The sequence below is a fragment of the Eucyclogobius newberryi genome, unplaced genomic scaffold (genome assembly GCF_026437365.1).
Source record: "Eucyclogobius newberryi isolate DKJ021-1_F unplaced genomic scaffold, fEucNew1.0.hap1 SCAF_10, whole genome shotgun sequence".
Lineage (NCBI taxonomy): Eukaryota > Metazoa > Chordata > Actinopteri > Gobiiformes > Gobiidae > Eucyclogobius > Eucyclogobius newberryi.
In genome coordinates, this window is record NW_027315724.1 from 22,329,232 (window position 1) to 22,401,320 (window position 72,089).

Genomic DNA, 72,089 nt, shown 5'->3' on the forward strand with positions numbered 1-72,089 from the left:
TGCTCTGTCTCGGCGGAGCTGTGCTTTAGACATGGTTCACTTCTCCGTCTTTCAAGCATTTGTTGTTTGCTGACACATGCCACTGAGGTCTCTGCTCCCCGGCCCCTTTCGTCCTCTTCATTATTTTTCCTTCAGTAATGTCAAATTAGAAGCGTTTTGGTCACACCGCTTTGCCTCTAATAATTGCAGGCATAAATTAAAACATATTTTCTGAAATCACATGTTGTAGTCAGTCTGGGATGTGACCTTCAAAAGAGAAATAACATATCTAAGTGACGTGGTGGATCTAGAAACTAATCAGAGAAGGGCAGTGCGGTCAGGCCAAGGGCTTCTAGAGCAGCTGATGAACAGCCATGGATCAGGTGAAGAGATGGAGAGTTTTGAGACGGTTTTCTGTAAATTTACGTTTTTCTGCTGAAAATGTATAAACCGCACTTAAATGCGTATGAACCGAAAACATGGTCATCTTTTTAATTTTCAAGTCTGCTAAATTGAAACGGAAGAAACAAAAACAAGTATTGAACTACACTTTCCCAAGCAGTTATTTGAGTGACATTTAAATAAGCAGAGCATATTTAAGTTTGTCATGAGGGAATGCATTATAAATATTGGTGCTTTATCTATCTATTTTTTTATTATTTATATTATTATCTACAAAAAGCCACTAATCATATTTAATCAGGAATTTTATGATATATGTTAACAAATAATGATGAATTAATTATATATCATGACATATATTTGAGTGTCTTTTATATAATTCCTTGCTATTTCATGGGCATGTTACCAGATGTACTTAATAGGTAATATGTATAATCAATATTCACCTAAAGAAACAATTCTCGCACTACTTTCAACCTTTAGATTACCACTTAATTTTAGATCTAGCCCTTTCATTTGGTTTGTCATCACGCTATCATTCATGGATTAATATGAATATGTAATATTATGACAAGCCCTGCTGTTTTTACTTTTTCAGAGTAAAGTACTACAGGATGGAGTAAAAGTACTACAGGATGGAGTAAAAGTACTACAGGATGGAGTAAAGTACTACAGGATGGAGTAAAGTACTACAGGATGGAGTAAAAGTACTACAGGATGGAGTAAAGTACTACAGGATGGAGTAAAAGTACTACAGTATGGAGTAAAGTACTACAGGATGGAATAAAAGTACTACAGGATGGAGTAAAAGTACTACAGGATGGAGTAAAGGTACTACAGGATGGAGTAAAGTACTACAGGATGGAGTAAAGTACTACAGGATGGAATAAAAGTACTACAGGATGGAGTAAAAGTACTACAGGATGGAGTAAAGTACTACAGGATGGAGTAAAAGTACTACAGGATGGAGTAAAGTACTACAGGATGGAATAAAAGTACTACAGGATGGAGTAAAAGTACTACACGATGGAGTAAAAGTACTACAGGATGGAGTAAAGTACTACTGGATGGAATAAAAGTACTACAGTATGGAGTAAAAGTACTACAGTATGGAGTAAAGTACTACAGGATGGAGTAAAATTACTACAGTATGGAGTAAAATACTACAGGATGGAGTAAAGTACTACACGATGGAGTAAAAGTACTACAGGATGGAGTAAAGTACTACAGGATGGAGTAAAAGTACTACAGGATGGAGTAAAGTACTACAGGATGGAGTAAAGTACTACAAGATGGAGTAAAGTACTACAGGATGGAGTACCAGTCAAGGTTGAACCAGTTTTGAGACGGCTGAAGCTGTGGTGTAACATGTTGAATGTGAATCAGCCAGTGACACAGTTCAAAGTATATCAATGGCAGGAACACTATCTCTCCTGCATCAGTTCACAGTAGTGAGAAGCACAGGCCCATTCTTCATGTGGAGTCACAGCGGTGCTCTGCAGGGGCCGTGTGAGCCCCACAGCGCCCTGTGACAGAGATGAATCGTCAGCTTTGCCTCTCCATCGTCAGAGCGTGTGCATGAGAGCAGTGGGTGTCCTGGCTGAATGAGACTTTCAGGTATTTCCCCCTCACATTCACTTTGATTCTGGTCTTCCTACTCGCTTGTATACCTAAAATATTCCTTTCACTCTGGATTGATCTGTGGTTGATCCCACATGTGTAACTGTAATAGTCATCAGAAAGAACTTCTCATTTAGGGTTCAAAGGTCATTGAACCTATTTGCAGATGGCACATAGCAATGAATAACTTGCTAGTTGCACAAAAGCCTTGAGATTTATGATGCTGTATTTAGTCAGACTCTATTTTTATTTTTTGTTCATGACTTATTTTGAATGCCTCACTTTATCATAGTTTGCATAATCACATGATTCCCAGCAATTACAGACGAGATGAGAACCTTGCCTTCAAACTAAAAAAACATCTATCTGGGTCCAGGTCTGTACACCTTGTGAGATATAGGACCAGTGCCTTGGTCTGTTTACCCTATTTTGAGCTGCAAAAGACAGAAGGCAATATGATTATTTTGAATTCTTTGTTTTAAGAATAAGACGAGACAGTATTCCTCAAATTTGTTCCATACATTCTTTCTTTCTAGGCTCAACATCTGTACTCCCTGTTATGGCTCCCTCAGCTCATTTGACACCCAGGAGGAGCCCCCCACACGCCAGCTAATGATCACATCATAAACTCACTTCTGGGTTCCAATTACAGTCAAGAGTTTCTTTTTTAAAATAAAGATCCTCATTCCAGCATTTTAGTTGTTGGAATGCGCCTTCATTACTGGAGCTAGTCTTCTGTCTTCTGACCCTATTTACCCTTCTGCAATATCCACCTCTGCCTCTCTACTTCCTTTGCTGTTTGTTTGGCATTTTCTTTTCCAAAATGGGCAACTTCTTTTCAAGCTGTGTCAGACTTGAATCAAACTCCCAGTCTTCATCGCAATACAATAGAGCAACCGTTGCTGATTCTGACAGCTACAGCTGAAGCACTTTCTCAAAGCGAAACACAAGTATCTCTTTTTAACTTTTCCCAGAGAAGAAGATGGGGCATCGATGGAGCAGGATTTGCTGACATGCTGTGCTGTAATAGTTTTCCTCACGAGGATAACTGCTCGCTGGTGCTTGGAAAGAGCAGCAAGCGCTGCCCAGTGTTCCACTGGTTAAGGTTAAGCACTTATGCGGGGTTATGCACTTGAATCCCGGCTTTGTCAATTTACTGTATGTCCTCCCTTCTCTCGTCCCCATTTCATGCTAAAACGGCCCTGTCTGATAAAGCCTTTAAAAAAAGAAGAAAAGAAAAGAGCACCAAACACAACAGGGGGGTGTTTTAGTTGAAATAGCATTTTGAATGCATCATATTTCATGAAGTTCGATACAATTTTCCCATGGCTACTTCAGCTACAAACAAATATATCGCCAATCGAGGTTACATTTAAAGGAAGGTAAAGGGCAGCCACACACAGCAATTTATACATAATAAATTCAATACATTTTATTTTGTACATTCTGTACTGTATACAGTAAATTGAAGAGGAACTGTACAACAATGAGACATTTTTATTAAACCTAATGAAATAAATTAACACATATTACCTGAATTCATTACCTGAATATATTATATTACCTGAACTCATATTCTCACACGTGAGATCTTTGGTGAGACATGGCTAAGATAAGATCACCTTTATTTGTCCCACAATGGGAAAATTCCAGTGTTGCAACAACACTCTTAATAAAAACAACACTCTTATTTACAGCTGTTAAATGGACAGAAAATATTGCACCAGGATGATTGACATTATGTCACAGTATTGCACATGAATATGTCAGTATTGCACATGATTATGAAGCTGAATGACACATGTTCAGGGCTAATGGTGTTCTTTGTAGAGTCTGATAGCAGCAGAAGTAAAGACCTGTGACACGTCTCCTTCACACTGGAGGGTGGATCAGTCTCTCACTGAGGCTGCTCTCCAGAGCGGACAGTGTCCTGCAGGGGGCGACGCTCATGGTCCAACAGAACGTGAGTTTAGCCAGGACCCTTCTGTCCCCCACATGGTGGTGTGCTCTTTGAATGATTAAACATCTAGTTGAACTGCCTGTGGTTGTATTAGCTGTCTCAATACATTCACATTATTTCATAATGAAAGTCATAATCTTGTTGCCCAGTGGTGGAGTGGTTAAGGCACAGCACACATACCAGGCTCCAAGTGCAGCCGGCTGCAGTGTCGTGAGAATCCCGACAACTCCCGACAATTTACTGCATGTCCTCCCCTCTCTCTCACTCTCCTGTCTAATAAAGCCTACGGGCAACAAAATCTAAAAAACAAATATTTAAAAAGTCATAGTTACCTCTGTGAAGGCTTGGACTGGCTCAAAGAAATCTCCCATGTCAAACAGACTGCTTACTCAAGATGAATTATTAGTCTATTATTGATTGAAGGTCATTTACATTTACAACATGTAACAACAAGATCAATATCAATATTCACTGCTAGAATACATTTGTGTCAACCAACAAATTTGAGAATGTACAACACATTCTCTATTCTCTATAGTTTCTATTGAATCACACTATGCACCATTTTCAATGCTAAATGCCCAAGCAACAATGACTTGCTTTGAACGCAGCCTCATCTGAGTGACGTCTCGCCTGAGCATTCCTGTCATATATGTTTTCATATTACAATGTGTCAGTTTTATTGTCTCTTTTGAAATGTGCAAAGAAACAATAAAGCTACAAAACAACATGGTAGAATTTAGACAGAACAATACAATCCAAAGTAAAAACATCAACCAACGCTCAAGTAAGAATTGATTTATGTAATCAGTGTAAACAGTTTCTTTCATTTTAGCCAGTCAATATTGACAAATCTCTGTATTTTCAGACATTAGAAAAACAAGTCTTTGTCTGCAATCAGTTCCAGACAGAAACTGTGCGGTGAAAGTAAACAAAAGACTACATTTTCACAGTCTAAAGATATATTATTCTAAAATGTGAGAAGGAATGTGGCACACTACATTGAGTATTTGCCCATCAAGAAGAGACGTTTGAGTCCATGTAACTCTCCTATAACAAAACAGCTAAAGAACACGTTGTAATTGTGAGCTGAGTCAGGGAAGCGTGTGTTTTAGTCAATTGAAGCTATGGGTCAAATATAACAATTGATTCTTTTCGATTGATATCAAAATATGGATGGACTAAATATCTCTGTAGGCCAGGTAGTAGTAAATTTTTTACTGGCCAAATTTGCTTGCCTGAAAATTAAACAAACTACTATTTAAATGATTAGAATCGCCTTTGGCATTTAACCAGGTTATATAATGTTGTTTCCTCAAAGGAAAAAAAAATGGACTTGTGATTGTCATAATAGGCCACAGAGTGTCCTCTTCTGCACCAGCAATTGTCACTTAAGTGACCTTGAGCGTCGCACTTACCTCAGTCATATTCAAATGCTGCAGTGTGGCCCTCCTTGTTCTGTTCTGACTCCTTGTTCTATTCTGACAGAACAAGGAGGGCCACACTGTAGCCCACTTTATTTGTGCACTTGGATGTACTTTCAATGAAGATTTGATTTCTGAATTCCCAGGATTCATTATTTACATGTTTTGCACGTCAGGGCATGGTTCCCATCTATTCTCTCCCACAAGCTGTAACTGTAACAAAGAAACAGGATGTAGGCTTGCATTATTCCCATACACTTGAGCTCTTTTGAACAGAGTTCAATAACACATCTCTGAGGAAATGTTATATAGGTCTACATAATACATATAAATCCACCCCTTCTGAAAGCAATTTCTTTACTATTGACACAAGATACATTGTTTTTCCATCATATTCTGTGAAACGTTTAATTAAGGGGACACGACTTGTATGTAGTACTGCAAACCTCTGGAAGGCGTTCGCCTTCAATTTGCGCCTTCGCCGCCAAGTCCCTTTGAACACGCCCCTCGACGTAACTGCAGTTGTGGCGTTACAAAAATCCATTGATTTGAACAATAGGTTTTATTCCTTTTCTATTAAGGAGCACTGGATGAACAAGGGATTAGACCAACTCAAAACATCTACCGTATGTACAATTACATGTATGCATACTGTCATATGTTCATCTTTATCAGGAGTGAGTTATTATTATTTAGTATGTTGTGATTGATTTGCTCCAGGATTGTGGGGAGGGACGATCTTTTTTGTTTTGCAGATATTTTAGAGAAATAACAAAATAGTTGTAAAATAGTTAACACTTGTTTAATTAATCTGTAACCTTTCTGGTGTCTGCTTGTCTCCACGGAGAAGCTATTGCTATGGAGACAAGCATATATAACACTACCTGACTAAGTTACAGTTCAGATCTGTTGTGTGTGTGTATGTAATGTATTTTCAGTAATTAAAGCTGTAATTGAATAACTGTCCGATTGATACGTTTAATGCCATACTGTGGAATATTCCAGGCAAAGCAATAACATCTCTCTCAACCGGAGTTTTTTTTAAAATTTCTGTCCCGTTGCAAAATAGGCAAGGATATGTGTTTAAAGGAAGTGTTTTTGTTAATATGCACTTTCAACCCATCCTAATAAAACTAATCTAAAATATCCTGCGTGTGAAAATATGAATTTATCTTTTTCTGCAATAGATCTTTTTCTGCATTCAACACATGTAAGAGCTGACATTTTTCCCTTTGCATGTTTAGTCTTCTGTAAACCGTGTCAACAGGATTCTATACAGTTTCTTATAAACTACATGACCTCAGTGACTGTGTGTGACCACGAGCGTAAATGAATGCTGTGTGTTTGTTGTGGACGTTAAGCTCCACAATCATTTGCTGTGCTAGTTACAGGGATTGACTGAATAATCTGTGCTGCAGATGTCCACTGCATAAAAATAACTAATCAGGCTGCACATGGTTTTATGGGGCAGGTTTTATTGGGAGTGGAAATGTACTTTTAATACTTTGGCTGATTTAGTTATTATTATAGCATAACACAGTTTTAGTGTTTATGTGTAAAACATTGTTACAACAACTCTACAACAAAATTAGAGTAATTAATTATGTGAACTCTTATGGCCCAATTTATTTATTTATTTTTGCTTTGCTTTCCAAGGGTGCCACATCTTCTGCCTGTGGGCAGGGATTTGTTGGAATTCCACAGGATGAAGCCAGATACCCTTCCTGATCGTCAATTTTTCCAGGGTTAAGACGAAAACAAAGTTTATGCTGGAGCTGTAACAAACATTAACTTCCTGTTTAGTTGATATTAGATAGAATAATGTCCCAAGTTTGTTTCTGCACTGACCCCACAGTGCAAACGCTTAAAACTGAATGTTAAAAATAATGCAAATATTGCATGTTTAATTCAGTCTGAATCCTGTGTTCAGCACTTGAGTTGTGGGAGACTTTATAATAAATGCAGCCTTATGGGCCTATAAGTATAAAACTTTTCCTCTAAAAACATGCATTTACCCAGTTCATTTTCAGATATTGGGATTGTGTAATAAAAAATAAAAAAAGAGTTGAATTCAACTCAACAACAAATATTGCTAAACTGCTTTATTAAAGTAATTGTACTTTTTAAGCAGCACCTCTCTGTTGAGGAATAGCTAAAAATATTCATAAAGACTATGATAGTAACATCTTGATGTAGATTTTTATCCTCCCAGCCATATGCATATTCTCTACATTTGAGACCAGCCTCAAATGAAAAGCATTTGATTTTCCGACTGACTGGCACATCATATCTTTCCCAACAGCTGTCCTATTTGATCTCCAGATATCTGCTTGTGGTCTTCACCTTTCTCTTCTTATCTGTCTCCCCATCCTTCCCTCAGCATTATCCCTCTGAAAGACTGCCACTCCAACTCTCACTTTTGCCTTTTTAGTCACCCCCTGTCCCGTCGCCAGTAACAAGTTGTATTAGCAGCTTTTATGTCAAAGTGAAGTGCTGCTTTGCCAAATTTGTTTCATTTTCCCCAGCTCCTCTCGATTCTGCTCACTACTAGTGGCTTTCTCTCCCCGCACTGGACCTGACAGCTTTGGCGTTGCATAGAATCTACAATCTGTTTACCCTAGAAGGAGCAGCATAGCACCTTCTCATTCGCAGTGCGCCCTATCTTGTACACCATATTTCAGATGGGAGGAAACTCTGGGATTACACCATGTTTTATCGCTCTGACGGGGGAATACTGTAAGCGTGCCATATCAACTGTTTTGGTTACTGACCGTCATGCGTTTTGGCCAAATGTCTGACCATCAAAACAAGGTAGTAGTGGCCTTATAAATTGTCAGCAGTAAGAAGGTGTGCTACCAGCCTACGCGAGCCAGAGAGAGTCCTTGCTGGTTATCTACAAGGAGCCAGGCATCCACACAAAAGAACTGACAATAAGCTATTACGTGTTTAAGTGCTTGAGAAAAATGTCCGAGGCTTAGTATCAATGTGAGTTATTTTATTGATTGAAGTTGTTTCATGAGGATTCAGACAGTAATTTCATTTTTTTCCTCTAATTTAATCCAAGAGGGACAAACTAGTGTAGCCTTTGCTGCAGCTCCGAACTGGGTGAGGAGAAAACAAATCAGTGCAGAGGAGTCAGGTCGTGAACTGTAAGACATAGTAAAAGTCAAACCATCAGAGTATTTGCTCTAGTTTGAATAAATGAAGTGAATACATGAATTGCCTTTAACCAAGACAACCATGCAAAGAGTGGCTCGTTTTGGCAAACATCTCCCAAAAGCAAAACTCAAGCGGTATTTGAGGCCTTTGCCAGAAGAACAGCGATGCCTCTAATACCACGGTGCCAGATCCTACACACTGTGAGAAGTCTAACACAGTCCAAGTCTAATTTAATGATTGTGCATGCCTCAAAGGTGCTGTACCTGATTTTAAAAAGAATGAAAAGCATAACTAGCTCATTTCTAACGTGTTGTAGTGGTTGATGATTTATTTAATATACTAGCATCGGATTCATGTCCATTTTCACAACTTTCAAAGCTCGGAGCAGAGTTGACAACAATTAGCACTTCCTGCTCCGCAATGGAGGATAACACTCTATATTTAGATACAAACAGCACACATCAGTCTCATTTTCACCCAAAGAACTGTGTTTACAATATATCTGTAATGAAAAAATCAGATGGTCTACAGCTTCTTTAAGACTTAAACACATCTCAAATAACCCAAAAAATCTATATATTTGTAAGACCTTAAAGTAATCATGAACACTGCCTTTAGATGGACAATAAATATGCTTTCCCTGTTCTCAACCATTGTCTAAATAAACAACAAGGAATGACGTTCTATGTAAATTAATGAATAAATGAATAGGCTAGATTAATCACGCCATAAAAGCTCATAAAATAAATGCAACAAAAATGATAAGGTGGCTTCTCTCTGGGCTGTAATTTGATAAACTGAATAGTGTTCCTTTTACAACTTTTGATGGAGTGCATGTGCATTAGAATAGCTTAGTTTTATTTATTTTTTAAAGTATTATTTTTCACACAGAAGCCCCTCAAACCTGCCTCTAAAGGTTGCATCTGCCCAAACACTACACCGGGACTGTCCACGGTGACCTTCAACCCCATCGGGTGTGACTGACGTGAGGAGACTATGTCCAGTATTTGTATTTTTTGTATTTCATCCACACAAAGGCAAAGGTCACGCGTCAGGCTCTACATACAAATAAAATAACAGTTCATTTGGAGTTAAACCAACAACCCCTCAATATCTTTGACATCCTCCATGAGCATGAGAGGGAGATAACTACCGTGGTTAATAAGAAAAGACGAGGCAAAATCGCAAAAAAAGAAAAAAATCATGTTATTTCAAAGTTGCAAATGCAATTAATCGCAGAAAAGAATTTGTGCTCATTTGGATTCACTCACTGTAGACTATTGAATCCATGGAAACAATAGTAACATCTCCTTCACACCTCCTCACGCGCCTCTCATCACCTTCAAATGGTTCGCGTAAAGCGCACCGATCGCGTGCTTTGGGGAGGCGGTTTCAGCCCCGTGCGTGGCGCTCACATTAAAGGATATACGCACGTGCAGAGCAGTGCCTCACAGATAATGTATCCCCGCCTTGAATGTGCACACTTCTTTTTTTTTCCACCCACAGTGGCTTAGCTCTCCAGCCTCCGTCATTAGGAAAGGTCCGTGCGTAACGCTCCAGAGGAACTGTTCCGCGCAGCAGCCAATCCAGCGCCCGCTCCTCTCTGCGATGCTCAGCTGAGGGTTTTTTCACACGGACGGACACCGAGAGCACGGGAAGAGACTCCATGCCCCGCGTTATGCTCTTGCTTTGACACCGGGATACATCAAATGTCTCGGGTGCGAGCGGCTGCGATCTGGGAAGACTCAATGATGGACCAAAGCCAATGACGGACACAGTGGAAGAAAAGCTTTTGTGCGGATCCAGTTGGATTTAACAGTGCTTGACTGTAAAAAAAAGAAAAAGAAAAAGAAAGGTTTGCTCAAACTTATGGCGTGAAGGTAAGATTCATTTTGCATAAACTTCTATTGTGCTTCAGACTAGAATGTGTTGTCTATGAAATGACTGTAGCCTTTCCCAAGTGGTAGGATTAAAAGCACAACACAGACGTCCCCAGCTGTTTTCTTGCTAAGGGAATCATCCTGATCCAAGGTGTATTAGACATAATTGCAGTAGCCCTATATTAACTTTTATGGTTAAACTGCCTGTGTCAGTTGAAAGCACTCCGTTGTGTGACCAAATAGATAAATGTCCAGTAAACACCAATGACACGTCCGTCCGCCACAAGCCACAGACAGTGCACTTCTCCCTGGTGCTGACTTCAGATCTGTTTGTGCACAATTAGTGTCCCCACTTTTCTCCTGAGATCTGACTTCCTCGACACAGCGTTTTGTGTCGGGCAGGTGGAAGCCGCAGCTGTTTAACTGAGCACAGACGCACGGACGCACGGACGCACGGACGCATCTCGGAGCAAGTTAACGGGGCGTTCTGGAGAGAAAGGACGCGGGGATCAACTCCAGCAGCCCCGACGCCTCTGCCCAGTGTCTGACCCTAAAGACTTTACAGCAGCTTATTTGAGCTTAATGCATTGGAGCAGCCCAGTCATTTATTGATGAGGGAGAGCTTTAGAGACGCTGTTTTGCTGTACGTGCCACATAATATGCAGCTCATTATTTCCCGCTGCCATTAGGTCAAAAGGCTTTCTATAGGCCCTTATGATTGTGATGTTTTTGTTTTTTTTAACCTCCATAAAAAGAAGCCAACAAAAGAGTAAACAGTTGAATAGGTTAAATAGTCTTTGTACTTTTTGGAGGTGGAGCTGATTGGGGTTTAACCTAATTGGACAAATACATTATTAACATGGTGCTCTATGTCCAAAAAAGAGTTGTATTGTCAGAAGTATGTTTTTTCTCCAGGATTATTGCATAACTTGGTAAGCAAGAGTGACATTTGCACCAGGTCACAACACCTGGTGGCTACAACAGAAATGACCTTAAACATCTTCTGACAGGGCTGTGTCTCCAAAAGAAAATTGCTTATGTCAGGTCCACTGAATTGATTTCAAAAGAGAATGAGCGAGGGTGTGCTCAGAGCTGGGATGCTGGCTCCGTTTACCTCCTGTACAGTGCAGCTTCTTGGATAATGCATGACTGTGAGGCGGTGTGGTTCCCTTGTACCAGAGCACCTGATGCAGTGCTTGTCGGGCCTGCTGTGTGATGCAGACAAACCTCCCGGGTGGTTTCACATTATGGTATTTGATAAGAAATATTATCTCATCATGACTTGGCTTGAGAGGGCAGCATGGATTCTGCATGATGGTGTCTGGTGTCAGGGAGACCACATCCCTCTATTGGCACAGGAATTAAAAGGTTTCAGCCCTGATCACTTGATGCAGCATGTCAATACTGACATTTAAATTCAGCACACTACTCCCATGACAATTGACATGCATTTAACAAAAACAACTAAGTCTCTGCCCCGGGCCTATTCAATTCAATTATAGCCAATAACTTAGCACTAGAATTAGATCTTGCTGGGCTGTGTAATATACCGTTTAATAACAAATAATGTTTTTTCTCACCCTGTCAAATACATTTCCATTCACTGGGCTATGCCTTTGCTCTATACAACCCATGAGAACTATTGATATGAAGTATTGTGAGGATTTAGTGTATTTTTCCTTTGAACTGTGACTGTAACCCTGAGTTTGTGAAGCTCTAGTTTCTCTCACAGCTCCTCGCACCGTTCAAAGAATGACCGTGAATGATGTGACTTGGTGACTCTAGTGCGTTGACACTTGTTATTTAGTCCAAATTTGAGGCCATTTAAATCCTAATGTGAACTTGGTTTCGTCCTGTCCAAGTCCTTGTTTAGTCCTGACCATTTCCAAATGTAGTTTTGGGTTTGGTCCTTATATTTTGAGATAGTAAACGTGCACGCGTGGCTGCACAGTTCACGCGTGCACATTTACAATCTCAAAACGTGTAAAGTAGCACCTATTGTGAATGAATGCGAGCTGAAAATGACCAAGATAAAGCTAAAATGATGCAGCTTGAGAACATTCTGATCGAGTGTACATACAGACAGAAAAGGTTTTTACACATTCACTGTGTAATTGTGATGTAATGAATCCACGGTCAGAGTCATATATTCTCTCTGAACATGGCATCTGTTGGAGTCTGCATAGAATCAGAATCAGAAAGAGGTTTATTGCCATTGTCAGGAACTTACTTTGGCATTAAGGTGCAACATACAACAATGAACGATAATAGTAGCTAAATACATCAAATAGGGCCTGTATAAAATTCCAGTTGTTAAATGACTTGACAATCATTTCAATAATTGATACCTTGTGACTTGTTTTAGCCCTAAATTTCTTAAACGTATTAGAAATATTAAACATTATCGAAAACTCTAGAGAAATGTGCGGTTTGCAACTCCCTTGCATTTGCTTTTCTAATATTTCTCCATGCTTTGAGGGCTAGTTAGAGAAAGATGTAAATGAGACCTTTTTCACCTTGTTAGAACAAATAGTCACAGCAGCAGCTGCAGAATTATTTGACCTTTGCACCGTTAGTCTAAACTTAGCTGAAAAATGAAGAATTATTCTTGCAGATCTAAGCTGTCAACATAGATTAGCAACCTGACGGCAGCACTTGCAAATAATATTTCACAATTATTGCATAAACCCTTGTGCGTGACAGTCCATTACAATTCACTCCCTAATGTCCTGTGCGTTACTCAAAGTCTGGTGCAGCTTCATTGTGTTTTGACAAGTAAATCATTTAATTCTATTGAATGTGTGCGCATGTATCTTACTGGCCTAGATTCTCTTACTCCTGAAACCCATTCCATGGCATGTCAAATACGTCAACACTCCAGGGACCAGCACAATCGCATGAAAAAGATAGAGGAGCCAATTAGGGCCAAAAGCCAATAGTAGATGCGGATATGATCTGGATATGCACTAGGTTACAGTTATAGTTAGTGCTTTGACTCTTGTCAGCTTGATGCTTTGTCTATACATTAATACTGTGCGTCCAGGCTATGTATTGATCCATAATGGTTCAATTCAATAGTGCATAATGCAACAGAAATAATTATGCCCTATAACTGATGTATGAGGACCAGCAGGCACACTTTGTTCTGTTTGTATATGCCATGTAATAGAAACTGGACAGTTACTGCAGGATGTTTTACCATCAATACCAAACTGTTCAATGCAAGAAATAAAGAAGGGCCGCCATCTTGGATTCTATCCTGTTCGTTTACATACGTCAAAAACAACAGAAAGTAATTAATCAACCGTAGAAAGATTTTCTGTCACCCTGAACCAAATTGAAGCAAAGCAATGTGCAAACAGCTGCTGTGTCTCTCCTGTGGCATATACTGTAGTGCCATTGACTGGTTAAAACATGTCCAAGCTTAAGAGGTATCAGATGTCCTTTGACTTAAAGCATGCTAGCAATAGATTTGGGGGAAATGCAGGCATAGAAGACCAAAGAGCCATGCATACACACATTAGTCCCAAGAGAGCGGTAAGTGTAGCAGCTGATGGGCTGTACTAATAGTTCCACCTTCTACAAGCAGCCAAGTGAAAGTGAATCGACACAGTAAAAACTCTTTGGATAGCAACTACCGGTATATTATTTGGGGCAGTGTTTTTGTTGGCGTTTGATAAAGAATAAAAGTCGGAAAGTATTGAAAAAGTGTGCCTATTGTGAAGCGGTCCCTGCAGACTGGAGTGATGCAGCTTCAGCAGATGGTGGCTGGCACACAAACAGAAACACTATTTACATGGATCTTTGTAAGCTCCTTTTGAAACTCCCCTTTGCACTGACAACCTTTTCAAGCCAAGCTCATAACAACAAAGATTTGAGGCTGACGCACCCCCATTTCAGTTTTGGCGTGACATGACACCCATGTCACTTTAAACATTTTCTTTTGTAGTTCAAGTGTCAAGTGCAGAATGGAGTTGAGCATAACACTAACATCAGTTCTGTGTCATCTTCCTTGACATTTCCTTTAAAAGCTCTGCTCGTGAACAAAGCCAGCGCGAGTGTGCTTGTTTGTGTGACCTTTTAAGACTATGACCATTTGTGTGAATTCAATGATTTTTCACATCAACCTCTTTGTGAAGAAATATGAGAAAACAGATAATGGAATCATGGTTAGTTATAGGTCCAACTATTTATTGTAACAAAATCATTCATTCTCTGTGCTGGGTTCATTTACTACAGAACCATGTGGGACGTCATAGAGAGCAAAGTACATGAGCATCAAGGGACGACACATGCCATGACACACATTCAAATACTACGGTCTGGGATGTAGTAGTTTGATGTGTTGTGTGTCCTGTTGTATGGTGGAATAGCCACAGTTACTCGTGTACTCATTCCCACACCAACCCACTGCACAAGAACATGGAGTAACCAAGCATGTGGAGCAGGAGGTCAGTCCAGGGAATGTCAGGTCATCTCCCGTTTAAAAGTCATTTAGAGTGTTGTCCAAAAGCATTTTTTTTTTTTTACTTTCATATTTAGTACTTTTTCTTCAGTTGTTGTTTAGGGAAATATTTTGAATTATTAAGTCTTTGACAATATATTTTATTCATAATTTTTTATTCATTTGGTTTGACCCAAAAGGGGCTTTTTGCTATATAGAGCAGTGAATGTGCAGTGCAGTTAACAACCAATGCAAAACGACGCGTTGGTAGCTTTTGTTGTCATCACTAATCCATCTTGCTGACCTTTTACGGGAGTTACAATCTTCTAAGCTGTGCTTGTTTCGTCAAGAAAATATCCACAACATAATTTTCAACAATCAAAATGTCCTCTCTGACACAATTCTAGTGCTAATAAAAGATAAGACATTATTTAGCCTCATAAAAAAACCCGGAGCATTCAAGGCAGGGTGACCATAGAATAGGCGGCAGTGTGTGCAGGTGCCAGACAGGAGCGATCGTGTAATGCCTATTCTGTGTCAAATAGAAGGAGGAATGATGACCACAGTGATCAATGTTATGTGGGGGAGGAGGCCGCTCACGCCAGTGTTGTTCATGTCGGCTGTTGTGATGTCATGCACCTTGGAGTAATGGTCAGGATGCACACTGTGGCCTTGCTTTGGTCTTTCTATGTCTTTTTTAGAGAAATAGTCTCTCCATACCATGAACTGGAGTGATGGTAGAGCATCGATGTATTAAGGCCTCAGGTACTGTCTTGTTCATTCATAGTGTGTCTCACAGCTTATGATTAACAAAGGTGTGTGAAAAGATCCACAGCAGGAGAAGTAATGCAATAGTTGTAGAGCAGTAGAATTAAGACCCATCTCACATGTTGATGGTTGTTAAAAGCCTCTGTGGGAAGACCTCACACCAAAGACAAGTCCAATTGTTAGCAAAGAGCAGGATATATCCTAAAGAGGGCGATGGAAATGAGTGAACAACCTTCTCCTTTCTCTAAGAAGTTGTGAGTCAGCTTTATGTCACCATTTTTGTGTGTAATGGCAGGATTTGGCCTAACACTAACCTTTGTCTCATACTGTATCAGTAACATAGATGGATCGCTGAAGAGCACGGCCAGTGGGCTTTTGTTTTCACGGATGATGCATTGGTGTCTTTTATTTGGCCTTTTATGTCCCTGTCTTCCTTCCCTTCAGTGTAACTTGTCTCGGGGCTGCCTGGCTGTTGTCCAGTAATTCATTTGTTTTCACCTCCTCCTGACAGGTAAAGTCTCCCAAAAATGTGCTGCTGTTGCAATGATTCAGATTATTGCATCTGCCAGTCAAATAAATGACCCTCCAAATCTGCGATGCTAATAAAGCCACACCCCTTACCCCCCATGATAATAAGCTGATATATGAGAGTCATTTAATACATGATCGCGTTCACTAACTACGCTTGATTCAATTTTGGTTAAGTTATTTATTTGATTTATTGAACTTAAAGAACCAAATCTGCATGTTCCACTTGAGTGCTAATAACCCAGTGTCCTTATATTGGACAGGAAGAGACATAATGGTGGCTACGTTTCAGGAAATTCTGTGGTGATGAAGTACAGAGGAAAGCAGGGATAATTGCAACACCTAAATAACGACACCGTAATTGCTACTCTGAACAGGCAGGTTTATTTTGAGCACAGTAAAAGTCATAGCCGCTACCACCTCCACACAAAGCTTGCAGAAATTAGCCGTGCACCAGTGACAAGCGGGCTTCTGCCTCCCATTAAAAAAGGCCCGTTTTTTTCCAGAAAGGGGAATTCACCAGATAGTAATTGACTTTGCCTGTTTTAACGATTTTGACCTGCGAACTAAAAGGGATTTAGCAAATAGAAAACTAATTACAGTGAAGGCTATCGAGGAGTCGAATCAAACCCTTTGACAATATTGATGGACTGGTATCAGCTGCAATTCGGCTGCTCCTGTGGGCTGGGCTTTAACGCCATTGGAGGAATATTGTCTCTATCCGTGGGTTTCAGAATGAATCTTTGAGTTCTTGTAAAATAAAGTGTGAGCCTCATATTTGCATCTTTCAAAATAATCCTCTGGGAGTTTACAGTATAGTTTGTTTCTTGTGAAATTGGATTCATTTCCTGACAGCTAGTTTTGTGATTAACTGGTCGTTGTAGGAGAAACCGCACAGTTTGTAGCACCGTTTAATGAAGTGCATTGTGGTTGCACAGTAGAGACGGCAATAACAGCACAATGAGCAGACTGATGCCAATTACCAGCGCTTACCTGGTGACTGAAGATCAACTGCCGTTCAGAAAGCTGTTTGAAAGCTCAAATCCAAAACAAAAGAGCAGCCGCAATTCAATAAAGCGAGTCACAAAGATATTCTGTGCCAGACGAGACAATAAACGATTAAAGGAAAATTCTTACATGACAGATTCGTAATTTATTTCTGAGTGAATTAGTCATAATAACTACATAAAATAAAAGGGTAAAATAGTCTATTATTTTTAACAACAGCAGCTTAATTAGTTTAAGTGCATCACTCTTCAGGCATTAAAAGGCTTGATTAAGTAAGCATTTAGCCAAAAATCCACTCACATAATCATAATTTGCTATATTTTCTGGTAATGAGAAAAAAGATTAGTTGTCTCCTCACATATGGAGCGTTTCACTTCGGCAGCAATAAACCATGAAGACCATACAGAAATAAACAGACTTTTACATTTTGCTAGTTTTGTTCAATTATTCAGTAAATAGTAAATACATTCATCTCCAAGTGAAAAAGAGATATTAGAGCAGGGTCCATGCTGAGACATAGGTGAACATTGTCCCCACACTTTAGCCATCAGCCCTAACGAATTACAAATACTCACGTTACTGGAAATGAGTTGAGTTTTGGTAATTGCACATTTTTAAGTAGATGTATTTGTATAATTCTAGCACGTAATTGCAAGTCATGTACAAGTCCCAACAGTCCCATAGCGCGGTGTCTCGCTGCTGCATCTGCACCTTTTCACATTACATCGCCTGCTCTGATAGGCCGGAACTCGGAGAATATGCAAACGAGTAAATTAAGTTTCACTCAGTTTGATTAATCAGATTTTTTGTAAAAGATTGATCTGCACTGCTTATAAAAAGTGTCTAAAAGTAAATATAGAGTATGATTGACTTTTACTTTAATGGGATTTTGGCAGCAATATAATACTGCCAAATACATTATGAGCCATTTCTGTACTTTTACTTTACTGTACTTCTACTTTATCCATAATACACATTATACATACCAGACTGATAATTAATCAGTACAACAAATACAGAGATCACTGTGGATTTTCCAGACAACCCCTGCTGACCAGTCCCCTCCAATGCAGATCACTTTATAGAAAAAGGATTGGTACTGCATTACAAGGCCACCTCGCTGTGACAAAAATGAAATGTTCACTTTATTGTTCCATATCAAAATAGCCAAACCATCTTTCTATCTCTATACATTAGTAATAAGTTTGCTGCTTGGTCTCAGTGGTTAATGGTCGGCCCTTCATCAAAAATACATTGCAGAGCAGTACCACATTATTCCCAGCCCAGAACTATATATATATATATATATATATATATATATATATATATATATATATATATATATATATATATAGATGGATACATATCTAGCCAGATATCTATCCATCTATGTCTATGTCTATATGTGTGTGTGTGTGTGTGTTGTGTGTGTGTGTATGTGTGTGTGTGTTTATGTATGTGTACATATATATACATATACACACACACACACACACACACACATATGTATATATATATATATATATATATATATATATATATATAGATATAGATATAGATATAGATATAGATATAGATATAGATATAGATATAGATATAGATATATAGATATCTGCTTGTGAGGTCACCGTGGTTCCCATTATGGACCAAGCAACAGTCAAATAATGAAATGTGATATGCTTAATTTCACATGTAATGAGCCAATCAGTAAGTATTATCTTCTGCTTTGTTTCGGCACACTGAGCTGCATCGATATCAGCTCAATAATCTCGTTTAACTAATGAAAATAAATGACATGTTATTACCATATTATTGTTTTGTCTAGATATACTATAAGAAGCAAAAACACGTACTACACGTACTATTAGCAATTACGAATACTGTGGTTTCAAAATATTGATGTATGATACAAAATGGTACAATTAAGTGGGAAGGCAGCACACAGCATAAATTAAAATTAGATAAAATGAAAGTGATTAAATCGCAAACAAATTACAACGGGGCCAATTAAATGTATGATTGCAAAAATGTATTTCCACCAAAAATATAATTAAGAAAATTAATAGGGAGAAGGCATCGCTTATGGAATGATGTAACTTATTTTTAATGTATTTATTTGGTCTTTCGTTGGAGTGTATGGTGGAAACTACCAGCACTAATTATGTCTGAAAATATGCTAACATCAATAAACAATCAGACAGGCTGCTCCGTATAAATCCTTTTCAAAGAACAAAAGAGTTGCAGAGAAAAAGCATTACTTTTGGATTATGAACTTCTTTGATGTCGCCGATTCAGAAGTCTGATAGTGCACAGTCAAGTTTTTAGTCTCTATGTTGGGTAAAAAGAATAAACGCTATTACCGCCGTATCCACTGATCATGCATGAAAAAAGAAAAGCAAGACTCTCTACTGTAAAGTTGTGAGATAAGTACATAAGAGCATATCCGCTCCCTTTTGTGACTTGTGTAATATTCTTTTAGACTGGGGTAAGTGGAGCAATGGGCTGGGCATCTGGATAGTGACAAGACTGCTATTTTAGGGCTGCATTTGTAAAGGGGAAAGCTGTAGGACACACTGTAATGTATTGAAATACCTCCAGTACTGTTGTATTTGGGGGAGAACCTTGAATGTCCTGATGATCTGTGCGCCTGTGGCAGGGAGACAGATGGCACCAGGACGGGGGAAAACTTCTGCGAGGACTGGGCAAAGAATCCAGGTGGTAAACTAAAATTACGGAAAGTTCAACCGGAGATAATGAGCCGGCCTTGAGAGTCATTGTCTGATTACAAAAAACAGGTGTTAGGAGATTTTGGCGATAATATTGTATCAATCGGGGTTCAAGCGAGATGCGCAACCTGACAGTCTTTTTCACGAGTTCTGAAATTAGAACAGTCACGTCGCTTTTGTTGCAATGCTGTATTTAAAGTAAGTACTTTTTAAAATAAGGGATTCATAATATCATGTTGACAACAGCGGTGGGGTAGAGCTTAAGGGGAAAGCAATTTGAATCAGCCCAATATTCTGCATCACAGGAGACATATTATTATGCTTTTCCAGGTTCTTAGTATTTAGCTATAACATAAGTATAAGATAAGATAAGATAATAGATCATCATTTTACATTTTGATCATTGTTAACGGAAATGTTGATCTAGAACATCTTAGTAATAGAAATTGATCCGTTGAGTTTTCTTAATGATAGTTTTGATGGAAAGATAGATTTTTGATCACTTTAATTTCATTTAATTTATTTATGAATTAAGCTTGAGCGAATTCATGCTCTCAGCTGCATTACAAAGTAATCTGAGCATTCTTTTTATATCAATATTTTGAAACCACAGTAAACAGTACACTATTTAATGTAGCCCAATATTCTGAATTAAAGGAGAATTTTGAATGCATTTTTCACGTACTATTGAACTTTAACTTTAAATTTTGTTCATTGCAAACTGTATTATTGATTCAAAACTACAGCAATGAAAAGGCTCTTCATAGTGACATAACACCGTAACAACCAGCAGATTTACATATTTTTATTTTTGAAAAGTGGCCACTGACTGAGTCTTAAAGGAATTATGGAGGATTTTTTGGCGCCAAATCTGAGTCTCATTTCCTCGTGGCGTGGACAGTCGATAAGTCCTCCCACATATCAATCATCCCCTTTGTCCTACCGCTCACCTGCAGCCTCGTCCTGGCTCGTCCCCAGCACAGCAGCTCGTTTCCCTGGCTGCGCATGCCGCTGTGTGTTTAGTGAGATCCGTTACAGACTGAAGGACGGCAGAGGAAGACTGTGTTCAAGCTCAGAAGAGACGGAAATCTGCAGAGACGAGAGATGCGATGTAAATAATAAATAAATAAATGCACGCGTGACGAGGCTGTAGCGTGTCCACTTTTCAAAAAGGGACTAACAGTCGCTTGAGTTCTCAAATCGCCGAAAAATCCTCCATTATTCCTTTAATTCTTCCAATAATCACAACAAAGTGCTGGAAAGTGGGCGGGGATAGGGGCCAGGTGAAAACAGGAATTTTCTGAGCCTCGAGCCTCAACTGCAGGACAATACAGGATTACTCTAACACGTATGACTCAAAACAAGACAATGTTGGGTACAGTGATGATGATAAAACACCGTTATTACATTATTACACCGTTATTACAAGTTTAAAAGTCCTTTTGAGTTGATCTGGCAAAATTTGTCCCCTTTAACGCACAAATAATATTGTATTTTTCAACATCAGATTCTGCTGCGAGACAGTTCTTCGCCTAAAAAAATAAATAAAAAAAACAGGACTGTGAGAGGCAAATATAGAACACTGAAATTAAAGTGCTATGGGGCTGACAAGAGTGTAAGAATGACGCAGGTGATTTTTTTTTCCGGTAGCGACATGCTCCTTCAGTCATGAAGGTGAAACCAGGTCTGACGACAGCACCTTGCTTTTATGCCCACCCACAAAATCACTTATTTTTGAGCGTCTGCGTGATGTCACGCAGGCACTATATGTTCTTGTATTGTGAGTGATGTCACGTACTTTTTATTATTATTATATTTTCCATGATTTAAGTAAGTAAGTAAGTCAATTTTATTTTATGTTATACCTCATTATGATCGCTTTCACAGTAGTACGTGTGCTATTACTTTTGACATTTGAACAACTTGTACTTTTTGCAAAAAGTATTAGTACTTTTTCCCCATTTAAATTAATTTGGGCATTATGAGTGTCTGCGGAATTCTTTAGGCTTTATTCTTTAGGCTTTTATGACGGAGCCAGTCGAGCGAGAGAGAGAGAGAGAGAAAGAGAGGGGGGGAGAGGGAGAGCGAGGGAGGGGGGAGGGAGAGAGAGGGGGAGAGAGAGAGGGGAGAGAGAGAGAGGGAGAGAGGGGGAGAGGGAGAGAGGGGGAGAGGGAGAGAGCGAGGGAGGGAGAGAGAGAGGGAGAGACGCAGACGCTCTAATGTTCTAGTTCATAATACTTTAGTCTTTTTTCCATACCCAGACTCGGATTACCTGACTGTGACTCCAGGCCTTTCCAGTCTATTGGTTTAATGACACTTATGGTTGCGACATGATTAACATTCATTCATGTTTTGTTTTGGTTTTAGGTCGTGGGGCACAGACAGACAAAGTATTGAACATAAAAAATCATTGCAGAGCAGAGGTCGAGACAGTAATCACAAATGACTACATGTATGATCTACATGTAATGTAGATTTGCAGGAAAGATGGGAGGCATGGATAAGATTAGTTACCTTTGCGGCAGCGCGAGGCAGTGTTGAGAGGAAAGCACTGTAAGTAAAATGAAGCAGAATGGACAAATAAATGAGACTAGACAGGGGAGGGCTTATGCAGGGTACGCACACAGACCGGTGCCCCTGAGCAGTGCTTACACATCCGACAGCCTCACCTACTCTCTGCCTCCTCACCAATAAATCCACCCTGAACCCAGCAGCACAGGACTTCACGGTGACTTTGGGCGCAACTTCGTTTTATTAAACCAGACGCGCAGGGATTCTCGTGTGCTTTTCAAAATCCGCAGTTGTTTCCCCCCCGAGAGTTAATCCTGTTTGAAATCCCAAGTTATAGCCCTGAGACTGGAGCGTGTTATATTCCAGGTCAATAGTCATATGTACTGCACATTGTTTGGAAAAAAAGGTATGCACCGATTTGGCTTTTGCAGGTCCAAAACCGATTTCAATACATGGGCTTTACTCGTTATCAACTGATACCACGGCAGAGATAAAAAAACTAGCATTTATTTTCTTCAAACAAAATATAATGTATGGCAAAACTGATCCAAGTGGGATGCGAAATTGTTACTTGTCTTGTCCAACTAACTTCAAAACAGCTTTGTATAAATAGAAACTCAAACATTATGAGATGTTCTCCATTCTTTTCTGGATCAGTACAGAGATTCAATGCCAATAATGGGTCTCTGTGCGTCCCTATTCCTAAAAGTACTTTTTGACCAGTTGAGCATGAACTGGTATATAACATAATGATTGATCAATAAGGAAGGGAAATTAATTGGATTTATTGTTTAATATCTGAAGCTTTTACATGATATTCCAGTGATCTCGTCTCTTCTGTAGATTTCACATCCAGGCTGTATATTTAGAATTGTTAAAACATTCAAAAAGAATCCCCGCTAAGTTTTTGTTTACATCTTGCTGTTTATATCTGCACATGTTCCATGTAATCTCTTTTTCTGTGTTGGTGTAATTGTGTGACAGACAGTGTCACAGCGCCACACTCAGACCTGGTAGATGCATTACAAGGGTTTGGGGCATTTTCAGTGCTGTGTGGTGTGGTCGATGCGCCACATTTACTCAACCAGTGCCAAGTCGTTTGTGGGAAATATAACCGTTTTGTCACCGTGTTGATGTAGCCTCTTTTGATTCTGATTAATCCCAGTTTTTTCTTTGAGATCACAATATGTTCCACTTCATATTTGACCCCAATCTGGAGTATAGAATGTTTTGTTTACTCATTTTAAAGGCTTTAAAGAATCTATTAATTATTAAAGAAACATGCATGCATGTAATTAGGGCAGCATCAGATAGTGTGACACGTGCAGCAGCAGCAGCAGCACTGGACTGTTGGGAGTGTTGTAAACATAGCTCTGATTTAGGACCGTGACCTCATAAATATATATATATATATATATATATATATATATAGTACAGACCAAAAGTTTGGACACACCTTCTCTTTGAAGAGTTTCTTTATTTTCATGACTATGAAAAGTGTAGATTCACACTGAAGGCCTCAAAACTGTGAATTGACACATGTGGAATTATATACTTTAAAAAAAAAAGTGTGAAACAACTGAAATATATATATATATATATATATATATATATATATATATATATATATATCATATATTGAATGATAAATTGATATAGTGATTATTCAAGAAAGCCAGTGTAGTAACCATTATCTTCCATCCACATCTCTCTGTATAGGTTATTTTTGGTTCTATGCATTATGTTTAATTCATGAGATGTTTGCACACATTTGCAGTGACATGGCCACACAACGCATGGAGGTGCAGTGCAATTTGTGACTCTGAACGGGGGACACCTCCAATCTCACATCTCATGGTAATTCTGTATTTTTGAAACCAGTCAACAGATTCACTATGTTTATTTCAATAATTTTAATTGCATTTGCTGCATAACCAACATCAGCATTATTAGTGCTATAATGCTATATCCCCCCCATTGTATTATCCTCATTTTTTAGCAGTGCATCTACCTTCCTCTTCCTCCACTCAATTCCCTCTTTGTGACATTGAATGCAACTTCTTATCATAAACTGACAGTGCTGCTGAGAGTGGCCCACAAATGCTATTATGCCTTTTATGGCTCGGAGCAGATTCCTGAATTAATCCTGTTTGAAATTCACCTTTAGTTGGCCCTCACAGTCATGTTAGGCATATTTTATTTTCGACAATCGTCTCATTCACAGTCAAGGCCACCAATAAGCACTGTAAGCAGATCTTGAACTTTATCTAATTACCGGAGTGACATTCAAGTGTACTGGAGGATGGCCCAAACAGCCATATGAGAAATGTAGAGAACAGTCAAGACTACTTGTTCTTCATACACGAAACATGCGCTGAAGACTGTCAAATTCCACAAGAAATAGTAGCGCAATTCGACTGAATGAATAGCAAACAAAAAGGGAATCGTTTTTATTGAGGTCAAGAGCTCCTCAAGGCCCATACAGATTAAAAAAATCAGTAATCCTGGTCTCTAATAAAGCTGAGTTTCTGGGTGCAAATGTGCTGAGTGGATACAGTCTCTTTTTCCCAATTGAACACAGACCAAGCCTGGATCAACACTTTTATGTACAAGTCGAAAAACAAACTGTCCCTGAGCAGCACATGACAGGATAAAAATGTAATTGCTTTGATTGTCGGGATCCAGATGTAATGTAGAATAAATTTAATTGAAACAAATGCGTTTGAATGAGACTAAAGTGTTTATTTATTTAGTCTTATAAATAAGATTAAACTCTTATTTATTTTTGGGACACTGCAGTCATACATATTTACAAAACACAGCTTGTAGCTGACGCAAGTTTATAACAAGTGCTTATTTTCAATCCTTTTCTGTACTTTCCTACACAGTCAAATACAGTTGACTTTAAACACATTTACATTTCATTTATTTTTTCAATAGAAAAAAAGAATAGAACACAACACAAACCCAACCAGAGAGCAAAAAACATAAGAATACAACTAACAGAAAAAAGTCCCATTTAGTCCAAACTCTGTTGAATTTGTCCATTTCCAAATAAAGTCTGAATGTCATTTTTTCCATTTGTCTAATTTCTGTACTAATGTCAGTCCTGTCCTTGATTGTTGGTGCAGTTTGTTTCATCCATTTCTTTGTTATGGCAGTTTTTCCACTGCCAACAGTACATTCCAAAGGTATCCGTGGTATTTGTGTCCATGGCAGGAGTTTTGAGGCCCAGATATATAGTCTGCATTGCATTGTTAATTTCAGTCAAATATTTTACCCAGCACTTAAAGGAATAGAGGATTTTTCACCAATTTAAGAACTCAAGCGACTGTTAGTCCCTTTTTTTTTTTTTTTTTTAAATGCGCATGCGCACACTCACCCCCCCACCCTCCTGTTGTTTCCAAGAGGCCGCTATCAAACCTCGTGCGGAAGCACACAACAGCCTCGCTGCTACATGTGCGTTTGTATTAGCGCGATGGATGCGTTGCATCTCTCATATCCGCAGATTTTCGTCTCTAACACAGTCTATCTCTGTCGTCCCTCTGCCATTTTTGTACTGTACACAGAAGGAACTCACTGCTCGCTTTGTTAAACACACACCGGCATATTAACCACGTATGCGCAGCCAGGGAAACGTGCTGCTCTACTGGGAATGAGCCAGAACGAGGCTGCAGGTGTGCAGTAGCACGCAGGGAATGATTGACATGTGGGAGAACTACACTATCCACACGATGAGGAAATGAGACTCTGATTGGTCCCCAAAAATCCTCTACTATTCCTTTAAATCTAGAGATGAACAATTTGACATCAGAAAAGCATTTGATTTCAGTGAGTTCAACACTTTAGAGCTCTTATAGGAAAAGAGCTGGAGAATTAGTATTAAGATGAGATTCAGGTGAATGGACTTCAAAGGGCTTGTATTTTGAGTGATTCATGTGTTTTTCGGTAATCCATGGATTTGAGTGCCCAGAACGTGTCTGTATGTGCAATTATTCAAAAAGATCAAACTCAGAGTGATACCTGTTTCACCTCAATGTTTTTGTGTTTTGTTCTGTTCTATTTTTCTCTCATGAACGAGAGGAAAACCTAATAAATACTGAAATGATTAAAAAGAATGTCACATAGCGATTTTCAAAAACAATGCCAATTATTTCTACAGTCATTTTAGAACAACATTGCGATCGACAATGAACATGAAAATAATGATTTGTTCAGGGATGGGATAAGATTTTGTGCCACAAAATCTTGCAAAATAAAATTGCCTCCAGTGTATTATATGTGTGGTAAATGATGAGATTTCTTCTTTCCATGTGTTAACATTTGCAGCAGTGCAACAATGACAGTAAAAATGAAAATTGGGAGGACAAAATTGGGAGCTGAATCACACAATTTGTTAATAAAAAACGATGTCAAAACTCTCGTCTTGTCTCTCGACCCGATCTCTGTCAGATCTTGTCTTGTGGTAATTGTGTCTTGTCCCATCCCTGCAAAGTTTCTTATAGTTTAATATTAAATACCAGAGGAGGAGGAGCACATCGGCACCAGATCCCATCAAGTGCATCAGTGAGCTATAAAAAATATATAGAAATATAGAAAAACTGAAGACAAAATAACAGCTGACTATGACGCCAAAGGGGAAATCACAGGTGGTGTCGAGATCTGTGAAGCAAACCCCTTTTCCATGACGAGCACAATTTCTTCCGATTTGGTTGTACAGCAGTCCTGAAGCACTGCTTTGTCAGCCTTTCCGAGTAGTTATAAAAGATGAGTCGCAAAGATGAAAGAACAGTACAAAGTATAAGTCGCACCAGCTAAACAATGCATAATATAGAAGAAAAAAACATACATACATGACATAAGTTGCATTTTTTGGGGAAATTTATTTGACCAAGAACAGACATTTCATCTTGAAATGTAGTTTAAAATAATAACATAAGAGAACATGGTGAATAGGTGTACGTATGCTAACGCTAACACCTTCAGCTACATGACGCACAGACAGAACTGTGGTAAGTGTCTGGAGTGTTAACGTAACATATTAAGAGTTATTCAGATAACTATAGCATAAAGAACAAGTTTAGAACAAGTTTACCAAAGCATCAGTATTACCCCAAATCAATAAATCTATTGAATTCTTCTTCCTCTGTGTCACTTCTAAACAACTCCACAAACTCCAGAGGTAGAGGAAGTGCAGATTCTTCTTCTGTGTCGCTTAGAGCCTAGAGCGCCCTCTTGTGGTCGTCAGTGTGAAAATGATCAATATGTGAAATGCGGTTTCCAGTGTGAAAATAACAAATATCACATATAAGTCCCCGGCCAAACTATGAAAAAAGGTGTGACTTATAGTCCGGAAAATATGGTACCATCTTTACTCTTATAGCTCTTTTAGGTTAAATGCCACTTATAATAAACACTACTAATTCAACTTAACTGGACAGAAACTTAACTCTCTCTTTCTAAGACATGGATCAAAGGATAATTATTAGCATATGCAAATGGCGTACAAGGTTTGTGAGTTGATTCAAAAGCAAAGTCTGCAGAATTGTGCTGCACTTTCCACTAAAAGCTAAATTAATTGATGTTGCTTTGGATTTTCAAACTTTTAGCAGTGTGGAAACCCCATTAATGCCCTGTACCAGTCAGCAGTCATGGCATGAGTATTTTAACTGAGTAAAAGTTATTTGTGTAAATGTTTTACCAGTCAACAATTTGAACTGTTAAAATGTGTGTTTTCTCATTTGTATGTTTTGAAAGATCAAGTTAATTAAAGAACAGCTCTTTACATTGTCGTAATACTAGATATGGTGTCAAACACAGTAGAACATGTTTATAAGAGTATTCCTGGAGAAAATGTTATTACAAAATTGCTTGAGAGAAAATTATAAAATGTAATACAATATACATTTTGCAGTGGCTGTTGACTGTTTAAAGGGCACATATAATGCAAAATTAACTTGAATTAGCTCTTAACCTTTTATTTTTCTAGTATAGAGCCAGTGGCGGCTGGTGGTGCAAAATATAGGGGGGGCTATTTGACATGACCGTATTTTTTTTTTTTTTTTTAATGTCCAAAACTGAATATTTAACATTGATTGTATAATACATATTTTAAATACATATTTACTGAATTAATTAAGTAAACACACTTTATTTCCTTTTTTGGTAAGGATAATACAATGATTTAGACTAGAGGCAGATACCATTTGTGAGAAAATAGATTTGACATAAAATAAAATTTTACACTTTATAAAATATCAGATTGTAAAGAGCAAGTCAAAAATCTCAGTGATACTGTAATTTATAGTGCAGAGTAATTATTACTACATGACGCGAAAATAAAAACACAAACAATTGTTGGTGCTTGTTTCATAAAACACCCTGAACTACCTGTGTAACATTTTACATTTTTATATGTAATCATCACAGACATTATTGCTGTATGGAAAGTTATTCTTAAAGACATGTCATTTATAGCTTTCTTTCATCGGTCTTTCATGGCAACAAAAGCATATAAATAAATAAAAAACACTCCTCTTTGGTGTGTTTGCAGTCAAGGTAATGGAGCCCGGAGTTTGACACGTTAGATTCGAGTCAGATTCACTTTTATTCACAGCCAGAAAACAGTCGAGGAGCTCATTCTGAATAGTTTTGGACGTACCTTTTATACACAGACGTCTGTAGATGCAGTTGTAAGAAGTACATGTCCGTCATGCTCCGTAACTACTACACTAAAATGGGCTGTGGAGAAAGCGCCCCTCAGTCTCAATTTCCCTATTGCGGGAACTTAGTAACTTTTTATTGGGATTTGATTGGCTAAAAAATTCCCATTACTTTTCTATGAGGCTCAGGGACGCTTTTCTAACAGCCCCACGGGTGTGTAGAAAAGTGATCGGAAAATTCCTGTTTTCACCTACTTTTTACAGTGAAAGGGGCGGGGCTTATTTGTTCCGCAGTTTTGAGCAGGAAGTCAATGGTCCTGTTGTTTTTACTTAGTAGTTTTAGATGAATATTGCAATTAACAATGAACAAAATGGAATATTAGGATCTACTTATGTTATTTTTAAATACTAAGTGCATGTTATGTCTCCTTTAAATAAATTCTCCGCCAATACTATTATTCATAACACACAACCCTTACATAACATCTTTCTGTCTCTGACATTTTGCAGGGCCCCTTCACCGGCCTTCTGTCACTCACAGCTAATGGATGTCATTACCCAGTATGCCTACAACGACAGCTTATTTGACAATGGGACATGGGGCCTCAACGGAACGGAGCAGGGGCAGAAGAACCCTTACAACTACTACGCCATGCTGCTCACCCTGCTCATCTTTGTCATCGTGTTCGGAAACGTACTGGTGTGCATGGCTGTGTCCAGGGAGAAGGCCCTGCAAACCACCACCAACTATCTGATCGTCAGTCTGGCGGTGGCTGACCTCCTCGTGGCCACGCTAGTCATGCCCTGGGTCGTGTACTTGGAGGTAGAATATGCATGCACACACGCAAATGGGTTTTATACATAATGCAGCAGGAGGATATACTGACATGCCCTCTGCTCATGTCATGGGGTGTCTCCCTGGATATTTCTAAATCGTATAATAGTGGGTAAAAAGTAAGTGGAAGGAATAAAAATACTACTGCGATGCTACATGTATGAGTGTTCAAATGACCATATGATATAGGTTCTGGGGTTTAAGTCGTCCACTAAAGGAGGTGAGAGTGTATTGTTTTTGTAGATAGAGCTCCTTCAGACCAGGGTAAGCCAGGGCACTTAAACAAAAGAATTTGGACTTTTTGTGCTTCTTCTTCTTTTTATCTGGGAGGCTTAAAAGAGCTTATGTGGTGGCTCTGCTGTAAAGAGTCAGAGAGCAGGGCCTGACGCTGCTCAAGGCCCACACCCAGCTGAGAGTAAGAAAAGACCACTTTACCATTGATGCGGTTAAGAAGCCAATCGATCACACTACGCAGCATTTCTAGTACGGAAAGAGAAGGTTTTACCTTCTTGAGCAGAGAACTCACATCATAAAAGACCAAGGGCATTGAAAGAATGAGAAGAGTGGTATGCAGATAACAGAACATGCACTGTAGACAAAGATAATGCATTTGATAGAATCATTCGCTACATGAAGGAGGGCCTGGTTATCTGATGCAAGTAAGCTGGAGTCTTGTGAGATTTCTCATAAAAAGTCTGACTCAAGCTTTGAATTTTGGTTGGGAAATCATTGATGTGTTATAATTGGATTTTTAGTTTTTCTGACACCAACAAGCTGCTTAATAATTATTGTTATCAACAACATGCTGTGTTAACTAAACCAAACCTAAGACTAAAATCAAAACTACATACACTATATCTGTATCTTTCTTTATTCTTTTTCAAAATCACCAAAATAGGAAAAAATGTGGCCTTTGCTGAGTAGTTTTAGAATAGTCTAAAACTAGTATAAGACCACATGAAAATATATAAAAAGCTACTATAGTTGAAAATTACATGACATTAAAATTTAAAAGAGTGCGAGATGTTTACTGCCTTAAGGCAAACACAGACCAAAGTGCAGCACACCGTGGCAACAAGGGGAGGCGTCAACGCACAGCACGTCATAACACTTACATCCAAAACACAATGCAAGCGTCTTTTGAAGCGGAACGGCAAGCGAAGTGCAGTCACAGGCTCGTTTCACTGTTTCACTGTTTCACTGAGTGCAGTGCACAGACTGGACGCCAAAGTGCCACACAGCCATAAGCCTGGGGTTGTGTCCGAAACCATTATCTAATTCAAAAATACGTTCCAAGTGCAACATTTTCAATTATGGTGCGGACAGGCACATGCTTTGTGTACACTCACATCACTGTGAATGTGTGTTGGCCTTAATTAAGGACCATACTTATTAGAATAAGCCAGAGCCATTTATTTTCATCAGAAACAGACTGGAAGCAGATGAATAAAATCACATTTTCATAAGAGACGCAGTGGTATCCATGTAAAATACTGTCCAAGGACTGAATGTTCTTTTGCCTCAGTGGAGTAGTACCTCAAGTCTTTACAAAAACAAAAGCTGCTTAGAAAAACACCTTTTGCGTAGGTATTAGCAGTGCTCCACAGAAAAGAGCCTACTCTCGACCTCACAACCGGCAGTGTCACCCTATTGTCCGCGCACAAAAGGACAATTAGGTTGCCGGGAAAAAAACTGAGTACGAACGGCTCTCATGAATACTTCGGAGCAGTTACGAGGAGAAGGTCATTGCTGTGAAGAGAGAATCTTATCTTATTATTACCATCACCTTGAGGATGCATGTCGTTGTACCAGTCTCATCAATGACACTGGGTAACATTGACGACATCACAAACAAACAATCCTTTATCCACTTAACTTATTTGTTTTCATGAGAATGTGTAGAGGAAAAAATGTCCTCAACAATAGAATAGTTTTTGTCCAGTAGTGCTTGACCTCTGCAGAACATACACCCACCTGATATTTCAAGTGCAGCGGGTGTTTTCTGTGGAACTATTGTCTGCTGTCTACCATTCCATTCTCTATTAGAGAAGTGGGATGCGGAGCGCGTGTTTAAATGCTGGTTCAAGGATCAATGAATGACACATAAAAGCACCCACATAACTGACCCTGTAGGATACACAGCAGGACCGCAATTATGCAAAACAAGTTCAAAAATTACAAAATGAGAGCAAGCGAGCACATGGCTCAACACGTGATATTTAACTTTGTATGCATTAAGGATAACGGTCACTCTTTAGAACATTGGGGCAGATGGTATGGAGTAAAGTAGAACAGGAATCCCCATTGAGACTTTAGACTGCTGTTGACCCAATTATCAGATGTATACGTCAGTACAATGCAAATGTCTGGGGGCGATACATGAACTAAAAGGTTTGGTTGTATCTACAAAATTATACAAGCCAAATAGTGTCACATTTTTAGCATGTAATGTGTTATAATGGGAAGAGGTTTCTACATTTTTTAAGATACTTCTTTATTCCACCATCTTTATCGAATCCAAAAAACATCACCATTTTATCTTGTGAAATGTTCATAACTAAATAATACGTCTCATGAAAGCACGATACAACCCTGACTGTCTAGTTGTTCATTAAACCAGAGTATTATAGGCCCTAAGGCTCTTAACATCTCCACAGAGGTTAAATACATACAGTCCACCAATCAGTAGCAGGTTCTTCCATAAAATATGAAATGGATTCCGATTCTCTTCAACCTCTGCCCTCATATCCACAGTCTCCAAGTCTCTCCGCTCTCTAACTCTTTTGGCCTTTAATAGAGAGGTTGTGCACGAAACTGACAGAATGTTACGCTGCCCCCTTCAGCCAGGGTCCTTGTGTTTATGAATTATTCTGCCTAATTGAGGTATGAGTCTTGCCTTAAGTGCTCAGAGGCAGGATGAGATGAATTTCAATTGCAGCACATGGGGGTTCACTTGGGTCCAACAACATGATCTCCAATGATAAACAATCAATAGCATGCAGGATATAGGCAACCGTTTCACCAGAACGTCTCTCTATTAGCTTGTTTTCTGCTCTTTTATCCGTCGATCCATTGGCCTCAAGGTGATTACTTTAGGGGATGTGAGATGTAGAAAAAAGGCAATATATTGAGATGATAGGGCTCTGATCCCCGTGTGTCTCATATTTCATTGTAAAAATCCATAGTCGCATTCCTGAGACTGTTTATGAAGCACAATAAGGACTGGGCATGTGGCATGTTACGTGTTATCATCAATCATAAAAGAGTTGAGTGCACTAACACAAAAACTTTAAACTAAACATTAGATTAGCAAATGTAGAATGAGTACGCTTTACGGTGCATTTTTTTCCAATTAAAAATGTGTACATCTCTGTGAATGGAAATTGATTTTAAAGCTTATCTTAGAGACAAGGGAGCGTTGGAGTTTGCCACTGCCACAATATTAGAATAATTTATGGGATTATATACTTTAAGGTCATTGGTTTGCTTTGGCTGCTTGCATTAAAGCTGGAATTAGGGGTTTGAGTAATTAACGGCAGTTGTGATCATTAGATGTGGTCATAAACATAGGTGCTTTCTGAAGAAGGAGACTCTCTGGCGTCTGTGTTATGAACCCTGAAATTATATTGACCACAATTTGAATTTGAATTTATCTTTGTAACGCCCAACAGCAGTTACCTTGAGGAACGACAGTGAAAAACAGATTAAACAATGTTCATAGGGACTTGGCAATGTCCCACATCCCATGTCCTTAGACAAATGTCCCAAGGTCCCCTGTCCTTAGACCCTCCTTCTCAGCCAGGAAAAAACTACCAATCCTCTTTGGGGAAAAAGTATAAACCTGGAGGAGTTCCACAGTGAAGGAGAGATCTGACTCCCTCAGACGGACAGACTGACGCGAGACAGACAGTGGAGCGGGAGCCACTTCAGGAGGAGAACCAGTTCTTCAGGAGGAGAACCAGTTCTTCCATGCAGATGAAGAACTGTTCATATAGAGTAGAGCCCGCTTCTCCAGGGACTCGAGGATCATCTGGCTCCTCAGGTCATCGATGTGCCTGTCCGGAAAAGAAGAAGAAAAAGATGTGAACAGCAATGAACATATTGCAATTGAAACTAAATATTGTATGATAGGAAAAATAGTCAGAAGCAGAGGATAGTGCTCAAGCTGCCATACTTCCCCCAGCATAGTTGCTCCTAGGGCAGCAAAGCTGCAAAACTATAGGTTTTTATTTTGGCTCCTAACTGGCTTGATCATAAGCTATTTCAGAGGAACATTTCAAGCCTGGTCTTAAATGAGCTGATTACAAAACACAGGAGCTTGGTAGCTAAATGCTTAAAGGAATAATAGAGGATTTTTCGCCGATTTGAGAACTCAAACGACTGTCCCTTTTTGAAAAGTGCACATGCGCATACTCACCCCCGTCCAGAAGAACGATACAGCCTCACTGCCACATGTGCATTTGTTTATTAGCGCAACAGATCGCATCGCATCTCTCGTCGCCGCAGATTTCCGTCTCTTCTGAGCTGGAACACAGTCTTCCTCTGCCGTCCTTCAGCCTGTAACTGAAGGATCTCACTAAACACACAGCGGCATGCGCAGCCAGGGAAACGTGCTGCTGTGCTGGGGACGAGGGTTGGGGTTAGGTAGGACAAAGGGGATGATTGAAATGTGGGAGGACTTATCGGCTGTCCACGCCACAAGGAAATGAGACTCAGATTTGGCGCCAAAAAATCCTCCATAATTCCTTTAACATTTACACATTTTTGAACTACTAGTAGGTGGTAGTATTTTGAAGAAACAGTTATTAGCCACTTACCTATGTACACTTATTCATATTCTGAAACTTGGTTTCAGTGTGTACCAAAGAGAGACATTTAACGCTGACTTATCTTTGGCCTTTATGATTAAATGCTAAAATAACATTCATTACTGGTTGTAGGCTCTTTGTTGAGTGTGACATTTCATGTATTTATACAGGAAAAACCCAATGAGAAAAGTTTTCTTTTTCATGGGTTCCCTGTTAAAACCCAACAAAAAGTAAGCAACAAACAAGCATACTAAATCACAAAGATACTAAAACACAAATAAAACATTCAAAAAAATGAACCATTACATAAATACACATTTATACATACAATGAGATAAAATTATCTCGGAAGAATTATTCGTCAACTCTTGTACGTGTTTGTTGAAGCTGAGTTTATCATCGATCATGATGCCAATGTATTTGTAGTGAGGTACTTGTTCTATAATAGCATACGAATATATATATAAATATATATATAAATATACAAATATATAAATGATGCTTAGTTGAGTTTATATAGATTTAACCGTGGTCCAAGGACAGAGTCTTGAGGAACACCTGTATTAAGGTAAGAACATTCAGATGTTTCAGCCTTCAGCAGAAACAGCTTGAGTACAATGGGTGAGGTAATCTGCAAACCATGTTTTAGAATTTGTAAGAAACCCAATAGCATCCAGAGGGTGATCCACTGAATCAAAGACCTTTGACACATCAACAAAGACAGCAGCACATTCTTCATGATTATCTAATGCAATAGCAATATCTTTCAGAACTTTGGTAGCAGATGTGATATTACTATGCCCTAAATTTCAAATCTAATATGAAAGCACACACGCCAGAAAGCATGCACCTGTTACTTATTAGCTTCTCCAAGAGTTTTTCTCGACAGGGTAGTTTTGAGATTGGACATTATTGCAATCATTTTTCTGGCCTCCTTTGTGTAAAGGGAGAACAAAAGCAGTTTTCCATAGTAATGGGTTTCAGTGTGAATTATGATATTAAAAACAAAAGTTAAACAGTTTTCTATTAGTGGGGCTGATAACAGAGGTAACCTAGGTTAAAGGGTGTCAGCTCCAGTGGACTTTTTTCGATCTTTAGAGAGCAAAATATTTAATACTTCATTCTGTGTAAAGGGAAAATACTTGATCATCAGGTCTATTCTCATGTATTGGGGAAACAGCAACAGATGGAGCAGCATCAAAGATATTTCCAGCGTCAGCAAAGCGCGGATTAAAAATAAAAGTAATATAAATATATTTTTTGTCATCAAGCTGATTGAATGATTTTAATAATTCCATTTATTTTTTTGTGCTTATGACAAAACTGCTGCTGATTTGGTTGCCGTGGCTTCAGCCCAGGCTTTGTCATGCTCTCGAGATAATGCAGCAATGTCTGGACAGAACCAGGGATTATTCTTATTTCTGACACTGACTCTTTTAAGAGCAGCATGTTTATCAGTTATAGCATTAAATGTTTGAATGAAAAAGTCCAGTGCTGTGTTGGGTCCTGGAATACTAGTGGCAAAAACAATGTCACGATAGTACGGATCAGACAGAAATGCTTGTTCATTTAAATGCTTATAGGACCTTTCAAAAGTTATAGTTGATTTGGTGTTCCGCACATACTCAATAGGACAGTGGTCACAAAAATCAAGAGGAAATACACCTCTACATTGGTAATTCTGAGGCTTGTTGCTTAAGATAATGTCCAGTAATGTTGCTTTATGTGGGTCTTTAGGGTCAGGTCGGGTGGGAGCAGTAATACGTTGTGTGAGGTTTAAGTCATTAATAGTTTATTAGACTGTCAGAAGTTTTGGACAACCAATCGATGTTCATGTCACCTAAAACAAGTAACTCAGAATGATCAAAAGTGGAAGGTAAAGAAGTCCTCCAGCCTCCTCCTCACCGACAGGAGCAGATGGAGGATGATAAAACCCTACAACTGTCATTCTCCCAGTATTATTTTTGCCCAAACCCACATCTAGAGCTATGTATTCAACACCTTTTGACTTGGAGACTTTGGAATTTACAGTTACAGTAAAACAGTTTTTGTAAATATTGCTACTCCACCTCCTTTACTGGGTCTATCACAACGGAATACATATTTGATATGGGTAGGCTTTTAGTAGGTTCAATGTGGATTAAATATGATTAGTAGTTTTTTCGGTTTTGTTTGGATTCTGTCCCGTATATTATTCACCACACAATTGTCACATGATTCCTTTCCCATTTGCGTAGGTACAATAGAGTGTTGGGCAGGTTGAAGCTCTGACACTAATGTTCTCCTTGTACTCCTGACTGGTATACATCTTCATGAGTATTTGAAGTCACCATACCTGATTGTCACACATCGACTGCTGCAGATGCAAGAGTGAGGTCGATGTTAAAAGAGAGAAGATGAGATCCATACATATTTGGATGAAGTCGATCACGTTTAAACAGTTCAAGACGTTTGGAAAATGCAGCAAATTTGTCCACATATGGAATTTGCTTGGCACCACAGTATTATTTAAAGGTGCCATAACATGCTTTTTTCACCTTTCGTAGTCTATCCTAAGTGTATAATTGACAATAGTAAGTGTTGTGCAACACCCTTAACATAATAGTTAAGAAATATCACCCAGACCTTGGACCCCCTCACCAACCCGGAAATGCAAACGGCTTGGTTTGATATTCGCCCCCACCCTTGCGAAGAGCGATCTGGCTCCCCCGCCCAACCCGTGACGTAGTCTCAGAGCGCGTGTGTGCCCCGCCCACCCGTGACGTAGCCCCACAGCTGTCTGCTCCGCGCTGCGCCGCTCCTGCCGCGCGACTGAGTGAGAAACGATAGAACTTCAGATCAACACTACTTTGAGCCTAAATAAATCTGGTGTTGATTCTACAGCGTGCGCAGAACAGATATATATATATATAGATCTATATATATATATATATATAAAAGTCTTGGTTTTTTGGTATCGGATAGAACTCTCTCCGTTTATTTTCCCGGTTGCTGCATCAAGTGCCACATAAACCTTCACCATTGTGATAATAGTAAAGAGTGCGATATCATTAATGAAGTTTTGGGCCTCTTTGAACCATGTTCAAAAATCGAAGCAGAAAATCTCCGGGGCTTGTAGGGAGACAGCAGCGGAGCAGCGCGGAGCCGGGGGGAAGGGGGCGGGAGGCGGGAGGGGAGGGGGGGGGGGGGGGGGGGGGGGGGGGGGATAATGACGCGTGCTTGCCCTTATGACGCGGTCTTGCCCCACCGCCCGTCAGTTTGGAGATTCGAGGAAAGGAGATAGTCTGTAATATGTGACTCGCCACGGCAATTGTTGGACCATGTCGGCCTCGGTGAAACTGAGAAAAACAGCATTTTACTTTTTTTTCCCCAAATTTGTGATTTTCATTTTTTTGCAGAATGTGCTAGTTGAAGTTATGAATAAGCCCCTGTGTGCTTCAGATAACACTATTGGTTGTCTTAAACATATACATTAAGCTGTTAAAAATGTGGAGTTTTCGGGTCTTTTTCCTGCTCTCCTGGGGGGCGTCACCTTTTTCTAGCCAACGTGTTGTTTACATTTTCCACCAATCAGCTGTGATCCGCATGGCTACAGCTGCGTGCTCCGTGCTCTCTCATTACTCCAGACCGTCTGCAGAGCACAGTCTTCAGAGCTTACATTTCCTGGACTACATTGCAACGGAACTGTTAACTCAGGTACACTTTTACTTTACTACTAAATTATTGCTTTAACGCTGTGTTTTAAGGCGGTCTCGTGATCACTTTAGAATCTTACTTGTCTGCTCCGGTGGAGCTAATGCTAAGCTAACATGTTGCTTCAGTGCACTCTGCAATACGGGCTTAATGTGACTACTTGCTGTTATCACCATGTTAAAGGGTTATTTTTCGGCGTGGGTTGGCCCGTGGGTTGTGTGGGTCGTGCTTTGTGTCTGTTTTATGGTGCTAAACCGGCTGTTACCCCCACAGCCCGGAGCTAAACGCAGCTATTCGGAGCTAAGTTGTAAGCTAAACTTTGCTATGTTATCGGGTTATTTTTCGGCGTTTTGTCTGTACAAATTATATACTTATGTAGTATTTCTTGACCCGTGGGTCGTGCTTTGTGTCTCTTTTATGGTGCTAAACCGGCTGTTAGGCCCGGAGCTAAACGCAGCTATTCGGAGCTAAGTTGTAAGCTAAACTTTGCTATGTTATCGGGTTATTTTTCGGCGTGGGTTGGCCCGTGGGTTGTGTGGGTCGTGCTTTGTGTGTGTTTTATGGTGCTAAACCGGCTGTTAGCGCCACAGCCTGGAGCTAAACGCAGCTATTCGGAGCTAAGTTGTAAGCTAAACTTTGCTATGTTATCAGGTTATTTTTCGGCGAGGGAAGAGAAAAAAACTACAACTCCCGATACCACTTCTGGTCACGTGGCTTACGTACGTTGAACGTCACGCACGCACTGCGTCACTCGAACCAATCACGCGCTTGCCTGGCCATTATCAGCTTCCTGTGTGTCTCTCTGTGCACGGTGTTGGAAGAGACAACAGGACGGCTGAACCAGGTAAGCTTTGCGACTAAAACACCCGCTTTTAATCACTTTAATGTGCGCCGGTTTTAAACTCGAGTGTATGTTTATGTTTTGGTGTGCTGTTCTGCAAGTGTTTTGCTTTTACGAGCAGTGTTATCTCAAGTGAGCTAGCTAGCATCGCTAGCCGAGGGCAGATGTCCCAATATCTCCGCGTTTTGCATCTTAAATACACCGTTAACGTCACAATGTGAACTGTTATCTGTGAAGCGTGTTATTCCCATATTACTGTTAACCCTAATCCTTTTATCCCCCTTTTCAGAATTGGCAAAGACACCCTGACTGACATGACCTGTCTCTACGTGAAGTCTGCTAAGGAGCGTGGTAAGTGTAAAACATTATTTTGGTGATTTTCGTGTTTTAATGATTAGAGTATAATTAACCATAAGCAACATCTGTTTTTCAGGTGAGCCTGCAGTTTGTACATCAAGCTTCAGATCACTGTGGAAACAGCTTCTCCCACACATCAGAAGCTGCAGGCCACGCACAGATCATCAGATTATCAAGCGAGGATACATGAAGACCAGGGTTGACACTTTGGAAGACATCGCTGAGGTTAGTTTATATTATTTGACTACTGTAATGTGTAAACATTAGTCTGGCAAAACTTCAGTGCTGCTCTCTGCTTAAGATATGTTTCTTCTGTTCTCATTTTTTTACAGTGTCGCCCTTGTCATCAGGTAGTGGAAAACAGCTCTCCTGAGTCTCACCTCAATATCCCACAGCTTGTTGGAACGGCGGATGGCAAAGTGTTTGTCAAGAACTTGGACTGGCAGAAGCATCTGAGTCCCTTCTTCAGACGGCTTCCAAAGATCAAGAGTTATCAGCACTTCAGGTATTTATATTGAAACTCTCACATTGTGTTAAAAAAAAAAAAAATAGTTAATGAGTGTTTTATGTGAAATAGTTAGCCATTTCTTAAATGTCCTGTTATTTGTTTACAGCTTTGATGCCAAGAGCTGAGAGTCACAGCACAGAAGAGTGCACAGACGAAGAAGAGGATGAGATCTCTGATGTAATTGGACTCTGGTGGTGTACATATCATATCTATTATCTCATATCTCATATATTCAAAGCCATGGACCCGTTGCAGTTCGTATACCTGGCCCTGGCATCTGTTTATAAGAGTTCTTCTATTAATAATAACAATAATAATAATAATAACTTTTATTTATATAGCGCTTTTCAGTGACCCAAAGACGCTAAACATAATAAAAAAAGGGGGGGTATTTACAGACAGGGGGGGACAACACGTACAATACACATTAATATACAGATAAAATGAACAAGACAGAAGAAGTAGAGAGAAAAAGATGGGGATGTAACAGGGGGTAGAAGAGTAGGCAATGGGGTAGAGGAGGCTAGGGGTAGGGGAGGTCATAAGCTTGGGTGAAGAGGTATGTTTTTAGGCGGGATTTGAATGTTGTGAGTGAGGGAGAGTGGCGGACAGGTTGGGGGAGGGAGTTCCAGAGTCGGGGTGCTGTTCGGGAGAATGCTCTGTCGCCAAAAGTTTTGAGTCGGGATGTTGGTGCAGTCAGGGTGAGAGAGGAGGAGGATCGGAGAGCTCGGGAGGGGCGGTGGGGGATGAGGAGGTCAGACAGGTAGGGGGGGGCAAGGTGGTGAAGAGCTTTGAAGGTGAGGAGGAGTATTTTAAAGTTTATGCGCTGCTTGATGGGGAGCCAGTGGAGAGAGCGGAGAACGGGAGTGATGTGTTCACGGGACCAGGTGTGGGTGAGGAGGCGGGCAGCAGAGTTTTGGACCATTTGGAGTCTGTGGAGGGAATGGGAGGAGATGCCAGTGAGGAGGGAGTTGCAGTAGTCGAGGCGGGAGGGGATGAAGGCATGGATGAGGGATTCAGCAGCGGGGAGGGTGAGGCAGAGGGTGGGGTCCATGATGACACCGAGATTGCGTACCAGGGTAGAGGGGGTGATGGTCGAGGTGTCGATGCTGAGTGAAAAGGGACCAGTTTTATTGAGAGTGGATTTGGTGCCAATGAGGAGGAGCTCTGTTTTGTCACTGTTCAGTTTGAGGAAGTTGAGAGTGAGCCATGATTTTATTGTAGAGATGCAGGTTTCGATGTGGCTGAGGGGAGGGTTTTGGGTGGATTTGGTGGTGAGGTATATCTGGGTGTCGTCAGCGTAGCAGTGAAAGTCCAGGTTGAGTTGGTGGAGGATGTGACCAAGGGGGAAGATGTAGCAGATGAAGAGGAGGGGGCCGAGGACTGAGCCCTGGGGGACCCCTGCGTTACTGGGGAGAGGGTGGATGAGTGACCGGAGAGGGAAAGGCAGGCCTTGGTTAGAGTCGTTGGGAGGGGGTCGAGAGAGCAGGTGGTGGTTTTGGAAGCGGTGATGAGGTCTATGATATGAGAGGAGTTAACAGAGGAGAAGGTGGTGAGGGGAGGGAAGGGTGGGTGGTCAGGGAGAGGAGGGGGGGCAGGGGTGGGGGTGGTGATGGAGTTAATGGAGACGGCAGTCATGGAGCTGTTGATTTTGGAAATTTTGTCATGGAAGGCAAGGAGGAAAGAGTTGCAGAGGTCAGGGGAGGAGGGTGGAGTGATGTCCGGTGGCTGGAACAGCTTGTTGACGGTGGAGAACAGGGTGCGAGGGCTCCGGTGGGAGCTGTTGATGAGGGTGGAGAGGTGGGCAGATTTGGCGGCTTGGAGAGCGTCACGGTAGGAGGAGATGTGTAATTTGAAAGCTTCGGCGTGGACGGTGAGGCGGGTTCTTTTATGGAGTCGTTCGAGTTGGCGGCCAGTCTGCTTCATGGTGCGGAGTTCAGGGATGTACCAGGGGGCGGGGTTGATGTATGAGACGGAGGAGGTTTTCCAGGGGGCTAGGGAGTCAAGGGAGTTGGAGAGGGTGGTGTTGAGCATGACAGCATAGTCGTCGGGGGAAGAGGGGGGGGAGTCAGGGGGGAAAGCAGAGGATATGAGCTGGGAGAGCGTGAGGGGGTTGACTGACTTGATATTGCGGTAGGTGATGGTGCGTTTTTTGGGGTTGTGGGGCGAGGGTAGGGGGGCGGAGAAAAGGATGCAGAGATGATCAGAGAGTGGGAAGGGGAGGGGGTGGGGCTTAGATATGGGTAGGAGAGAGGAACAGACTAAGTCCAGAGTGTGGCCTTTGGTATGGGTGGGGAAGTCAATATGTTGGGTGAGATGGAAGCAGTCCAGGAGAGAGAGGAAGTCGGATGTCAGTGGGGCGTTGGGGCAGTCAATGTGGATGTTGAAGTCACCAGTGAGTAGGAGGCGGGCAGAGAGAGAGGATGCGATGGTGAGGAGTTCAGACAATTCAGTGAGGAAAGAGGGGTGGGGCTTTGGGGGACGATAGATCAGGATAGCGGTGATAGAGTTGGGGAGGGAGAAGGCGAGGTATTCAAATGATGAGATGGATGGAAGGTTGAGGTTCAGTTCAGTGATGGATGTAGATTTTTTATGAATAACAGCAAGACCTCCCCCACGCCCGGAGAGGCGGGGTTTGGCAGTGTAAGTGTAGTTGGAGGGGGTGGCTTGATTGAGAGCATAGAAGTCCAGGGGCTGTTGCCATGTTTCACAGAGGAGAAGCAGATCAATGTTATTGTCCAGTAGCAGTTCAGATATAACAGGTGATTTGTTGGCGAGGGAGCGGCAGTTCAGCAGTGCAAGGGAGATGGATGGGGGCGCGGAGATGGATGGGGGCGCAGGGGTGGGGGGCGGAGGTTGCTGAGGTTGGCAGTGCGGCAGGTGGGGGTGACGGGGGGGCGAAAACTAGTCCAGAGTGAGGGGATAGGTGAGCCGTCGTTGGAGTGTTGGTTATGGGAGAGACCAGAGCCCCGGTGGATGTAGCGGGGCCGGCGAAGGATCCCAGCTGAGCTAGCTGCAGAGGCAACAGCAGCTGGGAGACGGTGGTTATGGTTGAGGAGGTGAAGGTCAGCAGCGGTGTAGGTGAGTAGGCGAGAAGTTGGTGGAGCGGTGGCCTGGAGGCGCGGGAGTGATAGTCCGAGGAGGAGATGGAACGTAGCAGCAGATGAGAGTAATCCAGTTAGTATGTTGGCGGTGGCTAGAGGCTGGTTAACTAGAAGCTGGTGGGCAGAGAGTTGTGAAAAAGCAGCAGTGGACCGGGTGTTGAAGCTGGTGGAGTGAGTGGCGTTGGTTGCCCCAGACCTTGTCTGCACGGCAGGGAGGCCCCACGATACCATGACGGACCTCAGCAGGTGTTAAGCCAGCTGTTCGCTGGCGGCTAGGGCAGTAGATAGTCCAGGAGTGAGGGAGGAGATGAGTGATGGACGGTGCAGTAATGTCCGATGAAGTTAAGGAACAGGGATGTAGACAGAAGACAACACAGAGACGCGGGAACAAAACAAAACAATGGAAACGACTAACAAAACAAAGACGTTGGGACAGAAGCGACAGTCCACATACCAGACGCCGGCGTTGCTCTAGCCCAATCAAGACGCATTTGAGTCCAGTTTTGTGACCAGATCGCCCCCGTCTGTGGAGCGGGGAAAGCAGAGAAACGGGGCTGTACCTTGGTTGTATGGGGCTGCTTTTCTCCGGGTGGAGCCGGTGCCCCGCTCTCCGTGTCTGCTCCTGTGGCGGGCTGGGGCCACACCTTCGCCCAGGTACAGACCTCCGGGGCGGCGGGTGCGGGAGCGCGGAGCCGGTGTTCGGGCGTGGAAACGCCGGTGCAGCGGAGGAGAAGCGGAGCCGCGTGCGGCACCGCTTGTGGTGGAGCCGGTGATCGGACACGGAAACGCCGGTGCAGCGGAGGAGAAGCGGCGCCGCGTGCGGCTCGTGGCGGTGCGGAGTGTTTTTTAAACTTCCTATAAGTTACTGTCCTTTCCCCCTGTATCTACTGCGTTGTAACATTAAAGGCTATTTTATCTTATCTTATCTTTTGTTGTTTGTGTTGAATCATTCAGTGCACCATTGTTGGTGCACTGAATCACCTGTGAATTATGTTTATCGACAAATGCAATGAACCCTATTCTCATTCTGATTCTTTGATTCTATTCAGGGCCTTTTGTAATCCAAGTATTTCCATTTTAATATAGTAACTTCTAATTCTGATTCAAGTCCAGTTACCATCAATAACAACACTCCTCTTGAGTCTTGAGTGACAGCTGTAGGGGGAGGTGGTGTCAGTGTGACAGGGGGGAGGGCTTATCTCAATGAGATGCAAATGAGCCCCCCTGTGACTCTGGGCTCTCAGGTGAGAAACTTTGGAAGCCGTTTTCTCAGTGAATGGGTTTGAGAGTTGTATACATTCAAATGACCACAACTTACTCAAATATTATCAGATCTACACAGGGCCGGCCCTAGCCTTCAGGGGGCCCTAAGCGAAATTTGCTTTGGGGGCCCCCCCCACCTTCAAAATCCGACTCAAATCCCACAACGCAACTTCGTATTCCACCACACATAGATGTAGTTACAAATGTATAACTACATCTAACTACATACCTTTTTCCTGTACTTTGGTGCATTTTAATGCGGTCCAGCCAGCTAAAGTAAGATTAAAATTTTTAGGTTGTAATGCTATAAAGTGACTAAAGCCATCCAGTTTATACATTAGTGCACTAATTAGGGTCGAATTGTGTTCCTATCCAGAACTAAATTAAGCAAAGTTACCTAAACATCAGACTATTTGTCTAATACCAAAACCATTTATCACTTGAGGGTCACATTGTATTAATCAATACTAATGTAATAAACTATGTGCTGCTATTAGAAAATTAAAACAATCATCAGTTAACATGGATAGATGAACAGCCTTCCATTTATTTCTTTATGCAATAGAGTGCACTCATCATTATACAACACAAGGAAGGTCAACTGACAAAACAGCAGTAGGTAGAACTAAATATGACAGTGCTACAATTGTTTTCAAACAAATTGAAATTTACACTCTTTAACAGAAAATGTATTCCTTCTTAAAGTGCCAACACTTTAAGTTAAATTAAATAAAACAAATGTCATAAGAACTTACATTAACAATTAAAACTTCACAGTGCAAATATGTTGGCAACTAGAGTTTAACTTTTCAAAGTCAACAAATAACTAAAAAACAAAAATAAATTAGAGTGCAAAACTAAACCACACACAAGACAATTCTTTTATAAAGTGTTCACAATGATTGATCCTGTATTAGAGCTTTATTCGCCTCGTCTTCATATATCACATCACTAGAGTTAATCTCCTTTCCTACCTCGTGGTTAATACTGATCATGGCCAGTCCTGAGAGACGCTCCTGTGCCATAGTTGACCGCAAGTATGTTTTTATCAACTTCAGTTTGGAGAAACTCCTTTCTGCTGTCGCCACTGTCACTGGTAATGTGCATGCTATTCTGAGTCCAACCCAAAAGTTTGGGTATAGGTCAGTAAGCTGATTTTCATGGAGATAACTGAGAAGCTCAAAGCTGTTCATCCCCTCTTCGGGAAGATTTGGTAAGCTTTTTATTTCATTGGCCAATTCTCTCCAGTCCAGGTCGCTCATGTTGCCGTCAGTCAAGATATCGCCAAGACGCTTACATTGTTCTGTTAAGACTTTCTCGTCCATTGAGGTGAATTTGTGCAGCACACTGAACTTGTCCCTGACGCTTACAACTGTTTCAAAGCGGTCTTCAACTGACTGAATGGCATCATCAACAACAGTATCAAAGAATGACACCTCCAGTCTTTTCAGAGCATCAGTTACAGCTTCGTCTGGGGCTTCATAATTAAAGTTCCTCTTGGTGTTTCGCAGACGTTTTTGCTTTAAGACTGCCTCCACATTCATCTTTTCACATTGTTCCTTTGCCTGAGACTGGGCTTCCGCAAACCCTGTTTTCCTATACTCTAATAGGGCTGATTTAGTTTTTTCTATGAGGCTGACAGCAACGTCAAGCTGCATAGTTGGGGACTGTAAAAGTTTGCTAGTTCTGTTTGTATTGGACAAGATGTTGTACCAAACAATAGTGCAAATCTGAAACCTGAAAGATCCTACTTCTTCAGCTAATGACTGGGCCTCAACTCTGGCTATGGCATCATTTGTTTTTTTCCCTCACCTCAATCAAAGCCTGTCTCACTTTATCTGGGTGGAGAATTAGAGGCTCCAAGCTGTTAAGTCTACTCTCCCACCTTGTTTCTGACCAGGACTTTAAAGAAATCTGGACATGCTTCTTGAGAATAGCCCATCTTTGGGTGGCAGCAGAAAAAAGATTATACAACTTTTGAACAATACCAAAAAAACTCAATGCTTCAATGGATTGTTTTGCAGCATCTGCAACTACGAGATTGAGGGTGTGGGCTCCACAAGGAACATAAAGGGCCCTGCGGTTTTTCCCCAACAATCTTGCTTGAACACCTTTGTTCTTTCCCTTCATATTTGAGCCATTATCATACGACTGGCCCCTGCAGTCATCAAAACTGATGCCATGGTCTTCAAGGTTATTTAAAATCAGGGTAGACAGACCAAGTCCAGTAGTGTCAAGTGAAGGCAAAAACCCAAGAAAGTGCTCTTTTACTTCTGGAGTAGGTGTCAAGCTGATTGTCCTTGCAATCACTGACATTTGTTCCTGGTGACTCACATCAGGTGTACAGTCCAAGATGATTGAAAAGTATTTAGAATCCTTTATTTCGCTGACAATCTTGTCGAGGATTCTTTGGCTGATACAGCCAATAAGTTCATTCTGTATTGTTTTCCCCAGGTAAGTTGTGTGGTTTTCTCCAGCAGCAATATGCCTCACATGGTCCCGTAGAACAGGGTCAAACTTGGCAAGAAGCTCAACCTCTTTCAAAAAATTCCCGTTCTGTGGGACATTCAGTTTGTCTACAGAGCCCCTTAACCCAAGGTTTCGTTCTGCTAGTGATTGAATGATAGCCACTAAGCGTGTCAGTATCTCTCTCCACCTGTTTTGTTCTGCTTGTAGCAATGCCATTTCTGTTTTGTCAATGGTTTTCCCAGTATTCAGTCTCAATTCCAAGTCTTTCCATAACATTACATTTTGGTAATGGTCTTGGCTCATCTCATGGGATTTCAAAATTGCCCCAATGTTCACCCAATCATTCTGGCCTTCTTTGTTGAGTCTTGATGATTTTTTTGAGAACAGTTTACAGCAAAAGCAGTAAACTGCATCATTTTGTGGAGAATACACCAGCCATGTGCGTTTTATTTTCTCCTTATTTGCAAGTTGCCGAAATGTGTAATAATGTTTAAAACTTCTGTTTGAGGGTGATTTGGGAAAGTCAAAGTTTCTGTCCATCTGAAGAGGACCTCTCCGCACTAAATCTGTTCGTACTTGGTCAGAGAGTTTGGTTGGCCACAATGCTGGATCAACTGGATTGGATGGTGGAAATGTTGAACTTGAAGGCTGCTCCTCTGCTGTTGTCCCACTTTGGGCTTCTGAAACAAAAACAATTATTTAGCAATAGCAAACATTACAATTTGAAACAGTAGCACACTTGGTTACCAGTAGAAATGTCACTGGAAGCAGCAAGTGGTAAAGAGATGGGCGCAGCACTTTGGCATGGAGCTGAAAATGACAATAAAACAACAATAAAATAAATATATAAAATAATCATAGTTATTATTCTTAATACAAATCGAACATCTACCTGGAACAACACTGCCATCTTCTTGAACAGGAGCAGACGTCTCTTCAAAAGAAAAATAAAGTTACTTTATACACACTAATCTATAAAAAAAAAAAAAAAATACTTGACTGCCTGCAAGGCTTTAAATGATTTAACCTACCAACAGTGACACTGTTATTGCCGTCAACTGAAGATGGGGAAAAAGGAATATATTCTGCAGCTATCAGAAAAAAAATATGTTACTAATTATACATTGATAATAGTAGATTGAAAGATATTCAATCGACACATTGCTTTACTTACCAATCACCTCACTGTCATAGTCTTCACCAGGACTGGGAGTCACCACAGCAGATACTGGAAATAAAATTACAAAGTAACTACATGTAATGCATATACTGTGTGATAAATTACTTTATTCGTTATAGTTAGCCATTTCTACCAGATTCATCTTCTGTAATGTCAGCAGCAACTTGGGATGTGGATGGTGTTGCACTTCCAAAGCCAAAGTACTTCTCTATAGCTCCTTTGCAGCAAAATATATAAAACACACATCTAGTAGGTAGTAGAAATGTAAATACAAATTCCCTTATAATTATTAGCCATAGGCTTTATAACAAAACATTTGGTTATTCATGTTTTTTACATGATATTGTGTATTTTTCCATCCCAATAGGCCCTTTTTACGCCTTAAAAACACAGAACTTCCTGCTCCATTTGTTCCTTATAGGAAATTAGCCAAGTCTCACACAAAAAAAAGAATAATGAATGAAAACAAAGAGCGAGTTCCAGATGATCATCACAGCAGCATGTTCAGACCTTTACTTCCCATGTAGGGTTAGGGTTACTTCCCCTGAAGATATCTATGTGTTTATAAAAGTAAGAGCTTTTGTCGCATGTTCAAGTACCAGCAAAAACTGAACTAACCTATTTACAACAACATTCAACGTACTTCTATCAGGTTTGTGTGTTTTATATTTCAGTAAATATATTAACAATTAGCACAAAGCAGAGTCACAGATGGATAATTAGACATTTACCATGTAAATACTTCACCTGGGGACATCTGTTTATAAAAGTAAGTGGCTTTGTCTCCAAGCTAATAAAATAAATGTAAATCGTGTTTAAATAACACCACAAACTGAAATAGCCTGTTTATAAAAAGAACATTTGTGTTAGCATTTGATGTATCTTAATCAAGTTTGTCTGTGTTATATTCAAGTGAATGTATGTTAGTCTTTAAGAAAAAAACACTTGTATAAACACTGAGGTTTCTTCTGATTGTGACATATTTACATGGGACGTAAAAGTCTGAACCTTCTCTATCTGGAAATCGCTCTCTGTCACTGCTTTTTATTTTACTTAATTTGAGCAAGACTCGGCTAATTCCCACAGAGAGAACGGAACAGGAAGATCTAGAACTGCCCAGGCGCCATCGCAAAAAGACCCATTGCGCTTATTGTACATGAGGACTATCACGCTGGTATGAAGTTTATGCTTAATAACCTTCATTCAAACGTATTAGTGGCGCGGTGCTCGCTAACACAGGTATGAGCGGGGCCCTGCCCACAGCTCGTCTCGCTGCCAGCCTCAGACACGGCGGCGCTATCGCCTATCGGAGCACTAACCTGACAGACAGTGACAGACTATCAAACAGCAGCACTAAAAGTATATTTGTAAATTGAGTTAATTACCTTGAGAGTGTTGTTGATGGAGCAGCTTCTTTTCTTCGTCAACTCGTTTTTTCTTCCTTTTTTCCGCTCCGGAGGAATATAATCTTTTCGACATGATGCCCACGCTGTGATGTGTTTTGTTTACGTTTTGCTCTCGTGTAAGTTGACCAATCAGCGCATGTCAGGTTTCTTGGTTGCCAGATTGTCATTACAAATAAATGCGATTTGTGCATAATGTTTCCGTTGTGTGCGCTGCCGCGCTAGCGGAACCAGTGCACCACTGTGCTAGTGGCGCACGCTGCGCTTTCACTTTCCATAAGTCAGGTTGCCAGATTGGGGGCCCTTTTAAACCCTCGGGGCCCTACGCGACTGCTTAGTTCGCTTATAGGCTGGGCCGGCCCTGGATCTACATGAGTGAGACACTTTCAGAATCTGTGAATAACTCAAAATGTCTCCGGGTAGACATGTAACTGGATTGGCCGCGGTCAGTCACATATAGCTAAACACTGCGGGAATCAATCAAAAAAACACTCTGGGTACATATATGAAGCACAAATAGCAATGTAAGAAGGTTAAAAGCTCTGAAAAGTCAATTTTGCATGTTATGGGACCTTTAAGCTGCAACTGTCTGATCTCCAAAGCAGGTGTTTTCACAGTGTTGATCAGGGAAGTAAACTGTCACATGAGAAATAAAAACTTAATAAGACACAGTTATAGGCTGTACTTAATAGTAAGTGTTTTCTTAAAAAGTATAAAATCGACAGTTTGGGGCGCTCCGAAACGCAGACACGGAAGTTCCTCACATAAAGGTCAGTGATTTAAAGAGCACAGGGTGGTGGGCACATTATGCATGCCTCCACTGAGAGATAAAATGTTAATGTTTGTTGTGAACCAGAGCTACACAGCACAGCGACTATACCCATTAATGCAAAAGGGTGAACATGATATAATTAGTATTTTGTGATATGACAAGTGCACAAGAACATAGCGTTAACATTACAGTACTCTTTAATTAAAACTATTCGGTCTCGGCAGATATCGGATTGCCCATCTGTTGATTAAATTATACAAAGTTTACTGATACAACATTCAATCCACAGTCAGATGCTAATTATTTTTTGCTGTAGAGTTAAATGCAAGGGAAATAACAGTCCATACAAGCCTGAAGTGTTCTTTAAACTTTTAAAACAACTGCAGCCACTTTTTATTTGATAAAATGGTCTTTTTCACTTTACATTTTGCTGTGCTTTTTAACCACACACTGTTACGCTGACTGCAGACTTTGATTTTCAATTCTAACCTCATACCCTTCCCAATTCATTATGAATGAAATCTTGTCAGAATTATGATATATTATACATTAAATACATTAGAGCAGGGGTTTCAAACATAGGGCCTCCGAGCTGTATCCGCCCTCAAGACGTTTTAATCCGGTTCTAATTTATATGTATTCATTTATCTTTGAAATACAGCGTTTTTATCACCAGAACTAAAAGTCTCCCAGTGCTGCTGGAGCATCTCTTCAGTGCCTAGTGCCAACTTGCACACAGCTTTAGACATCCTACTTGAGCAAGGAGAGGCCCGCGTGGCTTTGAGAAACATGTGGGAAAAACAAAACAAAGGAGATGGTTTTGTGGACTCTCGAGCTGTGCTAAAAGTGGCGCTAATGTGGAGGTAACAACAAGAAAACAAACTTCTGTGATGACAGCTCTGTGAGGAAACCAAACCAGTGCAAATCTGGACAGATCAGGAGCCGCAGGTAAAAACACAGGTCAGAGCGTAATAAAGTATGAACATGACAGAGTGAAGCTGCTGATGGCTCTGTCCACACTGATGTGTCTGAAGAGCTGGACACTGAATACAATCACAATGCAGTCATTTGATCGCAAAATGAGTTAGCGATACCTAACCCACCTGTCAGCCAGATTAAAAATGTGGAGCCACCATAATTTAGTCCTATTATAAAACATGAACTTGAAAAAAACTGTCTACTTCTGTAACCACAGCAAACTACAAAGTGGAAATTCAATATACCAGCTGTAAATTAATCATGATCAAATCCAAATTGTGATCCAGGCTCTGAAAAATTGTTACATACCGGTAATTCTTGTGGCATATCACCCACAATAGTATAATCAATAATGTGTTGAAGAGCTAATGATGGCAAATGTTTGCCATAGACACCACTGTGCAATGAATTATCATGTGTGTGTAGTAGCAATTATGAGTAAATGAAATAGTTAATGAGCAAATAAATGCTTGAGATCTGGTGAGAAGAGGCGGTTAGGACACTGAAGAGTTCTCATCAATCCCCCGCATCATTCAACCATCGCTTCTAATTATACACACGGCCCTGGGACACAATCAGAATATAGGAAATGCGTTGATGAGCCCACAAAACTTACTATGGAGATAGCACTGGTGTGGAAATGTCCTTTAGCCCTTTAAGATAAAGTAGCATCTGTCACACTAGCCTTTGCCTGCTACTCTGATGTGGCACAATCTATCCTGGGATTTGACCAAGTAATAAGAGGCAGAATGAATATAAATGGGTTTTGATCACATCTCTACTCTGCAAGCCACCTGGGGCTGTCATCCAGGATGCATGTTACATGATAATTATCTCACCACGTTGCCTATAGTTTTTGCCATAATTGAATGTTTAATTCATAAAGATGGGAAAATGAGACACAAAGTAGTGATTGAGCAATCAACACATAAAAACATGCCATCAGTCATCAGTCATCGAGGAAAGATCTCAGATGCATTTCTCTGTAAAGTCACATCTCATCTGTTTGGAATCAGAGACAAGCCAAGCCCATTCAATCTCTTTCTCAAACACCACATAAAATGCAATTGTTCTGTACGTCTTTTTTATGACAGCTCATTTCCATACAGCCGCGCTCATGGCTGACTTTTGCTTTTTATTCTTCTGTCTTCCACTTGTGCTCCTTGTTTCTTATGCGGAATAATGTGAAAGAATATACAAGGAGGCTTGACTGTCACCAAGGCCTTTTGATGCTAAGAGAAAACATATCATTTTTGGAAAGGGCTCCTTCACTCCAGGCAAGTGGTCTGTAGCTTTGTTCTGTAGACTCTGGCTGTAAACTACTATTTGTTTTTGTTTTAGGTGGTGGGAGAGTGGCGCTTCAGTAAGATCCACTGTGACATCTTTGTCACTCTGGATGTCATGATGTGTACGGCCAGCATCCTCAATCTCTGTGCCATCAGCATTGATCGGTGAGTAGAGCCCAGCTCGTTAAAGCCTGCCTGCCTATCAGGCTTCCTGCTCGCATTCTCAATGGGAATCTTTGTGAAGTACAGAATGAAAAGAGCTTCCTTTAGGTACATAATAACCAAGCTCACGTCTATTTGCACACCAAGTGCTGTGCAGACATGGCTTTTCCCCCATGTGCAACATGACGTCAGCTGTGGCTCTACACCAACCATAATTATGAGAAAGCAGATGTTCCAAGGTCACCAATATACACTTCTCATTATGACAAATGAGCACCATTACAGGCATCAGCGTGCAAAAACACCTGTGCACAATGTCTGAGGCCAAGTACAGTATAGAACTGTGCTTAAGGAATGCATAGCTTCTAAGACTAATGGACACTGACCCTTGCAAAAGCAACAGTGATGTAAGTGGTAAGAGTGGTTGTCCCATAACTGGTGGGTTTGTGGTTCAATTCCCACATTTGATACTGAAGGTAAGGAGAAGCCTTTGGTGTAAAAACTAACTTAACACCACATGGTGAGGGGAGTTACTGAATAATTGATTACTTTGTATTGCTTTGACAAGCTTGTCAAGCTTGTCAAGCACAATATATGTTCATAACATTAATATATAAATCTACTAAAAATCCTTTGACTTGGGTTCCTTAAATTATTTCTAGAAACATAAAACACTTAAATACATTAAATGTCTAATTATCAAAACACTCTGGTGAGAATGCATGCTTTCATAGAACTGCAAATCTTTGAATAGGATTACATTCTGCAAACCAGCTGCATCAAATGTCATGTGCTACTCTTACAAAGCAATAAACACATTTTCGCTCATATTTTCTCTCTTATCAACTTGTCATGTTTAATTTAATTTGATTTCCTGCTTGGCTGCTTTCTCATTTCAATGCCAGGGACAACAAATCATCATTGTGGACACACAAGTGCACAATTTTCATCTGAAGTGATTGAATTTATTTAATTTATTTGAAGTCTTTGTTGTATATAAAACAACATAAATATGTATTTTCTTTATACCATAGCATATGCAGCGCATTTCTTTTTGGACATGGCTGTGAAAAACAAATCTGACAGCATTATGACTCTGGTGATGTCGGCCATACGACTGTGTGAGCCCAAAGTAACAAACAAATTGTGTTTTTCCATCATTGAAATTCATAATATTTTCTTCATACTTTTGTTTTCGGTGAGAAAAACCACATATGTCTTATAAACAAACAAGTAAATACTGGTTTGTTTATTTGTTTGTTTATTTGTTTGTTTGTTTGTTTGTTTTTGAAGTGACAATCAGTACAGGAGGTGATCACATGTGAATAGTTTTATCTTACATGTGCATCGATCACAGGAATATGATTTAGAGTACAAAGAAAAGCTACAAAGCTCCATGTATTCAACGTCATAAATACAAAAAGCAATAAACCTAGTCCTTTAAAAGTATTCAGTATGTGCATGTGTACGTACTGCTACATACATTATAGAGCGAAGTGAGTGTGTCTGTTTTCAAACTACAATTACATTCTAAACCGCCACTTGAAATTCCTATTCATCTGTACTGCGCATTCAGCCCTTTAATAACCAAGTTGGCCAAAAGTAAATGAGTCGTACTTCCTCAATATCGCTGCAATAAAATGGTCGCACTTCACTTCTATAGACCTCGTTCAAGTGCATTAAGTATGTGAAGAATGTGCCGGGGACAGAACTCGTGTTAAAATAGGAAAGAGGTCAAGGAAACAGTAAAAGGAAACAGTATAAAAGGAACTGTTTTATTGTTTGACTGTTTTGCTGAGACCTGAACTGTTGGTCAGCATTATAAGAGGTCAAAGGGCAGGCAAATGGGGGATCTGCCTTTTTGTGAAGGAAAGTACAAACTATAAAGACAGATGTAAAACTAGGATCGGGCTGACTCCAGATCTGACCATAGAGGTGTTCCCAGGCAATGGTACATGGACATTCTCTAACATTGTACCTCGTTGCCGTTGCAGGTACACAGCGGTTGCCATGCCGATGCTGTACAACACTCGGTACAGCTCGAGGAGGAGGGTGACGGTCATGATCTCCGTCGTGTGGGTGCTGTCTTTTGCCATATCGTGTCCCCTGTTGTTTGGCCTGAATAACACAGGTAAGAACAAAGTCAAACGATAAAAGATTTGACATCATCTCCCACAAAGTTTAGTTGCGACTATGGAGTGGTGAAGTTATTTGATGTGTTTATTTCTGTGCTGAGCTCTACCGAAAATGAATGCATTTATCTGAATTTCCTGATTTGATTTTGTTACTTAAATCAAAAGTTCTCCAGCTCAACTGTAAACATGAAAAAAAACTGTCTCTAGTCTCTTGCTGTGCTTGCTGGGCTCTTTTTTAAGGTTGAGAGAGTTAATTTCCCAGTGATGTACTGTAGATCAAGGCTAATATGGCTCATAAGAAACTAGTGCATGTGTTGATTCGCCCCCTAGATAGGCACAGCACTTTATCAGACAAAATGATGAAATACGGCTGTGTAGTGTTCAACTTTACAGAAATAAAGTGAATATTTGGGTGGCGTGATGCTCTGATGATTGCATTTTGGAATTTGTTTGTGTGTAAGCTGGAAGTACAGTATTTTTTTTATTTCTAACACCTTATTTTATGCATGTATTTTATTTTACACTAGCAATAAAGTGTTGAAATGTATTTTTTGTATGATCAAAACTACTCATTTTCATGTAGCCTTCAGTCTCTGTTTCTTCTCCCCAGCCACACGTGATGAGTCCCTTTGTGTGATCGCCAACCCGGCCTTCGTGGTCTACTCCTCCATTGTGTCCTTTTATGTCCCCTTTATCATCACACTACTGGTTTATGTGCAAATTTATGTGGTTTTACGGAAGCGCAGGAAACGCGTCACCAACAAACCAAAGCACAGAGTGTGTCAGCCCACTGAGCCTGATATGGTCACCACACTCAAGGTAAGCTGACTTCATGGCTACTTCCAGAGACAGTACACTCAAGTACACACTTTAAGTACATGTAGCTGAAAAAAAGACTGGACTGAAACGGTTTGGAACCACAGTAACAACTTCTTTCATTCTACAGAAAATATATTTTTAATTGAACCACACATTTATTTTGTAGGATTTGAATACATAGAAGAACATACATAACAGAAAAAGCATCACCTCTTAAAACCATGAAGTAACTACGCTGCATGAATTAAATTAATTGGTTCTGGTCCATTGGTTTGGTTCAGTCCAAAGTACTTTGAAATTTATAATCAAGATTTTAGTCATGTTACTTTTGCATCGGCTTATGTTGCTTTAGTGTTCTGCAGCCGTCAGTGATCTGCGGCATCGCACGTTGTAGGGATGAAATGACCAAAGGGTTCAATCAGTCCAAGTAATTAGAAAAGACTCATGTTTCTGTCATAAAAGCTGTCCTGTTTGTTATGAAACATACCTATGCTGTTTGGTTCTATACAACACATGAATAAGTCTATATATCTATATTGTATTATATTGACATATAATTATATGTCAATATAATACAATATATATACAATATTCACTGACATATGATGAAATTGATTTACAAAAATGTTAAAGAAAAGCTTCCTTTGGTCTCTATTTCCAAGGCAACAGCACCAGAATGCCCTTTAGGTTAATATGCTCTTTTTTTTATGAAACTTCAATCAATATTTTCTCAAGCCAATTATTTGCAATGGTTTTATAGACGGCTATGGAACAACTCACTGTAGAGTGGTAAAGCCAGACATGAAAAACATTGATTTTCTTTTCAAGATACACACACACAAAGTATAACATCCACAGCCAGGGATCGAAAGGCCTCGTCCTGTTACACTTTGATCCACGGAAACGTTCATTTCATGAAATGAAATACAACTTGTGCATAATGTTTTAATCTTGATTTATCTGTTTTGAACATGCCTGAGTGTCAAAAGCCATCTCGCAAAAGTAATTATAATGGCCCTAAATGACCCTTTACTTTCCTGAGGATTGATTTTACTGTCATAGTGAAACCCAATGGCCTTAGAAGAGGAAACCAAGTTATGCATTTGATCCAGAGTGTTTCACTGAGCTGCAGTGAATATGTAGATTAACTAATTTCTTGAATGGCCCTTGGTTTGAGGAACTGTTAATCAACTGTTCTTGTGGTAAATAATACAATTTCAATGTGCAGTCAAAACGTTACAAATAGAGACATGTTGTCGGTGAACAGAAGCCTATGACCGGGGCAGTGAAACCTGTGCTTAGATGGCCCTTGTCAGCTCTGTTTTGACACGGCAGCATCTCCTGACCTGACACAGCTGTTTTTGTTTCAGGATAAGTGCACTCATCCAGAGGATGTGAGGCTCTGCACCATGATTGTTAAATCTAATGGGAGTTTTCCTGTCAACAAGAAGAAAGTGGTGCGTTCAGCTTTTTTTAAACTTTTATCTCAACATCTATTTTTTTATGTGAGTAACGGTATTCATTTCAAGAGGACAAATTCAAATTGTAGGTGAGTGAGATTCAAGTGCACGGTGGCAAAGGCGGTTAGCGCTCTTGCCTCCCAAGAAGGAGATCATGGGTTCAATTCCCAGACCAACATCACATGATCTCTCTGGGTGGAGCCTGTCCTCCCCGTGTTACTGTGGGTTCACTTCGCATGCACGTGTCAGGCAAAATTGGTGACTCTAAATTGGCCCTAATGAATGGTTGTCTGTAATGTCTATGTCTCTATGTTGTTCCGAGTTAGCCACTGTCCAGGGTACCCCGCCTAAGGCCCAAAGTCACTGGGATAGGATCCGGTCAGTCACCCTCAACCCCGAAAGGGAACAAGCGGTAGAAAATGGATGGATGGAAATTCAAACTGTTCACTATAGCAATCTTCTTGACAGTAAACATAGACAGGGAAATCATGCTGCCCAACATTGATTTTACTTTTGTTGTTTGTTGCTGTTGTGTTCTGACTTAGATATTTATCAAAGATGGCAACGAGGGCGAGGATCTGGAGCTGGATGAGCTCAACAACAGCGGGGACAGTCAAAAACTCAAGCAGCAGCTACAGGGTACTCTGGGAGACACTCCAGCTACTAGCCACCAGATGCTAATGCCTAACAAAGCCAACACTAGCCCCACCTCCTGCCCGCCAACGCCCCCAGAAGATGGGCGGACTGAGAAGAACGGGGCACGGCCCAAAGAGCCTCTGGCTGATCCCACGCCCGTGGTGGCCAAAGCCTTTCAGACCCAGGCCTTACCCAACGGCAAAACGCAGACCTCTATCAAGACTCTGAGCAAGAGGAAGATATCGCAGCAGAAGGAGAAGAAGGCAACTCAGATGTTAGCCATTGTTCTTGGTAAGAATGCAGTGTGATATAGGAGCGTATTCACTGTGTGTGTCCACTCAACTCAAATGATCACACAGAGACCAGTAACATCTCAAATCTATTGTAAAGGTCAAACGCAACCAATGTGACAGTGCTTACACTTTCAATCATTTAAAGTCCCGTGTGGCATCTGACATATATTTGTATATTTGTAATTTTGTGGTTTTGTGCATGTAAAAAAGGCACGCCACAGGAGGAAGGCATTCAAATGTAGTTTAGCCATTTGTATTTTACTGTACAGTCTTTTGCTTTTCACTGATGCTGCCGTGTTTTATCTCCATAGGTGTGTTCATCATCTGCTGGCTGCCATTCTTCATCACACATATCTTGAACACTCACTGCACCACATGCAAGGTCCCGGCTGAGATGTACAACGCCTTCACCTGGCTGGGCTATGTGAACAGTGCCGTCAACCCCATCATTTACACCACTTTCAATGTGGAGTTCAGAAAGGCATTCATCAAAATCTTGCACTGTTGAACTGCTTAGTCACGATCAGATCAGACTGAGGACAGAACTGAAGCATGTATTCTGCCAAATACCTCATCTTTACCAAGGAAACACAGCACACCAGGAATACTCTGTGGACCAGTGTACCAGTGGGACTGATACTAATGGAAGTGCAGTACAGTACAGAAGCTGGGGTCTGTGTGGATCGTTTGTGGACTCGTATTCTCCAAGTCACCGAATGTAAAACAAGAAATGTCTGTAACAATCCTATTTTCATTGAGAATAAAGAAAAAAGTGTATCATTGTTCTTCTGTCGCCGAATGAGCCATCTGTGTATAACGCACACATACAAATTTCAAAAGGCTATTTATTGTGCGTGTGTCTATGTTTTTTCTAATTAAAATGTATTGCCAATCTAATAGATATATAGTGAGTGTTCATTGCAGAATTACTACTGAAGCTCTTAATGTTGAGGTCTATTATTGATGAGAATGTGTGTTCAAATGGGACAATGGCTGTATTATGTGGGTATGTCAATAGCCACACTGTTGCAATTTTATAAATTGTATTATTACTATTATTATATTATTATATTTGCTGTACATAGTTTTCTTAACACATCCTTAACTGTGATTATATGCCTGCAAAGGAAATGTGATGCATGCAACACTGCTCCTCTACTTGACTTTTCATGAAATATATGTTCAACAGAAAACAAAAGATATCTAAAAATGACAAGCTGCTGAAGTGCCACATGAATATTAGTGTTCCTTGTGTATAAAATCAAAGACACCCATAAACAACTCGATCTCATCAACAGTGTCTGTCCAAGTCCCAAACTTCTGCCACTAAAGTAACGTTGTTTACTGGAGGAACAGCGCTCGTGTTTCAGGGGCAGAACGAATGGCCTGTGAGTGGACTTTGCAGCCTCCGGGTAGAATCATTTGGGTGTGTGCGGCCCCTCAAGCGGGCTCCTAGGGCTTCTGTTGACTAAAATTGGGTCAACTTGGAGAAGAAATAACAGTAAAAGTCACAGCAATACATCATGTTGTTTTCATACATAATTTTCGACAATGTGTTCAACGCTGTAACAGTAGTGTGGCATCACTGTAATGTGCAACAGACAAGTGGGATTTGTTTGTCCAACATTATTCTAAGGTGTGTATGCTGAGAAACTTTGTTCTCAATATGACCAAAATAAACTTTAAAATCAAACCTTTGTTGTCTTATGTACGTTTAAAATATATATAGACTGCGAGATTGAGTATTTGAACCAGCCAGATCAGGACAGTATTGTGAAGACCTCAAGCCTGAATCAAAGGAATTTTAGGACAGTGTAAAATCAATAATGTCAAGACAGTAGAAGTCTGTCAAAGACCCCCTGCTTGCCATGGATTACTGTAACTATCGCCAGGGGTGAACCTACTCCTGAATCAATTATCGGAATCTTTTAATTATCCCTGACTGGAACTTGTCTTGGTTACAGACATGCAACCGACCAGCAGAAGAAAATAGAGGTTAAAACATTGAATTGTAAATGGACTTGTATTTGTCACATGCAACTAACAATTTATAAATACACGTCAGGGGACATTAGAGTAACGAGGCACCAATACTGGATGGGGTATCGGTACAGGAGTTCAAGGCAACATAACCAATTTGCGGAATTCAAATCAGCATTTCATTCCTTAATTAATGGTCTAACATGACATGAACTCCTGTGAGCTTGAAGTCTTATGTGTTTTTATTTTGGGACAGATTCCTCACATGTCCATATGCAGCACTGTACTCATCCATGGTCACAGACACCCATTGTACATAAGAGTGTTCCCTGCGCATTGTGTTAGATTGAATTTTTATATATTTTTATCTTATTTTTGATTGCATGTCTCTGATCTCCTGCTGTTCTGGAACTATGCGTTGCAACACTAGAATCTCCCCTTTGTGGGACAAAAGGTTTATCTAATCTTAGATACATGGTCAGAGTGTGAAGACAATGGATAGATTCTGTGCTATGCATGACAAACGGGATTTCTTCAGTCGACCAAGAATTCGGTTAGTTGACTACAGTGCTACTTTAGAGTTATTTATGTATTCTTATCCTTCAAAACGTTTCTAGAATGTAAACAAATACACAGACTACTGCAATTGGACACAACAGAATTAGATCTCTTTTCTGGGCGGAGAGTCTGTTGAGTCTTGGCCATTTGGTCAGCTTCAGAGCGTTGCTTCAGGCACTGACACTGGACTGATGTGATGTTCTTGGTGACATGGCTTAATGAACTTGTGATGCTTCAGAGGACATTTCGATTCTATTTGACCGCAATATTGTTATAGAAGAAGTCGTACAGAAAAGGGGACGAAGGGCTCTTGATAACAACTAAAGGGGAAAAAATCCATTACAACTGCCAGTGAAAGCTTGGTCCAATATTTCACAATGGGTAATATAAAAGGAAATATCACAGGATCCAATAGTGGCTTCACACTGAGGAGCCATTAAGCGTGTCTCCTTTACAATCTGTGTGAATAGAGAGACATGCATGTATTTGTTATGAATTCCCCTGGGAAAATGTCCTCCAGCTATGAACCTGGCCAACACAAATCCTGGCTGACATGTGCTGCGTGTTGGCTCAATTCCTGTCATAATGAGAGCTAGTGAATCATTTTAATTAGCCTGTTCACTGCTAAACACTTCACATATGTCCTTATTTATAGTTACACCTGCAGTAGTTACAAGAATTTAAATCAACAAATGAATGCACACTAATTTAAAACACAACAGCATATGTATTCATAAGATAAAAGGTGTATATCTGTAACTAATGTCAATCAAAAACACATTACTCTGAATGTAATACATGACCAAACACTGCTTATCTACCCCAGCAGTGCAATATTTACACAACACAGCAAAAAACGGAATATCTTGAAGTGCTCAGAAAGCCAAGACAACCAAACCTCATAAGAAGACAGCCGGGACTAGAAACACTAACGTTTTACAGATAAGTGCTGTTTAAAATACATACCATAGATGAAACATACACACACCTGTCCACCGGTCATTTAAAACGTCTGAAAACTAAAGAAAGGTTTGTCACGTGTGTCTGAACAACACAGTCTAATTAAAGTTTGGCATATTTCAAGAGGAATTAGAGGTAAACAGTTCGTCGTCATCCTGGAAATCATTTTTCATAGTCTAATTGTCTTCTTTTAAAGTGGCATTGTGTAATATGGATGAAAACTTTTACTATACATGACATCGACGTGTATTTGAGGTATATTAAATCAACTTTTTTGACAGCATTTATTCAACACATAAAAATAGCATATAATAAATGTGCTCATGAATACATTGAATTCATTATTACGGTTATGTATTTGTATTAGTGTTTTACTGTTGTCGATTGTTTGCTGAGGTGCAGCTTGGTCAAGAAAGTTTCATAAATGTCAAAATAATAATATTAATATTCATTTTGTGTTTTTACAACCAGATGTCGCACCACATCACAAGCCTGTTAATCCGGGTCACGTGTTTGCCACCGGCCAATGGGATCACTTCCTCCCTGGGACTGCTCCGGTGCACAGGTGTGTCAGTCATTATACAGTCAGTGGTCAATCATGGTCTGGGGCAGTGATGAGGAAGCACCTGTTTGTGCTTCAGCCGGACACGAGTGAGCAAAGTCTGAGCTCTTCTGTGATTCCCACTAAAGACTCCATCAGAACGGAGCTGCCAGACTCTCAGAAACAGCTGAGGTGTGCGGTGTGGGAAATGGCCACATGTGTTCTTAGTCACTCAAAGCGCTTTACATCAAGGAACCGGTCACCCGTTCATACACACACGCAGACACTGGGGGCAAGTCGGGTCGAGTGTCTTGCCCAAGGACACAACAGAAGTATTCACCTAAGGCAGTTGGGATCGCACCGCCAACCTGTGGGTCAGTGCATCCGACCACTCTTTTTTAGCAGATTAGAAGTACACCCAAGATGCTCCTCCATCACTTGCTGCACCTGTCTGCCCCTCCATCACTTGCTGCACCTGTCTGCCCCTCCATCACTTGCTGCACCTGTCTGCACCTCCATCACTTGCTGCACCTGTCTGCACCTCCATCACTTGCTGCACCTGTCTGCACCTCCATCACTTGCTGCACCTGTCTGCCCCTCCATCACTTGCAGCACCTGTCTGCCCCTCCATCACTTGCTGCACCTGTCTGCACCTCCATCACTTGCAGCACCTGTCTGCCCCTCCATCACTTGCAGCACCTGTCTGCCCCTCCATCACTTGCAGCACCTGTCTGCCCCTCCATCACTTGCTGCACCTGTCTGCCCCTCCATCACTTGCAGCACCTGTCTGCCCCTCCATCACTTGCAGCACCTGTCTGCCCCTCCATCACTTGCTGCACCTGTCTGCCCCTCCAACACTTGCAGCACCTGTCTGCCCCTCCATCACTTGCTGCACCTGTCTGCCCCTCCAACACTTGCAGCACCTGTCTGCCCCTCCAACACTTGCAGCACCTGTCTGCCCCTCCAACACTTGCAGCACCTGTCTGCCCCTCCATCACTTGCTGCACCTGATTGCACAGCCCGCACTTGCTGCACCTCTCTACCCCTGCACCACCTGCTGCACCAATTTGTCCCTCCCCCACCTTCTGCACCTGACTGCCCCTCCCCCACCTGCTGCACCTGACTCAGAAGAGCCACATGTGGTGGGTAGATCCCTCATTATCATACAGGGAGGACCTGGACACACCCTTCAGAAGAAATTGGAACAGCGTCCCCACGTGGTGACGTAGAAAAGTACACCAAAAATATAACTTCTGGTGTTTTAAAGAGTTGCTATTGTTTTGATATTTTTATATAGTGCCCTGTTTGATTTAATAACTGAAATACTATCTAATATAGTGTGTTTTGTTGTGTTGTGTTGTGTTGTGTTGTATTCATGCTGTCACTGGAGACCTGGATAATATGAGCACCCAATGCATTCAATACAACAATAGCCTTTGACATAATCATCTCATGTAAATGTTGCTTATTGACAAATGTCCATTGGTAATGTTTTTGCTCGATCTAATATCTTACAGTTAAATCTTACCGTCAAATTAGAAATAAATTCTTATTTGTCATAACATTTTAACTGCAATAGGCTGTTTAAGTTCTACAGTAAATACTATACATTATGTTTGAAAGTTGACAACAATAACAACAACAACAGCCCAACTGTTTATCATCAGGGTTATTTGTGTTCACAGACATAATAAATATTTCAGTAATTTTGTTGTTATAAAATACCCATGTCACATACGTATAATCATTATACACATTATATCAAAGTTTCAGCCATTATAAGTGATGACACAAAGCAAAAAATACACACAATGATCATAAAAGAACATTCATGATGCACCAATCATTGTGCATTTAAATACATTAGGTGAATCCAACATCAAATAATATAATTGATATCGTGAACATGGGTGAATTGGTTGGTCAGTGTTCAAGTTAAGGATTCTTATGGTAAGTCCCCACAAGGAATGGAGGCCTAAAAACAAAGCAAAGTTAAGGCATATGGTGAAACAACATTGTATCAGTCGTATGAGCACTGCAGACAAAGACAAAGTGTCCCTGAAGACTGTTGCTAGAGTCTGTCTTATACCTTCGCTTTCCTGTGCGTCTCCTGTGGGTGTTTTTCCTTGTCACCTCCGTGCACTGTGCACTGCTGCATCACACTTGTCCACATATAGCCGGGAAGCTGGAGCAGGAGAGTTCAAACGGAGGTGTACTGCGCCTAGACGCAATAAAAGGACTCTTAATTAACTGCGTCATCCTAAATTTTGTGGATTTTCTATTATAAAGTACAGGCTTTGAGGTCTCAAATGTGATTATGCTGCACCATATCAAGTAGTTGTTCCTAAGGACCAGGCCTTTGAGCTTGGCTCTGTTTCCCCATTATTCTGGTTAGGGTGATATGCTACAGGGGAAAGAGCTGGTTTCTTGAAAGTCAAACATTTGTAAAGCATATTGTTCTTTCTGATGGCAGCAAGTCGAATATCAAGTTTAGCTTCCTTAAACCTAATACCTAATGAATACAAATTAAGCTTTATGAAATGTTAAAAACAAACAATGGATTGTTATAAGTGAAACCTAATCCAGATAATTAATAAACTAATAATAGGAAAGAAAATATGTGGCTAGTCTATTCAATTTTAAAATGTGGTAAGTGTTGTCAACTCAGGCAGTTTAATGGGACAGAAAATTAAAATGCACCAGTATGTGCCCAATTATACTTATATTATGTATATTATGAAAGCATTCGTGGTAACATTAATATATAAGGATTATATGCTGCATTTGAAACAGTCTCTCTACTTACTCAACCAACACTGAAACACTGCACACCTTTCATAAATAATAACCTTCTGATGTGGGTTTGATTAGCATGAGCAGCGTGCTTCAAATACTTTCAGCAAGATACGCTCCAGGTTGATAAATGTGTAGAACTCAATGCCGTGAGTCAAGTTACTCAGGACCAGTATTATGTCTTTTATAAATACAGGCTTAAGGATGAAGGCGTTTTGTCATTAATCAACTTCAGTTTACTTGATACAAGTATGCAATCTTTCTCATGTTGATTGTTTTATCCTATTGTCACAGAAAATAACTAAAACGCATGCTCATGATACAAGCTCTGTGCTGTAGTGATGACTTATGTGTAGCATGTGAAGGTCAAAAGAGGTAGAAATGTGTGCATGAGCTCACCTGCTCATTTGTTGTGCCACGGCCTGTCAGCTTTAGTCTCACCAAGGCCATGACAGCTTCAGAGAGATGCTGCACAAACAGGTTAAGAATGTTCATTGGATTATTACCTGTTTATTGATGGCATAAGACTGAAATGTCAATAAAATCATAAATAAAAGCGTGTTTAAACATGCATTCACACAATCACAGGCCACTCTGGAGAAGGACGTGTCTCTCTCACCTCCAAATGCCCAAAGTCTCCCAACTGAAATGTCTTCAGACTTCATGTGTCCCTGGTCCCCGAGACATGAAGATAATAGGGAGCAATTTTAGATCTTGTAATCTCCTGAAAGGGACAATCTACAGTAAATGCACAATGCTCCATTACCAAAGGCAACATATAGGCTAATATAATAGTTGTACTAATATCAGATGATCATTTATGGAAATATTTTTGCAAAATATTTAGTTTCTTATCTTCACAGTGTTCAAAATGATGACACCAGTATTTGGATACTAATCCTTTTCATGACGTTGATGGTATAATCCACCCATGACTGTTGCTTCAGACACTGAGAAACACTGAGAGTCCAATGTCTCCTTCTCCAAAGCGATGGTAAGTTCAGTGGAGTGTGTATCATGGCTCTATCCTCATGTGCCCACACCTCTTTTACACCGCGCTCCTTTTGAGTTGGACTTAAGCCATTTTGCAATAATTTGCCAAACCCCAGGCAGAGAATCTATTGAAGACTAAATCTGAATGCTTCCTATCAAATCCCGGCATGCTATAGGAGCAGCGGAATATGTAGATAATCGCAGCTGAATAATTTGAGAGCTACAAAGTATAAAGTACTGTAGCCATAATCACATTCATGGAGGTATGAGCCCACTTCTGCCCCACATATCCACTTCTCCTTCTGGTCAGACCTGTACAAAGAATGACTCAACACAGGACAGACGCAGGACAGACGCAGGACAGACGCAGGACAGAAGCAGGACAGAAGCAGGACAGAAGCAGGACAGAAGCAGGACAGACGCAGGACAGAAGCAGGACAGATGCAGGACAGAAGCAGGACAGAAGCAGGACAGACGCAGGACAGACGCAGGACAGAAGCAGGACAGATGCAGGACAGAAGCAGGACAGAAGCAGGACAGAAGCAGGACAGAAGCAGGACAGAAGCAGGACAGACGCAGGACAGACGCAGGACAGAAGCAGGACAGATGCAGGACAGAAGCAGGACAGACGCAGGACAGACGCAAGACAGAAGCAGGACAGACGCAGGACAGACGCAGGACAGACGCAGGGACGTTTTGGATCTTTTTCTGAGTCTTTAACATTTAAGTTTAAGTTTTCAACTAAAATAAGAGTAGTTTATTATTATTTTTCAAGTGTTGTGTAGGGCTACGTCAAGCTAATGTGTTTAAAAAAGAGAGAAGAAGAGAACAACATCCTTTTTGCTGTTGAGCACCGGTCTTTTCAGACATTAACCACTAATTGATATATTTTTTTCACAATTAAGAACGACACAGGTCTATATGTTGTTTTATAGCATTATAGCATGTCCATTATACCAAATAGAGATAATAAAGACAGTGTGTATTAATGTATTCTGTCTTCTCAGGTAATGCATTGTCTAATTAACGTAAGTCTGATCTAAGATCTTAGTCTTGCCTTAATTTGCACAGGTATTGACTAAATTGATTAATTAATTTTCTCAGCTGGATCTTGCTGCTGTAACTGATTGTGGAGGGGTTACAACAGATAACCAATTCCCAACTCATATTTCCGTTCTGCCTGAAAAGAATATCAAGACAGTGCAGTTGTTTTCCATGTGGATCCGGCTCCAGTTTATTGAAGTTGACAAAAGGCGAGGAGACTTCTGGGGCTTATAAAAAGGTGAAGCCACACTCACAAACAAAATAAAACAAGGTTTACTTTTATTGCAAATCTAATACATGTGTTTATTTGCATCTTTTATTCATTGAAAAGTTTTGGGGAAGTCATCCTTTAATACATTAGAAATGTAAATAGGACCAGATTTGTTGCTTGTCTGTTAGAGAATAACCACTTGACCAGGTTACCTGCAAATCACCAAGAGTCATTACTTATTAAACAATTTTCTCACAATAAGCACAACATTTTAGTGTGTTTGCGTTTTTTTGACATGCATGAGAGTGATCCATCATGTGGGCTGAAGGAGAGCTGCTGCACAGGCACTTACTGTGTGTGGTTTGCTTCAGGCTTGGGAAAAGCACTGGATTGTGATGAAAACAATTCAGGTTCGCACCAGATTGGATGTAATCTTTACTGGAGCCTGAAGGACAAGAGGTGAAGGTAAGAGGAAATGAAACAGATACATATCTAAGTGTTTTTTAATTCACTTGAGGGTCAGCGCTTCCAGATGTTATTACGACCTACACAATGAACACTTTTATGGTAGTAATTTACCATGTCTTTGTCTGATGATACAAACTCATCATCATCATCATCATAACTTATCATAATTATCAATTATCTTCACTATTTTAATCATTTTAATCATTGTTAGCATGTCAATAACATGCATAACAAGAGCATTGTTGTTTTATAATGAAATGAAGACTTTCTTCACTGTTTCTTTAAGCACATAGGGGACCTTAATACATCAGAGTGCAGTGCTGACCAAGTATGCAAACTGATCTGTGAGGGGAATTCAAAGAGTATAAAGTTACAGAGGATGGGGGCTTTGTTCTGTGCTGGGAAGATAGCATTGAGTTCCACCATTAATCATTTCACAGGAACATGACAACAGCAAAGAAAGGAACTGGATGGATAATAAGTATGCATAGGGGGAAACAGCCACTATTGTTCAATAGCGTTGGAAATACGTTAAGCTATACAAAGCATGAATAGATTATAATTTTAGAAATCCACATGGAAATAATTATGTTTAACTTTGTATCGAACTTTTGAAAGATGGCATATTTTAATTAGCATATTCCAAGAGCCACAGTTTCAGACTGTAGCCTGTAGATAACTTGGTCAGAACTTTCTCTCGATAGCATTGGGATAAAAAAAAAGAACAGAAACATGTGTTTCGACTCTAACCTATGACTTTTTTATTGTGGGAATCGGCCCAAAGGGTGACAAAATCTGTTTTCTATTTCATCTTATCTTATCAGTCCACAGAAAGCCTTCCCCAGGGAGACAAGGTACTGTAGATCTCTCCCTCATCTCCAGCGGGGCCCTGTTGAGAGGCCACACCTGGGTCAGGGGCACAGCTGCGCCTGTCATGATTGTGGCTGCTTAACACCACAGGGTACACGGCTCTTTAGTGAGTTTAACCCCGACACTCAACAGGGAGATTGGAAGAGCGGAATGGCCCTCCTAAGGAGAAGCTAAATATACAGCCGAGCACCCAGATTATCATCCTGTCATTAAGGTAAGAGCAGCCACGAGGCTCTCCAATCATAATGCAAATGACACCCAAGACAAGTCATGTACTGCAGTATACGTCTGGGTATCTGACAGTTGTAGAGCAGGGGCGCCCACACGTTTTGGACTCACAAGCTACTTTTATATTCAACAAAGCCTGAAGATTTATCTATAGATCTAAATTATTGTATAATTTAGTATTCTTTTTTTGTCAGTATTAAACAGGTTTTATTTTTGTTAACACCATAATTAGGCTCTAGAAACACAATGTAGGCTTTCATTATAGCCTAATATTGTTTATCATATACAAATGTGAAATATATAAAAAGAGATCTGCTTTTTGACTAGACCATTTAATACAGCTGAGTATTTTGAAAATATACTGGCCGCAACTACAGTAAATGATAGAAGTTTAGGCTTAACCAGCACTTCCTCCCTCCTCCTCCTGCTTCTTGCCTTAACTCTCTCGCACTTCAGCTCTCGCTTTGGCTCTCGCACTTCAGCTCGCTGATCTCGTTGTGTGTCGAGTGATTTTCTTGCTGAAACTCATGGAAAAGCGGCCAAAATAATGACATGCTGATTGTAGTTCTCGGTCCCCTCGTGCTGCTCTAGAGCTCTCACTTGTAATGTCTATTAACTAAAAACAGACAGGTCTTTGGGGTCGACACTCACTGCCTCTGAGATCGACCGGTAGATTGCGATCAACGTATTGGGAACCCCTGTTGTAGAGTCAGAAAACAATTGTGAAACAGGAGCGAGAAACGTTTTTTTATAGAACACGGCCAAATTAGATATTTTATCTCTAAATTCACCAGTTGTTTCGTCATTCATGATATTTTTCTGATTGGTTGTACTTTAATTTAAGTAAATATTTATAATTAATGTACGAAAAACCCGTAAATGTAATTAAATTGTGTGCTTATGGACGGGCCCTGGTGGCGCAATGAGGTGTGCAGCAGTCTGGTAGAACTAAGTGTTTGAGCTCTGAAAGTTGAATCTAATCTAATCTAATCTAAAATACATTTTGTTCTTTGTATTAATGTTCTGTGTGCTCCCCCTTAAAAGGTAATAATGACTAATAATAATAAATAAACAAATAATAAATAATGAGGATATAAGGATCCTTATATCCTTTTTTGCAAACTATAATGAAAACTGTATTCATATCTATGTGAAAACATAGATCTCATAAAATGTTTTCTATTTCTATTCACTAAATCTCGTAATTACCTTGAACAAGAAATGATCTTGTGTGAACAAGATGTATACATTTTATTTTCTGGGGGAATTTAAGCGCTCTATACAAAATAACTACTTGGATTTTGAGAAGGGCTACATTGCCACTGCATTTTGTGTCTGCTGTTATTTGTGTTCCGGCATCTTCCGTGACATTATCTTCTTCCTGCTTGTCTCCCTGTTAGAAAAAAAAATTAGTTTAGGTGCAGACAAACCTAATTACGAGCTGTTAGGACGTATCCGATGTGTCAGTGTATGTGTAAAAAGGCAAGAGCCTTGACAGCCATTGATTTTAGCTGATTAAATGTGGTTAGAAAAACGGCTTTATAGTGTTTTATTTACACCCAAAATAAAGAATTTTCATGGCCAATGCAATTACCATTTTTCTTTAGAGCAATGGCAAAGTCAGAGTTTTTATTTATATATATATATATATATATATATATATATATATATATATATATATATATATATATATGTCTATATATATATATACATATATATATATATATAGACTAACTAGAAGAGCTAACTGCACTGAAACTACAGCGCCATGTCAGAAGTGAAGAAGTGAAGAAGCTGCTTGGATGAAGAGAGCAGCCGTATCCATCCTAAAGCATTCAAATAAAACTTAATTTCCATTAAACATTTTGGCCCAAACTAAATATCGGCCTATGCTGGTATTAAGGTCGATAGCTGATACTCTTTAAAGTGCAAATATTGGCCTTATCTTTTGTTCAAAAATTCATTGTGAGCATACACGGAGAGTCTAAGACTGTTGGAGTTTGTCATTGTTCATTTGATAACAGGACATCTCCATCACTGCCAAGTTAACTTTTCCATCATATTGGAGCTTAAAAAAAAAATTATAACTAGAATTATTATATTGTCCAAGTCCTAAGCATTCATCATTGTGTTACAGTAAAGCAGCCAGTGAACAGAAGGATATATTGTACCAGAACGCTACACAATTGGATTGAAGTGCTGCAGTGATGGTGTGCTCTCTCCCTTCCACACTCACTGGAGAGTTTATCTTATTTATACTAAAGGAGTAAGCCTCAGCAGCACTTTGCATTGTTATTAAAAGGACACATTTGAGGCCGAGATGGTTCAAAAGAGATATTTAATAATGCCCTGCAGTAATTCCGTCATGATTATTTCTCTCTGAAGATCAGTCAACTGTTGGCGGCACTAAAGTCTGCCAAGTCTAATGATGGGGATGTCCGCAGCAGCCGTTACCAGCCTCTTGGTGAAGCACATTGGCAGCGCTTAAATCCTCCACTCGCGAAGGGTGATTTAAAGAAAAGGATGTGAGTTCATCACAAAGAGCTTCACCGCAATACGACCCCAATATTCTACCAAACAAATATACAGTAAAGAGCGTTTTTAAACTGGACTGACATCATATCAGCTGAATTAATGGGAATTATAAATGGCAAGACGTAGTTCACGGCAAGGTCAGTAAATAAACAAACTTAGTTCATGTGTACCTAAAACAAAAGCACTAGTACTTTGAATGACATTTAAGAGCAGTCAAGATGTTTTCAAAGGTTTAAAGTGGTTTGGAAAATGAAAGTGTGAGTACTCAGGGCTAAAGGTAAGTGTAGAAAAGTATCACGAGCAACAGTGAAAACAATTAATTTATTTAGAGTCAAGTCACACTTCAATAAATTAGTGGCAAGAAAATATAAAGCAAGCAAGGCAAATCCTGTTTTTGTGTACTTCATTTTACCAGGAAGTCTCTTTAGATACATTTATTTTTTCAAAGAGACCTTGGTTTTATAAAGCTCTTATTACAGTTACATTTTAGGACTTTTTTTTTTTTTTACTTTAGACATCAAATTCTGCTCTTGAGCTTTCCAAGTTTTTTTGATGGATTTTTGTACTGTAATATTACTAAACATGTGCTACTCTCTGGAGTCCTTCAGAATAATATACTGGTGAATTGAAAGTTGTTTTTGTCTTATTTACACAGTAACGTAGATCATTTCAGTGACACGTGGTACAATAACTGGTGACTGGTGTGCATGTCTTTGTTTTTGGGGTAGGTTTTGCAAGGCGGGATATTGTTTGTGTGCCTATTACAAAATAGACGTACAGCACAAACTGTCCCTTCAGCATTGGGACACTTGTTCAGTCAGTATAACAAAGCATC

General features: G+C 40.3%; 2 protein-coding genes across 2 annotated transcripts in view; one reads left to right on the forward strand and one right to left on the reverse strand.

Moving 5' to 3' along the window:
- The first annotated feature begins 10,373 nt into the window (after positions 1 to 10,373).
- Positions 10,374 to 59,766, forward strand: drd2a (dopamine receptor D2a). The gene is made up of 8 exons (XM_072463147.1): positions 10,374 to 10,424; positions 29,582 to 29,894; positions 52,624 to 52,733; positions 54,725 to 54,861; positions 55,476 to 55,684; positions 57,055 to 57,141; positions 57,690 to 58,071; positions 58,385 to 59,766. Exons 2-8 carry the CDS (start codon positions 29,616 to 29,618, stop codon positions 58,579 to 58,581), a joined length of 1,401 nt encoding a protein of 466 aa, XP_072319248.1. The 5' UTR covers positions 10,374 to 10,424; positions 29,582 to 29,615; the 3' UTR covers positions 58,582 to 59,766.
- Positions 59,767 to 72,053: 12,287 nt separating this feature from the next.
- The window catches only part of ankk1 (ankyrin repeat and kinase domain containing 1), a 5,627-nt gene continuing 5,591 nt past the window's right edge, over positions 72,054 to 72,089 (reverse strand). Inside the window, exon 9 of the mRNA XM_072463161.1 lies at positions 72,054 to 72,089. This exon is cut by the window's right edge and continues 1,094 nt beyond it. The gene's annotated coding sequence lies outside the window, so the exon portion shown is untranslated.

Bases quoted from the DNA above. Each gene is read 5' to 3' on its own strand.
- drd2a (XM_072463147.1), top strand. From the start codon at position 29,616: ATGGATGTCATTACCCAGTATGCCTACAACGACAGCTTATTTGACAAT. The intron at 29,895-52,623 runs GTAGAATATGCA...TTTTTGTTTTAG, and splicing joins CCTGGGTCGTGTACTTGGAG to GTGGTGGGAGAGTGGCGCTT. The intron at 55,685-57,054 runs GTAAGCTGACTT...TTTTTGTTTCAG, and splicing joins ATATGGTCACCACACTCAAG to GATAAGTGCACTCATCCAGA.